Source organism: Balaenoptera physalus (genome assembly GCF_965194825.1).
Source record: "Balaenoptera physalus genome assembly, chromosome: 20".
Lineage (NCBI taxonomy): Eukaryota > Metazoa > Chordata > Mammalia > Artiodactyla > Balaenopteridae > Balaenoptera > Balaenoptera physalus.
Genome location: NC_138901.1, coordinates 3,863,895 through 3,935,983, shown reverse-complemented (window position 1 = coordinate 3,935,983; position 72,089 = coordinate 3,863,895).

Here is a 72,089-nt window from a genome sequence, read left to right as displayed (position 1 = left end):
ATCACTTTATAGAGCAGTGGGTGCCATTTTAAAAGAGAAAAATTAATGAAGGCTTGGCGCCAGGGCAGAGCCGTGGCGATTTTAGCATATCCTTCTCCAGGTATGATAAAGAAACCCGGGCACCTTCTGTTTCTTTTTCTGCATTTCCTTTCCAAACTGGCCTTTTCAGTATATAGGAAAGACCTCGGGACTGGGTTTGTTATTTTTTTCTCTGGAGCTAATTCCTTTTCCAAAACCAGCATGAACTGCCTCATTTGGTGCTGAGGTGAGGGTTGCTTTTTTTCTTTCAAATTGGAAAAAAAAAAAAAAAGGTCTGATTTAGCATCATGTCGTTTGGAGGCTGCTACTGGTCCAGAGGGAGCGAAAAAACAACAGACAAACAAGAAAAAAAAAAAACAACTGACCCTCTTATTTAGATGCCATTAAAGTTTAGCAACAATAAATGAGCTCATCACCTTCTTAATGTTTAAAAAAACAATAAATGTCATCATTTGCTTCAGTGAGAAGGCCAAATTTGTTGGAATAAGCTCTCAGAATCTTTATGAAAAGGATACGCTCACTTTGGAAAGAAGAAATGTGTAGAAATTAGAAAAGTTTTTTCAGAGTTTAATTAGTTTTCACTTTGATTTATAGAGAGAAAATGTATGAATATATATCATTGGCAGTTTTGGTCTCTTCTTAGAGGAGACACACCCAAACAATGATTAAGTGAGCCCCGTTTTCTTCACAAAGTAGATGTTAAAAGTTCAATGTTGGGAGAATTTAATCTTCAGTAGTTCTGTATCTTGGCCTTCGTCTTCTTTTCCTGTTAGCATCTTTGAACTTTTTTGCTCTTTCCATTTCCTGTTGTGCCCCGTGCGCTCACATCCTCCTCTGAGGCTGATTCTATAGGTGGAACCTCTCCGTTACCTGAAATTCTTCCAAACATTTTCCTCGTTCAGACTTATTTGCCTACTGTCCCATTGCCTCAGGGAATTTATTCTTCCTGCCAGAGCAAATATGAAAAACGAATTCTTACTTTATTAGTGTTTGGCTTTGAATCTTATGACTTAGACTTGAGCTCAAACCTTTTTAGAAAAGACCTTTATGGCCAATTTTTCTAAAGAGCCACACCTTCAATCCACCCCTCAAACCCCGTCTATTCTTATAATCTCTTTCATTATGTTTAAATCATTTTAGGTGTTTATTTATGTACTTATGTAATGATTGTTTTTTAGTTGGGTAGCTGATTTACTCTTTATTACTTCTATAAAACAGAGAGTAATTCATTGATTAAATTATTTAGGAAATGTTCAGAGTCCCAACTGTATGTCAGGCAACGCAAAATGTCCCTGGCAATGTGATAACGAATAAAGTGGCCATAGTCTCTTGCCATCAACTTGTCTATTTTGCAAGATAGAAAACTGTGGAAGGCTAAAGGTGAGTCAGAACATTATCAAGGCAATGATAATATGGTTTAGTAAGTGCTATGGCATAATGTCTGCAAAGTGTTATGGGATGCTGGAGTCTTTGAGGGTCAGGAAAAGCTTAAAGGAGAATATGATCCCTAAGCAGAAACAGGAAATGCAAATAATAGTTACTCAGATAGGATTTGGGGAAGGACTTTCAGATAGAGGGAAAAGCATTTCTAAAGCCTCAAACCTAGACAAGATATTCTGGGACCACTTCAGTTAGTTCTGAATGGCCATCACAGAGTGTGGGAAAGGATGGTAATAAATGTGGCAATGAGTTATATAGTGAAGGTCCTTTGATGCCATGCTAAGGGGACTGGACCCATTGAATCTGTTAAGCATGGGAAAGACATGATCAGATTTTTATTTTGTAGATTAATCAACAAAGGCTGACTTGAAGGAAGAAAATTCTAGCATCATGAAAAACAGTGAGGGATATAGGAAAATCATCCAGGAGAGCCAAGATGATGGTAAGAACTAACAAAGTGGATGTGGAGAAGGAAAGAAGTGTATACATGTAGGAATGATTTAGGAGGCCCTCATTAGATATGATTTAATGGTCCTGGTTAGATATGAGACAACAGGGAATCTTATGGCGTAGAGGCCTGGTTAGATGGTGTCTACTTTGTTTCCAGTAAGAGATTCTTTCAAGAATCATATTAGATAATATATACTAAAACTGTTTCTTTTAAATCAAACACAATATTAAAACATAAGGAAAAAAGTTATAGGACTTTTTATACAGTGAGACTGCCACCTTGTTAATGAGAGAAAATATCCTGATGATTAAGAGCTGGGAAGCAAGTGTGACATTTGAAAAGGCCATTTTGTTATGAAGACATGTATACATGACCTTTCTCAGTCAAATATAGATACTTGATTCCTAAGTAATGTGCAAAACAGTTGCTTAATTGCATTTTAATCTTCAGCCTTGTTCCATCACTTAGCAGAGGAGGATCAGGGTAGTGTAAAGTTTTAGTATCAGATCGTTCCATAGTGGATAACGAGCTTATAGGGAAAAAGACATGGCTTTGAATTCAGGTGACTAAGTAATTTACTATTCAAACTGAACGGTTTGAAAGTGAGAAGGTCCACTAGTAATCGTATCACCAGAAGACACATTGTGATACATAATCCTCCTAAGTGTGAGTTCTTCCTAGCGTATACAGTGAGATATCATTAAGTTGCTTAATACGTGTGATGGTTAATTTTACATGCCCAGATATTTGGTGAAACATCATTTCTGGGTGTGTGTTTGTAACGGTGTTTCTAGATGAAACTAACATTTGAATTGTTAGACTGAAAGGAGCAGATTGCTCTTGCCCCTGTGGGTGGACCTCATCCAACGCATTAAGATCTAAACAGAATAAAAGGCGGCGTAAGAAAGAATTATCTCTCTCTGCCTGACTGACTTTAAACTGGGGTACTGATCTTCATCTGCCTTTGGACTTGACTTGGACTTGGAGTGGAACTTATTCCATCAGCTCACCTGTTTCTCAGGCCTTGAGACTCAAGTAGGAACCATGCCCTGGGCTCTCCTGGGTCTAGAGTTCTCAGCCTTCATAATCACAAGAACTAATTCCTCATAATAAATCTCTTTCTCTACGTCTTATTGTTTGTTTCTCTGAAGAACCCTAACTAATACAACATCCTACCTGGTACCTAGTAAGTACTCAATAAGTGTTACATGAATCAAAATAGCTGCCACAAATATCTGCATCTCTGTTGGATAAAATCCTAAAAGTGGAATTACTGTGCCACAGTAGGTGTATATTTGAATTTTTAGAAACTGATAAGAGAGTTTCTAAAATAATTACACCATTTTAAATTCCAGCAGCACCCCATGAAATTTTCAGGTTCTGCATATTCTTGCCACACTTGATTTTGTCAGTCTTTTAAATTTAGCAGTTCTGATGGGTGTATAGCAGTACCTTAATGCTGTTTTAATTTGCATTTCCCTGATGTTGATCACTTTTATATGTTTATTTGTTATTCCTATAACTTCTGAGTAAAAGCCATTGGCTTTGGAATGAAATAGATTAGGATAAACACTCTGCCTTTAAGTTTCTCAATAAAGCAGAAATAGTACTTGTATCTATCTCATAGATTTTGTGTCAGAATTAAATTCATCTAGTAAGTGTAAAATATCTAGTAGAGTGCCTGACACATGGGAATGATCCAGTAAATACTAGCTCTTATGATTATTAAACCAGGAACCAAGGATGAAACATATTTAAGCAGTGGGAATACCACTAAACAGGGACCCCATGTGGATAATTTCTGGGGAAGGTGCTAGTGACTTGCATTTACTCTTTATTTCCAGAAATAGCAAATAAGAGCATGAGCTTTGAAAGTCAGACAAACTACCCTTGCTTTACAAGCATCACTACTTCCTGGTTATCCTTGAGCAAAGTACTTAACCAAACTACTTAACTTTAGTTTTTCTACTATATAAAATGCGGAAAATGATAGAATCTAGCCCATGAGGAAGTGAGAATCAAATGAAGTAATCCATATAAAGCACTTAGAAAAGAGCTTATCTTTTGGTAATTGTAGTAAACATTTATTGCATGCTTACTGCTGTGAGCCAGTGCTATGCCAAGCGCTGTCAGGGACACACTCATGAACAGGATGGCATGAACTTCATACACTGAGTAATTCTTTTTTATTCACTTTTATTGGAGTATAGCTGCTTTACAATGTTGTGTTAGTTTCTGCTGTGCAGGAAAGTGAATCAGTTATACGTATACACATATGCCCTCTATTTTGGAGTTCTTTCCCATTTAGGTCACCACAGAGCACTGAGTAGAGTTCCCTGTGCTATACAGTAGGTTCTCATTAGTTATCTGCTTTATACATAGTAGTGTATATATGTCAATCCCAATCTCCCAATTCATCCCACCCCCTTCTTCCCCACTTGGTATCCATACGTTTGTTCTCTACGTCTGTGACTCTATTTCTGCTTTGCCAATAAGTTCACCAGTACCATTTTTCTAGATTCCACACAGAAGCAGTATTATAAGATATTTGTTTTTCTCTTTCTGACTTACTTCACTCTGTATGACAGTCTCTAGGTCCATCCACATCTCTGCAAATGGCACTATTTCGTTCCTTTTTATGGCTGAGTACTATTCCACTGTATACACGTACCCCATCTTCTTTATCCATCTTCTCTGCCTCTTGCTCCCTATGTCCAAATCCAGGAACCCACCTCCATCTCCATTGCTTCCTCCTTGACCCCAACCTCCATTTTATCTCACTGGACCGCTCTAACAGCCTGAAAATGTACCTGGCTTCTTCTACTCTTGGACCCCAACATTTCATGCCCCTACTTAGTTCTCTCCAGTGGCTTTCTGTAGCGCTTGGCCTAAAACCCAAATCCCTTACCTTGGTTCAAAAGGACTTCCAGGATCTGGACCTTGACCCCCTTTTCAATTCCATCTTATTCTGTTATCCCTTTTAATTATCTCTTATTCTATTATCTATGTTCTACCCACACTGGCCTTCTTTTTGTTTCTTAAACACCCTAAACTCATTTCAGACTTGGGACCTGCATTCTTTCTTCAGACTGGAACTCCCTTTTCTCAAATTCTCACTTGGCTGATGCTTCTGCCTTAACCACACCTCCTCAGAAAGACCATCCCCAAATTACTGATGTGAAGTATTAATTCTTCGCAATCCCTTGCCTCTCCCTCACCCATCACCTCAGTCACTCTAAATCCCAGTACCCTATTTTATTTTTCTCAACACTCGTCATTATCTGGAATGATCATGTTTATTTATTTGCTTATTAGTTTGCTGCCTCTCTCCCTTCATGAGAAATATAAGCCCCTTAGGAAATGACCTTTTCTCATATATTCAGTGCTGTAACTTCAGCAAGTAACATACAGTAGTGTCTAACCCTGAGAGACACAAAATTTATTTGTTTATCTATTATTTATTTATTTGTTTATGTATTTATGTTACATTTATATATGAATTATATATAATTATATATTATATAATATATAAATACATGTATATTATATGTAAATTATTATATATTATCAATATAAATCATAAATTATATATATATATAGTTATATATATATATAAAATTAAAGCTGTAAATATATATGGCACAGAACTGTCTAAAAGACTTATCTACTTAACAGTACAAAATAAATAATTTTAACTTCTAATGGAAATCAACAACTTGAGAACTATGGTCCCTATTTGGAAGTATTTAGTATGTAGATGCCCTAATACTTATAACAGTGGGTTGATCTTGTACTTATAAGTAACATCAATGCAGCACATCTCTATCTTATATAATAGGTATCCTTGTTAAGTGGGTCTCAAATTTAAATTATGTTTTGTTTGTTCATCCTAAACTTGAGAAGAAAGAGTAAAAAGAATATACGGTTCAATCATTGGCACATTTCTTACTTAGGAGCCTAGTCTGTGGTTTCGTTACATACTGGCTCTTGGTAGAAAGACAAGATTTAGAACATGGATGTGGATGCAGAACCATGGCTAGCTTCTGTGTGTTAGAATTCTGCGTGTGTTTATTCTGCTCAAAGGCAGCTAATGTATATTGAGAGAGGAAAACAAAAATCCTGCACTACTTTTCAAGCATGTGATATGTACCTAAGATGATGCTAGATTTTTCATATCCATTTTTCTTATCCTTCCAACAACCTCAGAGTTAGATTGTATTATCTTCTTTACATTGATGCTCAGAGACATTAAACTACTTACCCAGGTGGACAACACTGAAAGGCAGAAGAGCTAATAGTAAAACTAATATCTATATGGTGTTAAATTTTCTGCTCTTGCCACTACACTGAGTGCTTTTTTCATCTGAGGCCTGTATGACACAGAAACAAGGGAACAGATCATGCCCCAGGACAGCTTAGTGATGCTTCTTTCCATAACTTTGGCAAAAGCCATCCATATCAAGCGCTAAGTACATGTGAATTACTTGCCTCTACCAGATGCATCAGGGTGGTGTGTGTTTGTGGACACACATACTTGTACATTTATGAACTTTCCAACCACTAAGTAAGATCAGTAGTACAAGAAGTATCAATGGAATTCGGTTTTATTAACCATGGCATATGGATGTTTAGCACGTGGCCATATGTTTCTCACAAAGTATAAGTTATAATCTGAGCATTATAACTAAACAACACACATCACTGCAATCATTTCTTCCCAGCAGCAGTTCATATCCCATTTCTTTCTCAGAGGGTCTGCTTTTATTTCCATTTCTACCCAAGGATCACTTGTCTCTAGCAACACCTCTTTTTTTTTCAAACAAAACCTGGAAATATGGGGTGTTGTCCTGAGGCTGAAATATTCCGTATTTTTCTTCCATGAAACCCTGATTGGCAGCAGTCAGTGATTGTCTCTCTTTTCCAACTCTAGCCTTGAGCCAGGATCAAAGTATTCATGAATAGTTCACAAATAATTAAATTCCTTAGGTTTTGTTCTTATTCACAGGAACAAAGTAATTTCGGTCTGCTTATGGATCAGATTATCCGTAAAGGTTATGATTTAAGCAGCCTCTTTTTCAGATGTGATCCCTTTGAAAGTGTGGGCTGATAGGACTCGGAGCAGCACGGGGTCTGTGTTTTCTCTGTAAATAAAAGCCTACAAAATTTCAACAAGTCAGCCCTTGTTTGCCACACGGAGAGATTGATGACAAACCACATTATTTTTCCCCTTAATGTAACAGTTCACAGTCACACATGCACTTTCTCAAAACATTGATTTACTTCTCATCCGAAGCTTATGACATGTTAGATGACTCAGTGATCTCTTTAAAGAGTGCAACTTCCACACAGGAAAACTATCAGTGGAAAAATATTCCTATTTTTCAAATTTTCCAACAAGGAGAAAGTTTTCAAAATAAAAATTCACTATTTTACTATTTTGCTTTAGTAAAAGCAAAGATAACATAGATGGTCAACTAACTACCTGAATATATGCCATTATACTCACAAATCTTTGTATTGTGCCTCTTCAAAGTCACACACAGAGAAAAACAAAAGCAAGGACAGAAAGTTTAAAAGATAAATGCAATTTTCTTTATCTTCTCAAAGAACCAGCTTATTGATCTTTGCTATCGTTTCCTTCATTTCTTTTTCATTTATTTCTGATCTGATCTTTATGATTTCTTTCCTTCTGCTAACTTTGGGGTTTTTTTGTTCTTCTTTCTCTAATTGCCTTAGGTGTAAGGTTAGGTTGTTTATTTGAGATGTTTCTTGTTTCTTAAGGTAGGCTTGTATAGCTATAAACTTCCCTCTTAGAACTGCTTTTGCTGCATCCCATAGGTTTTGGGTTGTTGTTTTTTCATTGTCATTTGTTTCTAGATACTTTTTTATTTCCTCTTTGATTTCTTCAGTGATCTCTTGATTATTAAGTAGTGTGTTGTTTAGCCTCCATGTGTTTGTATTTCTTACAGATTTTTTCCTGTAATTGATATCTAGTCTCATAGCATTGTGGTTGGAAAAGATACTGGATACGATTTCAATTTTCTTAAATTTACCAAGGCTTGATTTGTGACCCAAGATATGATCTATCCTGGAGAATGTTCCATGAGCACTTGAGAAGAATGTGTATTCTGTTGTTTTGGGATGGAATGTCCTCTAAATATCAATTAAGTCCATCTTGTTTAATGTGTCATTTAAAGCTTGTGTTTCCTTATTTATTTTCATTTTGGATGATCTGTCCATTGGTGAAAGTGGGGTGTTAAAGTCCCCTACTATGATTGTGTTACTGTCGATTTCCCCTTTTATGGCTGTTAGTATTTGCCTTTTGTATTGAGGTGCTCCTATGTTGGGTGCATAAATATTTACAATTGTTATATCTTCTTCTTGGATTGATCCCTTGATCATTATATAGTGTCCTTCTTTGTCTCTTGAAAAACCATTAGCCAGACTTATCAAGACAAAAAGGGAGAAGACTCAAATCAATAGAATTAGAAATGAAAAAGGAGAAGTAACAACTGACACTGCAGAAATACAAAGGATCATGAGAGATTACAATACAAACAACTATATGCCAATAAAATGGACAACCTGGAAGAAATGGACAAATTCTTAGAAATGCACCACCTTCCGAGACTGAACCAGGAAGAAATAGAAAATATGAACAGACCAGTTACAAGTACTGAAATTGAAACTGTGATTAAAAATCTTCCAACAAACAAAAGCCCAGGACCAGATGGCTTCACAGGCGAATTCTATCAAACATTTAGAGAAGAGCTAACACCTATCCTTCTCAAACACTTCCAAAATATGGCAGAGGGAGGAACACTCCCAAACTCATTCTAGGAGGCAAACATCACTCTGATACCAAAACCAGACAAAGATGTCACAAAGAAAGAAAACTACAGGCCAGTTTCACTGATGAACATAGATGCAAAAATCCTCAACAAAATACTAGCAAACAGAATCGAACAGCACATTAAAAGGATCATACATCATGATCAAGTGGGGTTTATCCCAGGAATGCAAGGATTCTTCAATATACGCAAATCAATCAACGTGATAAAACATATTAACAAATTGAAGGAGAAAAGCCATATGATCATCTCAATAGATGCAGAGAAAGCTTTTGACAAAACTCAACACCCATTTATGATAAAAACCCTCCAGAAAGTAGGCATAGAGGGAACTTACCTCAACATAATAAATGCCATATATGACAAACCCACAGCCAACATCGTCCTCAATGGTGAAAAACTGAAACAATTTCCTCTAAGATCAGGAACAAGACAAGGTTGCCCACTCTCACCACTATTATTCAACATAGTTTTGGAAGTTTTAGCCACAGCAATCAGAGAAGAAAAAGAAATAAAAGGAATCCAAATTGGAAAAGAAGAAGTAAAGCTGTCACTGTTTGCAGATGACATGATACTATACATAGAGAATCCTAAAGATGCTATCAGAAAACTACTAGAGCTAATCAATGAATTTGGTAAAGTAGCATGATACAAAATTAATGCACAGAAATCTCTTGCATTCCTATACACTAATGATGAAGAATCTGAAAGTGAAATTAAGAAAACACTCCCATTTACCATTGCAACAAAAAGAATAAAATATATAGGAATAAACCTACCTAAGGAGACAAAAGACCTGTATGCAGAAAATTATCAAACACTGATGAAAGAAATTAAAGATGATACAAAGAGATGGAGAGATATACCATGTTCTTGGATTGGAAGAATCAACATTGTGAAAATGACTCTACTACCCAAAGCAATCTACAGATTCAATGCAATCCCTATCAAACTACCACTGGCATTTTTCACAGAGCTAGAACAAAAAATTTCACAATTTGTATGGAAACACAAAAGACCCCAAATAGCCAAAGCAATCTTGAGAAAGAAAAACTGAGCTGGAGGAATCAGGCTCCCTGACTTCAGACTATACTACAAAGCTACAGTAATCAAGACAGTACGGTACTGGCACAAAAACAGAAATATAGATCAATGGAACAGTATAGAAAGCCCAGAGATAAACCCACACACATATGGTCACCTTGTCTTTGATAAAGGAGGCAAGAATATACAGTGGAGAAAAGACAGCCTCTTCAATAAGTGGTGCTGGGAAAACTGGACAGCTACATGTAAAAGAATGAGATTAGAACACTGCCTAACACCATATACAAAAATAAACTCAAAATGGATTAAAGACCTAAATGTAAGGCCGGACACCATCAAACTCTTAGAGGAAAACATAGGCAGACCACTCTATGACATAAATCACAACAAGATCCTTTTTGACCCACCTCCTAGAGAAATGGAAATAAAAACAAAATAAACAAATGGGACCTAATGAAACTTAAAAGCTTTTGCACAGCAAAGGAAACCATAAAGAAGACGAAAAGACAACCCTCAGAATGGGAGAAAATATATGCAAATGAAGCAACTGACAAAGGATTAATCTCCAAAACATACAAGCAATTCATGCAGCTCAATATCAAAAAAACAAACAACCCAATTCAAAAATGGGCAGAAGACCTAAATAGACATTTCTCCAAAGAAGATATACAGATTGCCAACAAACACATGAAAGAATGGTCAACATCATTAGTCATTAGAGAAATGCAAATCAAAACTACAATGAGATATCATCTCACACCAGTCAGAATGGCCATCATCAAAAAATCTACAAACAATAAATGCTGGAGAGGGTGTGGAGAAAAGGGAACCCTCTTGCACTGTTGGTGGGAATGTAAATTGACACAGCCACTATGGAGAACAGTATGGAGGTTCCTTAAAAAAGTAAAAATAGAACTACCTTATGACCCAGCAATCCCACTACTGGGCATATACCCTGAGAAAACCGTAATTCAAAAAGAGTCATGTCCTACTAGAGAATGGACTTGAGGATATGGGGAGGGGGTGGGGTGAGATGTGACAGGGTAAGAGAGTGTCATGGACATATATACACTACCAAATGTAAAATAGATAACTAGTGGGAAGCAGCCGCATAGCACAGGGAGATCAGCTCGGTGCTTTGTGACCATCTAGAGGGATGGGATGGGGAGGGTGGGAGGGAGGGAGATGCAAGAGGGAAGAGAAATGGGAACATATTGTATATGTATAACTGATTCACTTTGTTATAAAGCAGAAGCTAACACACCATTGTAAGGCAATTATACTTCAATAAAGATGTTAAAAAAAAAAAAAAAAAGAGTCATGTACCAAAATGTTCATTGCAGCTCTATTTACAATAGCCAGGACATGGAAGCAACCTAAGTGTCCATCGACAGATGACTGGATAAAGAAGATGTGGCACATGTATACAATGGAATATTACTCAGCCATAAAAAGGAACGAAACTGAGTTATTTGTAGTGAGGTGGATGGACCTAGAGACTGTCATACAGAGTGAAGTAAGTCAGAAAGAGAAAAACAAATACCATATGTTAACACATATATATGGAATCAAAAAAAAAAAAAAAAACAGAAGAACCTAGGGGCAAGGCGGGAATAAAGATGCAGAGCTACTAGAGAATGGACTTGAGGATACAGGGAGGGGGAAGGGTAAGCTGGGACAAAGTGAGAGAGTGGCACGAACATATATACACTACCAAACGTAAAATAGATAGCTAATGGGAAGCAGCCGCATAGCACAGGGAGATCAGCTTGGTGCTTTGTGACCACATAGAGGGGTGGGCTAGGGAGGGTGGGAGGGAGGGAGATGGAAGAGGGAAGAGATATGGGGACATATGTATATGTATAACTGATTCACTTTGTTATAAAGCAGAAACTGACACACCACTGTAAAGCAATTATACTCTAATAAAGATGTTAAAAGAAAAGATAAATGCAAATATGTAGATAGTTACATTCAAAAGAATGTATAATCAAAGAATTTAAAATATCAAGTTTGAAAGGGACCTATGTCTCCTCTCGTATAACAAGGTTTTAATTTGTGTTGTGAGACATAAACAGCTGCTAATAACGTGCTCTGCTTTGGCAACCACTCCTGTGTTTATGAAAATGACATGCATTTTTATCAGGTCGTTAAAACTTTACCCAACCTGCATATTCACAGACTCAACCACTACGTTTACTGATTGATAAACTATAAACAAAGTAAAATTTTAAAACTGCTGTCTAAGGTCCCTTTATCTTTTCTATGTTTCTGAAATTAAATTATTAGTCCTGGGAAGTTAGGGAATCAGGGTTCTGTTGATATATCTCTTGTAAGAGTTACCTTTGGAGCAAAATATAGACTTCAAAGTACTTCCTACCCCAAATATGTCCCCCACTGTCCTGCAAAGATTTCCCAAATTTCTGCTCTTTTGCACTGTCCTTTTGAGTTAAGGCATTGTCACCAAAAGCTGAGGAGGTAACAGAATAGTTCATAATATCCTAGCTTAGATTGCTTTTTTTAGATTAGTTAAATCTAAGGAAAGAAGAACACTTCTGTAATATAAAAACTTAATACAGGAGAAAGATACTCTGATTAGGGAGCAGATGATTCTGCAGCTGGAAAAATCCTCAAAGTCCAGTAGTTAATGGGGCCAGGATATGCATATACAGTCAGCCCTCCGTGTCCACAGATGCGAAACCCAAGCATGCAGAGGGCTGACTGTACTCCGCCATATTATTTAAGGGACTTGAGCATCCGCAGATCGGGAGTCCACGGGGGTCCTGGAACCAATCCGCTGCAGATACCAAGGGATGATTGTAGATGTAGATGATGCAGATGTAGGTGTAGACATAGACGTAGACACAGATATATAGATGAAGATGTGAGGAGGGGTGGTGGTGGATGAGTGGTGGATGATGGTGAGAAAACGGCAGAGATTGACAATTTTAGCAATTTCTTCCCAGCAAGGACTCTGAAAGGGATCTAGAAATTTTAAAACTGCGTTTATGTACTTTGTTCACCTGCCCAGTGTATTAGGTAGATAAAGGTTAGACCTTTATTATAAAAACAGATCACATTATTACGTTATACTGAACTGAAACCATTATGAGTGGGTTAGAAATATTTCCCTGTGGTCTTTTGCTTTTTTTTTTAATTCAAAATGAGTATTTCACAGAATGCCTTTTCCTGCAATATTAAAAAAAACGAACGCCAAGATTTACAGAACCTCTTGCTTCGGATTTTCTTAAAATGTACCAAGATTTTGAATTTGTTGAGAAAAATGCTAAATGTTCCACAGAAAACTAAAGATAAAGTCTGATGTACAAGAAAATGTATTATATTTTCCACAAAGCTGTGCTTTTGTTGAAATATACTCATGGGTTATTAGAAATAAGGTCATACATTTTTAGAGACTCGCTGCCTGGATCTGAATTCTGAATTCACCATTGGCCAGCAGTGTTATAGTGGGCAAGGGATGGTATCCCCATGTGCCTCAGTTTCCTTCTGTGTAAAGGGGGCTAATGATAATTCTTACTTCATAGGAACCACTATTATGATTAACTGAATTAATGTTTATAAACTGTTTGCCATAGTCTCTGCCACATAGTAAGGGCTACTTAAATGTTTGTTGAATAAATTGCATCATCTTCTAGGTCCCCAGGGATAGAAGCTAAAAACCTGATAATTTCTCTAGACTCTTCTTTCTAGATTATCCTCTATTTATAATCACCCTCATGGTTACCTTCTCTTCTCCATTTCACTTCTACTGCACTAGTTCAGACTCCCATCTTTTCTCACCTGTAGCATAAAATCATCTTCTAACAGATCTGTCTGTCTTCAGCCTGACCCATACCAATCTTTTTTTATTTTTTTAAAGCTCTTTTTTTTTTTAATAAATGTATTTATTTATTTATTTATTTATTTATTTATTTATTTATTTATGGCTGCGTTGGTTCTTCGTTGCTGCACGCGGGCTTTCTCTAGTTGCGGCGAGCGAGGGCTACTCTTTGTTACAGTGCGCGGGCTTCTCATTGCCGTGGCTTCTCTTGTTGAGGAGCATGGGCTCTAGGTGTGCCGGCTTCACTAGTTGTGGCACGTGGGCTCAGTAGTCGTGGCTTGTGGGCTCTAGAGCGCAGGCTCAGTAGTTGTGGTGCACGGGCTCAGTTGCTCTGTGGCACGTGGGATCTTCCCGGACCAGCGATCGAACCCATGTCCCCTGCATTGGCAGGCGGATTCTTAACCACTGTGCCACCAGGGAAGTCCACCCATACCAATCTTGAATAGTTCTGTCACTAGTGTCATCTTTCTACAAGGAATATCTAACTAAATCTCTTCCAATCATCAATACTTTTGCATTAGTTGACTTCTCCTTGCCTTCCCCATGTGACATAGTGACTTTGGGGCTGTTCCTTCAAATAAGACTTTTGGACTGAAGGAGACCCCCCCTCTCCCTATGCTCATGACCCATACAACAAAAACTGCCACCCTCTCAAATAACAGGACTTTTATACCCCTTTTCTCATTCTTGGGATGAGTGGGGACGGCATTGACTGGTGAGCTGATGACAATAATCAATGCCTGTACAGTCACTTCCTCTCAGCCTGCAGACCAAATTCATTCTCTTTTACCCCATGATTAAACATCCGAGGGTCCTATATTACTCAGGGTTCTCCAGAGAAACAGAACCAACAGATATAAAAAGAAATTTATTATGAGTATTTGGCTCACATGATTATGGAGGTTGAGAAACCCTCTGATCCGTTGTCTACAAACTGGAAACTGAGGAAAACCAAGGATGTAAGTCCCAGTCCAAGGAAAGCCAATGTCCCACCCAAGAGGACAAGCAGGTAGGGCATGAATACCCCTGTGCTCTGCTTTTTGTTCTACTCAGGCCCTCAATGGATTGAGTGATGCTCACTGACACTGGGGAGGGCCGCCCGCTTTACCACGTCCACCAGCAAATGCTGGTCTCCTCCGGAAACACCCTCACAGACATGCCGGAAATAACGTTTCATCTGGGCACCCCATGGTGCAGTCAAATTGACGCATAAAATTAACCACCCCAGGTCCCTCTGGGGAGAATTTCACTCTCCTCTAATTGCTCCACTGGTGCACAGGCGCATTTAATTCACGGGGAAAGATGCAGTCAACTTATGTTGGCTTCCAGTTTAGGCTGACTTCTGCAGTCCAACCTTAATGGTGATAGAACTGATATTTAGAGTTCTGTCTGATCTCTAAATCTATTTTTCAATCTGTTTATAATCCAAAAGGAGTGGTATGTGGGATGATTAATTGGCCATCCCCAGAAAGTCAATATTAATGATATATCCCAACTAATTTATAAGAACTTTTGTTTCCCGAAGAAGTTACAGCAGGGACTTCTGTTTGCTCTTTCAAGCTGATTGCATTTAGTCCAAGATTTCTCACTCAACCTTAGCACTATTGACATTTTGTGCTGCATAACTGTTTGCTGTGTGAGGCTGTCCTGTGTATTGTGAGATGTTCAGTAGCACCCTTAGCCTCTGCCCAGTAGATGCCAGTAGCATTCCTCTAGGTGTGCCTACCAAAAATGTCTCCAGACATTGCCAAATGTCCCTTTTCGGGTAAAATTGCACTGGTAAAGTACCCTTGCTTTAGTCTAAGTACCTAGAAAATGAAAAGGAGCAGGGAAGATGTGGCAGTGGCAGAAATATGGAGACATGCAGGATCTCTTAGGTAATAGAGTCATTTTGATGTCTGTAGACTTAGACTGCACAGGAGAGTAACTTGAATTTCCCTGGAAGTCACTGAGAGCCTATTTCATCTCCAGGTTAGGAAAGGAGCAACAGGTGGCCCATCATTCCTGGAGATCACCTTATAACTTAAACCATGGAATCGTGTTCATTCATGGACCCTTAACCTCAAGCTTCTTAATAAATGCTTTCTTTAAACTGGGTAATCCCAGAATCATCCATTACTGAATAACCTTGGTAAGTTTATTTAAGGTTTATCCATAAAATAGGTATGGTCATAGTTACCAACATCAAATGACTTTTTTGGGATTAAAAACCATGATACAGGTAGAGCCCTCAGCTAAGTACTTGGCACATGTGAATCATTCAGTATCTGTAATTGCTCTTACTAGTGTGTGGACAACCGCCCACACGTGTGGGTGCAGAAGAGCTGACCGTGATGAGTGGATGTCAGGCCCTTTAAGAATAATTGTAGCACCCAGCACCCAGTAGCCCCATGAATTTTGGCCAAAAGAAATATTTAGGCTTCACTTCTAAACCAAGGGTTTCCACAGAAAGGCATCTTACATGCTGCCAGTATCTTTATCTTGCCTTTACCGGGGAGGCTGACACACCCAAAAGCAGTGTCAGAACTGAAGTGTATAACCATTCTGTCTAAACCGTGGTTCTCAGTCAGACCTGACTTTGCTCCCCGCCCCCAGCGCCTCTGGGTATGTGACATTGTCTGAGAATGTTTTTGGTTGACAGCTGTTTGGGGGATGGAGGTGGGGCGGGGATGCTGCTAGCATCTAGTAGAGAGAAACCAAGGATTCCACTAAACGTTTTTAAGTGCACAGGACATCCCCGCAGCAGAGAGCGGTCAGACCCAACGTGTGAGCAGCTCTTAGGCCGAGAAACCTTGGTCTATTGATGTGAATTTCCCAGCACCAATGAATAGTCTTCAGGAAGTCATATCATGAATACTCATCACTTGCCGTTACACGTTTGTCATCCTCACTTAGGTTTCATTCACGATACACTGTGAATAGCAAGTTACCAGCTAGATGGTCAGTCATGGGTGGCTACTTATGACCTTCAGAAACAGCTTTTCTTTTGAATAATTTCTTAAAGTTATTTTGTCCAGTTTATTGAGAATTTAAGGAATGGATTAATAGTGTGTAGGCCCAGAGTGTATTTCAGTCCAAAAACTCATGCTTGGTTTTTTTTCCTGAAATGGTTTTTTGACCAGTGTTCTCAGATGTTTGAGGCCAGTGTTGTAAGCTGAGCCTGCAGACTTTTAAAAGTAGTGCGTGCATGTAATTGAACATTTTTCAAAAACTGAAACCCTCTGTTGCCCACCGAGGTTTAATCTGGGATCCCACCTGCAAACCGTCTTGTTTTTGTGGGAGAGTCTTACAGGAATGGTGATGGGACAGAGTTCCTACTAAAACTTCCTGGGGAACCAAAGGAAGGGAAGGTCTGTGTTGTGTTTTTTTTTTTTTTCATTGTTTCCCTGAAATGAAGGGAGACTAAAAAGCAATAAAGCAAAAGGCATTTCCTACAGGTAGCCTTAAATCATTCAACACAGAGGTCTTTGGGGAGCTACCCGGTTCCTCTTTCCTTTCCAAAATGAGCTTTCTGGCTAAATGCGCCTCATCCAGCCCTGAGTGTCTTCACCTGGCTCTCCAAGCGCTTTTATCCAGCCCTGTCCCAGCACTGCAGTATCCTCACTTCTTCAGAAATGGGTCTTGACCCATGCATCACATTCAAAGACTTTTTCAATTGCTCCCTGGTGGCAGAGGCTGAGGGCTCGGTTTTGCTTGTGATAATGTGCTAATCTCCAAGACCCAACATAAATTCTCTTCTTGCATTGTCATTTGTCAAAGTCGCAATATGGGGCTGGAAAAAAAGGAAGAGGGAGGGGGTGGGGAGAGTAGAGTAATGACAGAAGGAAAACTTGGCCTTCGGTTTGTTTTCCCTCGTGCAGAACTTTCCCCTCCCTTCTTAATCTGTAAAACATCTGACAGAGAGGGCACTGCAAACACAAATAAATAAATACTTCTCCATGACTCTCCCCTTATGGTTTTTTGTTGGGTCAACATTTTAGACAGATAGTTAAATCTAAGAAGTAATAAAGATAATTTACACGCAAGTCCCAACATTGATGCTTGAAGCTTTGTGAACCTGTCTTCTACACATTTTCACCACGTGTTCCAGAAATAGCAAGCTGAGAGTTACGTGGTGATGCGTGGAGACTCCATCAGCAGCCATTCAACAAGTGGCATGTCACAAACAAGGCTCTAGCCGCTGGTGCTTTCCTTATGATGCCCTTTTAAAGTTTCCCTGGGTGTGCTACAGCAAAAATGTTGAGGACAATAGTACTAGACAAGGTGCTGTTTTCTCCCATCAGTGTTAACTCAGAGGAAAAGTACAAGTGTGAAACGTGTGTTGTTGTTTTAAGAGCTTTATTAAGGCATAACTTACATACCATAAAATTCACTCATTGTCAGTGTGCAATTCGATGATTTTTAGTTAATTTACCAAGTGGTGGAAGCATCACTACAATCCAATTTTCGAACATTTGTGTCATTTGCATAAGATCCCTGGTGCCCTTTTGCAGTCACTCCCCCTTCCCAAGACGGGTTCCTGGCAACCACTAATCTACTCTCTGTTTCTATAGAGTTGCATTTTCTGGATATTTCATAGCAATGGAATCATACACTATATAGTCTTTTGTGTCTGGCTTCTTTCACTTAGCATAATGATTTTGAGGCTGGCCTGTGCTGTGTGTCTCAGTACTCCATTCCTTTTTTATTAACAGAGAGTATTGCATTGTAATACCACATTTGGCTTATCTACTCATCAATGGATGGGCATTTGGGATAAAATTGTTTTGGAAAATTAGCAATGGCAGCATGTCAACATGATATTAAATTAGAGACCTTGTTTAAAGAAGAACATGTTAAGCTGCCGAAGCAAAAATTGTTCACCACAGCGGCCAGCAAACTCTTACCCCAGTTTTTTGTCTATGGGTGGAGGCTTCTCAGAATATTCACTTACAAGAAACTGAAAATACTTTTTATAGTCCAGTGTGCAATGAAAACTAAGGAAGTTGCCAGTCTTAGCTCATGGCAAAATATCACTGATACGACCAATGCCTGTTTGGCAAATTTCAAGTGACACATTTTCTCTTACTACCCGGTCAACACCCTTCTGGGAGTTCTAGGGGTACTCAATAGATAGAAGAACAGGGTTTGAAACTCCTAATCCAGTTTGCAACCAACCTAATGGAATTCAGGAAGAAGCTCTATACTTAAGACATCAGTTTTAGCAAACTTAACGAGTTAGTTCAGTATGTGAGTAATAAAACCAGACAGAAAGTTTGTGATTTATTCTGACAACAAACATTACAGTGATCAAAAACAGTTTACCTAGATTCCCAAGACAGAACCTCCAATAGGCTAAAAGTGACTCTTGTAGATATTGACATTTTTGTTATTAATATTACTTCTGTTATTGTGACCAGTACATGCCAAGGGCTCTGCTTGGCGATTTACATGCATTTTTATACTTCTCATCAAATTATCTGGATTTATGGATGAGAAAACTAAACAAGGTTCAGACGGGAGGTATTAAGTCAATTCCCCAATGTGATATGATTAGTAAGGGAAGGAACTGGAGTTTAAATATGTATCTGTTGGGCTCCAAAGATATGTTTCTTTCCTTATGCTCCCAGAAAGACTGAAAGACTAAAGGAAGACATTTCTAACATTGAGAAGCATGCAACACTGAAAGACAGTATGCCTTCTAAATTTTGCAAACCAAATAATTAACTTAATGGGCTGTATTGGCATAAGAAACATCTTTTAGTTGGGATGACGATGAGTCTAACTACAGGAAGTTGCTTCTGGAAAGATGATTGTATGTTTCCCTTAAATTTATAGAACCAGTGGGCTATCAACCGCATCCTTTTCCATTCTTACTCAATGGAAAGTCCTTTAATGTCAAAGTGACTTCAGGTGTTTGAGTCCAAAGAAAAAGAATCAAACCCAGTTGGACTGTATGCCGAAAAGACAAGAATATAAATTACCCTGATGCCATGACCCTTGGAATAAGTCCTGATTCAAATCCCCGATGTTCCTGCTAGCACATATGTTAATTACTGTTTGAAGAAATATTGAGAATGTGAGCCTAGATACCTAGATGTTGCCACTGCAAAGAGAGATTTGCCAGGATTACCTCTGTTACCATTTGATATGGAGTTTTGCTAAGGGTAGAAAAGTAGAAAGAAATATCTTCTATCTAATTTGGTCTCTATAAGCTCTTTTCATCCTCACCAGGGTTGAATAAAGTTTGTTTTTTTAATTAAGAAATCGTTTTTTTGCAGTACAGAAATTTACTCTAGTCTGATTAAAAACAATTTTTTTTTTCCACTGGTCAGATTCAGTAATAATATACCACTGATTGTAAAGTGTCGTTTTGTTTTGCTAAAGAAATACGTGAAGCTGCTCTTTAAATCTTTTCCTATGTCTTCTCCTTAAGTACTGCTGAATGCATCATATTACCACATTGAAAACCCAGTTTGTAAAACATAATTTCATTTAAACCATTAAATGGACGGTTTTGTAACTCATGTTGGCAATACCGGAGCTTCCAATAATGAATAAAAGGCGGCACAAAACTTCGACCTCAGCTAAACTAGGCATTAAACATCTCTCTAGCAGGATCCTTTGTTACATTTTGTTATTCGATATATGGCTGTTACGCACATAAATGTGATATTTAATGTTGGTTAGTTCCTCTCTGTTGAGGAAACACAGTTCTATTTTCAAATGCTTAACAACCGCAGATGCTTTATCACCAGAGCCGAGCACGTGGTATCTTAAATCATGGCGTGAAATCAAGCCCCTTCTATGGTGGCTTGCCATGTATCAGCCCGGCTGGTACCACTCCTGCCTTTGGCATCATTTTTCGGTGGCCAATGTACCAATTAGATTTTACCTCAGGTAACTCTTCAAAAGAAAAAGCCTAATCATTTTAATGAGATGGGCGACATCTTGGGGGGAGAAATAACAAAATTAAAGTTGATTTTAACCTGCAATGAAAAATAAGCCATGGGGTGTTTCCATGTGAAATTTTGGACGTCGTACAATGGATGGAGGGAAAGCAACCAAAACCAGGGGAGGGAAAGGGGAGGAGGGAGCAGGAAAGTTTGCTTGAGTCATTTTCGGCCAAAGTCTGCTTCTAAGTAAAGGTTCATGGAATGAGTTTAGAATTTCATAATGCTGCTGACAATTAGCTACACTTGGTGTCAGGCATTTGAGAAGGAAAACCTTAGAAAGAATTCTTGCTTTTTATTCCTTCGGCCTATCTCAAAGGTCAAGTCATCATGTTGACAATGTTTGAAAAAAAAATGTCACTTCCCATTTCTTTTTTTTTTTTTTTTTCTGTCCTAATAAATAAATAAATCATCTTCTCTGTGGCGAGGAGCCTAAAGAGAGAGGCAGGGCTCCCGTGCTCAGGTCTGAGATTTTATTTCAGTGGTGATTTTAAAAAATAACTTTTCTTTCAAAAAAAGGAAATAGAAACAAAGAGTGTTGGGGGGAGGAAGAGGAAAAGGAAAAAAGTAAGAAAAAAGAGGGAAAGAGAGAGAGGGAAAAGAAGAAATAAAAGGGAGGAAGGAAGAAAGCCAGGAGAGAACCAAATGAACAAAATGTGGAAAATAAAACAACACCAATACTGTTTCTAAACTGATAGGTTTTGCTTGTGTTTGTTTTTTCTCTTTCACTTTGATTGCTATGTGAGTTAGGAGGAAAAGTCTAAGAAATCATTCTTCTTTCCTTCATGTAGAATACAGAATAAGATGTCTTCTGTCAAATGACTCATTTGTAAAATGCAGAAGAAGAGAATGCAGTCGAAAGAGAGCACTTGCTGAACTAGTTTTGCAATCAGTAAGGGAAGATTTTAGGTCCTCTGGCGTCCAAGCCATTCAACTTTGGAAGATGAAAGACTAGGTTTTAACTCACTTATACTACAAGGGGAATTACTCTTTTCTAATTTCTTTTATTACATTTTATTTGTACTTTTATGATAGAACTTTCTATTGATGAATTAGCATATCTTACAATGCTTGTTATAAAAAATACTTGGTGGAAATGAAAAGAGATTTGTCTGTTCTCATGCTTCCCATAAACTACTCATGGAGGGAAGCTTCTTTGGCCTTTGCTTCACGACTCATAAACTTGGGAGTCTATGCTTGCACACAAGTTTGAACATTTTCTGTCCCACAACCTTACAGGTGGTGTTTTTGGGTATCTTTCCTCTGGTTCTCATTTTGGTTCTTCTCCGAAGTGAGTCTGAACTTTAATTTCCTTACCTTCTGGCCCCATGGTATAAAAATTACATTCATAATAAGGATTTTCCAAACTGACCCTTGGCTCGTATCACTGAAGGGCATGCTTTGCACTTCACCTGGGAACTGTATTTTCTTCGTGTGCAGAAGTATGGAATAATTCTGACTACATCTTTAAAATTCAGCTGGCATCTGCAATAACCCATAGAGAAGCCTTCTAATTTGGAGGGCTGATACGATCATGAATCTACCAGATATCCTGTCCTTGGTTTTGGCCTTTCTTGAATGATTAGCATGGAGACCTTTTGCCTTAGCATCCCATCTGTTCTTACTGCTGATTCCCCACTGAAGTCAAGCCTAATGAAGAATGGCTCTCCGAAGGTTCATAAGTTTGATTTGCATAGCCATTCAAAGTTTGAATATCCATCAGAATTTCTCTGGCCTAGAAATCAGGTTAGAAATGCCATGAGACCATGTCCTCATGGGAGATTTCTTTGAATCTGTCTCTCTCTCTTTTTATTTCCCTCTTTCTTCAGACCAGCTGGAAACAAATTACAAGAATGCGCTCTTATTTCTCCTTTTTTTTGTTTGATTGTAGTTATCATGCTGTAATGACCACTGTTTAAAACTGTAACTTGATTATACATGTGTTAGAGTTCTCTAAATGCTGTCAAATATTGACCTTGCGAATCATTTCAGGTCAGTTTTATTTTACTCATTTGTGTATTACATAAGTCATGGAAAAAGTGACGCTAGAAACGGGCAAATCATCTCTAAGCGGAGCATGCATGGGCTCTGACTTATGTATATCATAAACTCAAGACAACCAGCCAACATTTTACATATACAAGAAAGGACAAATTATCTTATTTCCAAAATAATGTCCCTAAGCTTCACCAATTCGCCAGTGCTCGAGTTGGACTTACTGGCATGTTTATACGGGCTGTGGGCTAAGGTGGCTCTTGCTCTGTCAAATGGCCAAGTATAAATAATCTGCAAAATTTCTTTACCAAAATTTACAAGTCTCCTTTGGGCCTTCCATTTATTATTGTAGTTCCAAGAAATATATTGTAATATTTATACATATACAAATTAACATATACCACATGATAATGCCCTCAGTATGCCTTTTATGCTGCTCTATGAGATGTAAAAGTTGACACTATAAATAAAAACTAAAATGAATCATTTTTAACAGATATGCTTCTATTATAAAGTATGACTAATAAGAAGGTAGATTTGGAATCAAATATTTTATCACACTGCTTTACTTAGTTATTTATTTTAATTTTACTTAGATCTAGGAGATGTAGAAATCTACACTTCTCTACTATTTACTATAGTAGCAAAATGATCTAATGTTGGGGAAAATTATTTTGAAATTATATATGCTATTAAATTATATTGATATAAATAAAATTAAAATTAGTTAAAATGTGATAGAAAAGTATTGGCTTTACCTTTTTCTTGGAGATATAAATACGTAAATTTAGGTTATCAACAAAGACCCTTATACCTAAATAACCAATTAGCTTAGGAAATACAATCAGAAGAGCAAGTCATGATTTTGCTAGGTTTTCAAGACCTTGATTAGGTGTATATTCTGAACTAGGGTTCATCCTGAGAAGTCAAACCAAAATTATTGCAAGTACTTTGATGACTGACTCATTAGTTTATAAACTTAGGGGCTCTGATTTCCCATGAGAGCTCCAGCCACCTATTATTTGGAACTGAGATAGGTCATTTCACTTATTTTTTGCTTTTGCTTTCTTATGTCTCAACTGAAAACAAGAGTCCGGCTGATGGTTTTTCAGGAAAACTCTCCATATTTAGTGTTTTAAATTGGTGAGTGATTTTCTCCCACATGGTATTATTTTAAGGCTTAAGGAGCAAATCGGAAGTTCGTTGTGGTTCAACAGAAGTGAAATTTGAGCATTATCGTGTTAAACATTAACTACAATTTCCAAAAGCAATCTTTACTCTAATATATACTTTTTGATTAAAAATAGTGCTAAAATGTCAGTTCTGATATTCTGATTATAGTTAAAATTAAAATAGTTCTAGAAGATGAAAAAAAATTCATCAGAAAAACACTCTTTCAAATACATAGAAAGACTTCCATTTCCCTAAATGGATAAACAAACCAAAAAAAGGTCTTGCATTCAAAACTCCGTTCTTGTCTTGACTTTTGTTTCGCTACTCTCTCCAAGCATCACCACTGCAGAATGATTTTCAAATCAGCTTGTCTTCACATATCAAAATAGGGACCTGTCCTTTTGCCCTTGATTGATACTTAGTTTTGAAGGATGAGTGCTCCAAGTCTTAGGATAGCCTCCTTCTTAGGGACCGAGATGAAAGAAAGGAAGTACATGGGAAATTGCCTTGAGCATGTCCTTGTCTGGTTCCAGACAAAAGCACGTATTCTATTTATTTTCTTAAGAGTAATTTGCTTAAACAAATTATATAAATGTACTGAATTACATGTTTACATAGTAAATTAAATAATAATACTACTCAAATTCCAAGTTAAGATGCTAATTGCAGCTTCCAAAATATACTTTAAAATAATTATTTTCTCTATCTAATAATTATTATCAAATTACCTGGTGCATACTCTACCTCATATAACAGGAAGAGTAAAACTTAGGTATGACTAAGCAAAGAAAAAATAAGGATCATATCCAAATAACCCTTTTAAGTTTATAACACAAGAACATTTTCATTCTGATGGTAGTACCTTAAACTGATGCAAGTTCAAATGTTGTTTTTATGAGCTATGGTTTTATTTTTGAATCATCTCCATGAAAATTATTAACTCTCTTTAAAGTCCTTTATGTAATAGTTTGCATTTATAGTCATTGCAATTTGATAAACACTAACAGTACAAAATAAATAAACCATAGGGACTCGTATTTCAGAGAAAAACACTGAATTGAAGTAAGAAGATATTTGTATAAAAGCTAGATACAGGGACCTAATGTTTGTATGTGGGTTCTGAAATAATGTTATATCTTAAACAGCCTATTGGTTAAAGACTGCCAGTATTCCTTTGAATACTATGGTATTCCTTCCCCTTGCCCTAAAAGACACAGCTCAGAGTTCCCATTTGGTAATATCTTCTCAAATAAATGGCTTAATTTAATGAAAAGTTTCTTTAGAAATAAATTTGTAAGATGTATTTGTCTGTGTGCTATTTACTTATAATCATTTAAAGTTACAGCTCAAATCTAAAAGAGCAATTATTTTTTTAATTCACTATTTTATCAACATATTTCATTCTGCGTGATAAATAAAAGATAGACTTTGTTGACTATGAAAAAATTCTCCTCTTATGTCCATGCTGCATATTATTTTTTCAGCTTTATAGACACGTGTTTTATTTTAAATACTCCCAGCATTTGAGTGGCCAGCACTCCACAAACAAAATGACTAAATATCAAATTGCCTTTTGTCATTCATGAAACCTATGAGCTCATTTTGGTGCGAGAGATACCTGAGCAACTATACCACATATGGGAAGGAAGAAGCCTAGACACACTTTCAACATCCTGACAGGATCCTGATGAACTGGGAACGGGCCCTAGGAAAAGAGTGAAGACAGAAAAATAGTTCCCCATGGAAGAAGTTAAGAATTTCTCTAATAACAGAATGAGTGAGCAAATCAAGAGAACCACAGCTCTGCTACTGTTTAAAAGACTCTAGTTAACAATGTAAACATTTCAGGGAAAGAACCATTTATTTCCTCTATTATCCTAGTCGGTGAAAGTTGTAGTTTGGTGCAGTGAACAAGAGTCCTTTCACACATCTCAATTCTTCCTTGTATGTAATGTCTCTCAATCTATTCAAGGCATTTACTATATTTTTTTTCTGGGAATAAAGTGAATGAAGAAATATATTGTTAAATACTTTCTGTAATGATTCTTAGAAAGTTCCGACTCAAAAAAAAAATGGAATATCTTCTTTCTTGGGAGTAATTTTTTGAAATGTCACTGACAAGAGGATGAAAGAAGGGGATGTCCGTGTTACATGTTTGAAAGAAGAAGGAAGAGGTCTTTTATCTTTGAGTTCTGGATACCAGATTCAGCTTATAATTTTATTAAAACCAAGAAGTCATGGAATACCTAAAGCAATGATGTCGTGTTGGTTAATGGGTGGTCCCTAAATCTGGTAATTAGCAGACATTAATTAAGAGTCCATTTCAGATACTAACAAGCTAAAAGACTTAAAGTTGTTTAATCTATTTAAGCATCATTGTTAACAAAATAAAAATGATCTCTTTCAGAGATGGAGAGAAAATAATATAAAATAACAAACAGAAATATATTTTGAAAAGTTAAAACTTTAATTGAACTCTCCAGTTAGTAACCTGTTCTTTACATGAGTTTATATAGTTTTCAAATAAAGAATGTTTGCAAACTTGGGGGAAAAAATCCATAAATTTTTTTACTTCTCTCATTTTTATAAAGTAGAGACAGAGTTTTTCCCAAATTGGGTTAATTTCACTACCATTTGCTGCAAGACACCTAAATTCATACTCTGAACACATGGTATATTGCACAATAAATTTTTAAACTGCAGAATATTAAAATAAAATCCATACATTTATTCAACCATATTTATAAACCAAAGGATTGCAAGGTATAATAATAAAAATAAGAAAAAAAAACAAAGAAAAATATAAAAATAAGAAAAAAAAGTTGTAATCCATTTATCCCACTGGCCCCATCTAGTCCAGCCAATGATTATAGCAGATGTGAATTAAATATAGATATATTTGCAATTAGACTGAAAGACAACATTCACCATATCTGAACATGGACCTGCCAGCTTCGTAAATGTTAATGCCATAATAGTCTGGATTATGCAGTCACCGTTGCTGTAATAACATTCGTTTGCTGTCAGCGCTCCTGTGTTAAAACAAATTAGCTAGATGATTAATGAATATCAAAAACAGCATGTGGATTCTCTGTGCTAAAGTCTTACCCAGTGTGAAATCCACTGGCCTCCAAGTTAGTGAGATAATTTCTGGATCAAATAATGCTCCTATGGACTTCAGAAGCATGTGGAAAAATGTTTCCAACCACCGAATTGCATTTGATTGCAGGATAGAATGTGCTCCTCACTTCATAACAGATGGAAGCCAGAGTTGAGGGTATTTGTTTTCGTTCCTGTTATTTGTTTTAGGACAAAATAGAAGGAGGTTATTTCATTTTAAAAAATGAACCAATTGGACCCAGAGTAAAAAGTTTGAAGAGCAAAGAACTGTAATCTTATAGACTGATTTTCAAACAAATTATATTCTGGGCTTTGGTAAGAGCTAGAGATCACAGATGTCTTACCCCACTTCCACTTGCTAAAAAGCAAAACTGCTCTAATTTTCTTCTTTGTAACCAATAAATATCCAGAGGTATAACATAAAAATGCAAATAAAATTAACCTTCGTAAGACTGTAAGGTCACATTTATTAAGATGCAAAACAAAATCCAAGCACACATATATAATATATACTGTTTTATATTTATAAAACTTTGTATAGATACATATATAGATGTATACTTATATTTACATAAGTTTGTTACAATTGTGTGTATGCATACACACACAGTTTGAAAGGCATTATCTGTTATCACAGGAAATAGCAAAAACTTATAAATATATTCACACTCAGTAATTCTGCTATTTTAAACTGATTCTCAAGAAAGTATTTAACAGAGGTAATAAAATGCCACATTAAGATGTTCCTACCAAAACTAATTATAAGAGCAAAGATGGGAAACAAGCCAGCGTTCAAACTTAAAGGGAATGTTTACTAAATTATATTGAATCAATGTGATTAAATGTACCACTTTTATGGTGAAATCTTACAATGATGAATTATGAAAATTATAAAGACATTATAAAATGATTGCAATATAATATATATGAAAAAAAGGAATGCAGAGAAAATTACTTGAATATCAACCATGTAAAACATACACATATGTTTTAAATTAATTTAAATTAAATTGTATGTAAATTTAAATTAATTAAATTTAAATTAATTTAAATTAATTTAAATTAATCGTAAAAATAAAAGTAGTTGAATACTTTTATCTCCTTTTATGATTTATTTTAAGTAAATTATTTATTATAATAGTAATTTATTCTTTGGTATAATGTGAGTGTCTAATTTTCCTAACAAAGAGTTTATTACCAACTGACCAAGTATTGTTTATTGAATAATTGTGAACTTCCATTGAATATGAATATTTAGTTAGAGAGGTTAGATTCTTTTGAAATTATTGTAGTTTTTGGACAGTTTCCACATTATTATGTTTCTCTCCCAAATGGTCTAAACGTTCAGATAATTTTATATTAACTTTGGCAACTTAAAAATATCATTATCATTTGAATAGGAATTTTACTTAATTTACAAATTAATTTGAAAAGATTTCATCTTTTGTATTTTGAGTTTTTCCATCCAAGAAAATAGTACTGTCTCCTAATTCAGTATCTTTTTTCTGGTCTTTCAATGATGCTGTATTTATTTATTTTTTTACATAGTTTTAATAATTTTCTTAAGCTTACTCTTAAGATAGTATGAATTTTGCTCATGCAAATATATATTTTTATGTTTTCTGACTATTGCTAATATATTAGAAACCTATTGAGTTTTGAATTATTAAATTATACCATATCTATTTTGAGCTCTATTACTAACTCAATTCTATTTTCCCCCAGTAGATAGTCACAAAAAAGTCAGATGATTAGAATATCACCATATTTTTGTTTTAGAGGTCATTGTATTGATTAACATTTCCACATTTAAAATATGTCAATTATCCTATGTGTTTTCTATTTTTCTATTTTAACGTTTTAAAATTTTTGAAATAATTAAATTTACAAAAAGTTGTAAAAATAATTCCCCCCAATATCCCATATGTCCTTCACTTAGCTTCCCCAAATATTATCTTAAATAACCACAGTACAATGATCAAAACCAGGAAATTAAGTACAGTTCTACCAAGTGGTCTACAAGCCTTACTCACATGTGTCACCTTCCCACCATTGTCCTTTTTTAGGGTCACGATGCAATTTGAGATCGCACATTGCCTTTAATTGTTTTGTTTCCTTAGTCTTTTCCATTGGGGACAGTTTCTCAGTCTTCGCTTTTCATGACCTTGACACTTTTGAAGTGTAGTTGCTAGATCTATTGTAGAATGTTCCTCTTTAGGCTTGTGTGATATTTTCTCATGATTAGAACGAAGTTATCCATATTGGGGCCAGTATATCGCAGAGAGTGATGTTGTGTCCTCCTTACTGTAGCAGATGAGGCCATACATGAGGTCTATATGTCTTATTACTGGTGATGTTCACTTTGATCATGTGGTGAAGATTGCCCATCATCTTTCTCCACTGTAACTACTGTATTTCCTTTTATAACTAGTAAGTATACTGTGGATAAATAATTTGAGACGATGCAAATATCCTACTTCTCACGATACTTTTTGCCTGCTAATTTTAGCATCCATTGGTGACTTTTGCTTGCAACAATTGTTAATGCGTGTTCTTGCCAACTGCTGATTTTATGTCCACCACTCCTTCTATGCTTATTCATTGAAATTCTATGTGATTCAAGAGCTTTTCCTTTTTCCTCATTTGTTTATGCATTCAATTACTTACATTAACCGGGACTCATTTATTTCATGGGTTATAATCTATCACTATTACTCTTTATTTTTGGTGTTCAAATTGTCCCAGATTTGATCACTAGGGGCTTCTTCCTTTGACATGCTTCCAACAATTTTTTAACACTCCTTTTCTTTCTGTCACAACAATCTTGTTATCCCAGACTCATCTTGTATTTTCCCTGCCCCAGCACCTTCTCCAAGGAATCTTGGTTCATTTTATTTGAAAATGATATTTAAAACCCAAGATCTGGGACCTTGATATGATCATTGCTAGAGATACAGTTGTTGCAAGGCCCTCTCAATGGATGGAGCTAGGAAATATGTGTATGTGCATGCACATTTGTCCATCTATCTGTATTTATTAAACAATGAGCTTATACGCCTCTGATTGCAATCTCACCCACAAGGCTCATTCTAGCCTTCCCACTTCCCTTATTTATAACTCCTTTCTCCAGCAATATGAAACCTGACTCTCATTTTGCACAGTGTATTTACTTATTCTCTCAATCCCAGGATACACATAAGACAGCTTTAGTATTGCTAATTTATTTTCTAGCTAGAGTACAATATTTGTGTAGACATATTTTGGCTTTAGCCTTATCATACAAGTATTTAGCCTCACAGTACAGTAAAATGCTTTTGACCAATTTACTTAAGTTAAATTTTTCTCCCCCAACCCATTCAATTTGGTTATGTTATTCATTAGTAATGCAGTTAGGTTCATTTATCACTATTTGTATTCCATTTGGGGTTTTTCATTAAAAATATGTGTGAGTTTGTTGGTTTGTTGTATACGTACACACAAAACAAGCAAACTCAGGGGCATCATTTTTTCATTAGCTCTAATGCTGTCTTCCCAGTCCCCAGAAGTTCCACCCTGTTTGCACCCATCCTCGTTAGATGATCAATACCAGTAGTTTCTGGCTTATTCTTCCTGGATTTCTTTTTCTCAAATGAGAAGATGCATAAGTATTTTTTATATCCCCTTCTTTCTTTTATGAGCATACGTAGAAAAATTTATTCATGTTTTTCAGGTAACAGTATATCCCAGAAATCACTCCATCTTAGTACATAATAGCGATCTTCCTTATCATTTTTTACAGTTGCATAGTATTCCATTGTGTGAATGTGCCATCATTCATTTAACTGCTTTCTTAAATAGAGTCATTTCCTTTGTTTCCAGTATTTTGCAATTACAAATAATGATGCGTAAATAATTTATTTTTGTGTATTTTCATACTGTCGAAGATGTATCTTCAAGACAAATTTCTGTAAGTGAGATTCCTGGGTTAAAAAGGAAGTGTATGGGTAGTTTTGACAGGTATTGCTGAATTTCCCTCTGGAAAGTTTGGGGGAGGTTACATAGCTACAATCAGTGTAGGAGAGGGCCTATTTTCCCTCATCCTCACTAAACAGAATTTTTTCACTTTTCATAAATCTAAGGGAAAAATGATGTCAGTGTTTTTTCAAGTATGTGTTTCACAAATTATGAAAGAGATTAAACATCTTTTCATATGTTATAGGCCATTTTAAAATCTGTGTGTGTATGTGTATACACCATAAATTTTAATAATAGTGGTGATATTTGTCTCCAAATTTACTCTGCTGATTTTACTGTAAGTGCCTCTATTGCTTTTGATCTCTTAGTTTTGAGGAAAATGTTCTTTATCATGGTAAGGAAATATCATATATTTCTATAATTTTTTAAATAAGGAATGAATTTAGATTTCATCAAATGAGACCTTTTATCATCTTATAAATATACTTATGGACATAATAAAATGTAGTATATTCATAATTTCCTTTTAAGTAACTATTTCATCTTAACTGTATTACATTATTTATCAATTAAAATTGCCAATTTAGTTAGATTTACTTTGTTTTGTTCCGTTTTGATTAGACTTTTCTTGGGAGAACTTGGCCGTAAGTTTACTACGAGCAAAATGGCTGTAGCAAAGCACAGAATGAACATTCAATTCTGTTTTTTTTTTTTTTTAATTCCTTTTTCCAAGTTATAGGAAACAAAAATGACTAGAGTAAGTCCCCTACATACAAACCTTCGGGTTGCGAACTTTCAAAGATGCAAACGTGCGTTCGCATGTCCAGTCACATAAGTTAGTTCACGTGTCTGGCGTACATTGTCACGTGCGTGCAGCCTCTACAAGTGGTTGTGCCTTTGTGTACTTTCCTGTGCAGTACTGTATAGAGTACACAGTAGTACAGTGTCTTTATTTCAAGCCCAGGATGTCTGGAAGCAGGTGTAAAAGCAGCAATGATGTAGCTGGTACTGCTAAGAAGTGCCAGGAATTGGAGCCCCACAGAAAGGATGAAGAGAGACAAGAGGAAGAAGAAGTAACGGAAGAAGCGAAGAGATTCACAACGCAGGAAATGACAAGGAGATTTTCTTTATTTGAGGAGGCACTGTTAGTTTTTGAGGCACAGGACCCAAACGTAGAACGGTACACGAAGGTTGCAGCAGCCATTCAAAATGCAATCCAGTGCTACCGGGTCATCTACGACGAGAAAAAAAAGAGCTACTACACAGACATCACTGGATCATTTTTTCAAGAGGGTAGACAGAATCGAATCCAGCAAGGAACCAGAACCTGTGCCATCAATGTCAGGCATGAGTGAAATTGCAGCTTGCCCTCCGTCTCCTATTGCCGACGATCCTTCAGCTCTACCATCTCCCACCTCCTCTCCCTCCTCCAGTCAGTAACTCTTCTTGCCTGTTCACTCGATGCCAGCCCCTGTGTGCCAGCTCTTGTACTGTACTGCTGTACTTTTCAAGGTACTGTAAGATGAAAACTGTTTATTTTTTGTGTTTGGTTTTTATGTATTATTTGTGTCAAAAGTATTATAGACCTATTACAGTACAGGACTAGATAGCTGACTGTGTTAGTTGGGAACCCAGGGTAACTTTGTTGGACTTGTGAACAAATTGTACTTACACACGCACTCTCAGAACGGAACTCGTTAGTATGTAGGGAACTTACTGTATATGAATACATTTGTGTTTGCACATATGTGTATGCACATATGCACATACATATGTATTCATGCTCACTCCCTAACGATATGTGCCATATTGAACCCATACTTTAGCTATGTCAGCATTATCTAGCATTATTATTAAACATATCATATAGCTTGTTCCAACAAATTATTTTATACCCAGTTTTCCAGTCAAATTAACCAAATAAGAGGAGGCAATGAATAGTTTTACTTTGTACTTAGGTTTTTTGATCTATTATAGAATCCTGGGAACTTAATAGATCAGAGAAAGACATAGCTATACACATTTTCCATTCCTGGGTTGACTTTCTTTTCAATTTTTATTTGTTCTTGTAAAGTCAATGCCTGTTCATTGTAGGAAATGAGACCCTCCCAATGCCATTGTAACATCACCTTCCTAGCTATTGCCCTGGTAACAACACTTTAGTGCCCATTACATGGCAATGACATCTGAGCTAAAATCTCAGTGGTGTCACAAATGAAAGCAAATAAAAGGACATGTGTATTTTCTCTGCTAATGAAACAACCTAAATACTTAGACCCTTTCATCACAATATGTCACCACTAATAGACCGAAAATATGCATATGTCTGGCTGTTCTTTTACATTTTCTCCTTTATTGTATTTTACTTTTTAAACATCTACCTTTTACTACTTCCTAGATCACATACCTGAACGGAATCAGAGCAAAATCCAACCACAAGTAACTGGCATCTGTAATCAAAATATACCTCTAGAGTTTTCATGTTTGTTTTTCTATCTGTACACATGTGGTCTATAGACTTGTGGTATTTAAAAATGTATATGGGTGAAATACCTACCTCGATATCTTTTACAAAAATTTCCCTTTATTATACAGAATGTGTTGAGTTGTATACATGGGTCAATCTGTTAGCATAAATCACTTCGCCTTGTCCATATGCATGTATTGCAAAATAAAGTGAAGCATATTTAAACCATAAAAAAGTCATCAACAATAGGCAACATCGTAGATAGGAATCAGGTCTCATTATTAACTGAATCATGGGAAGTGAGTAAACTCCTCACTCCTAGTTCTCTCACTGTCAGATCCTTACAGAGTGTTTGGGAACAAGAAATACGCATTTTAATGAAGACAACCAATATTTCCGCAGTCATAGCATACTATGATGGTTTGAATAATGCCAACATATCCATATCTTAGGGAGAAAGTAAGATGTAGGCCACTTGTTTAAATAGTTAATACAATACAATCAATATCAATGTATCTCTTTGGCTTAGGGAAAAAAGTTCCTGTAGGTCTTCTTTCAAAGTGTGAAGAATGAAGAGAAAAACAGTCTCCCTAAGATGATAAAATAAAAATTATATTTAGTAGGTTGTACTGTGTTTGAAATGCCCTGTTCTCCCCTCTCCCATTTCACTTGAAGCTAGGAAATAGATACATAATTTTCTGTTTTTATTAATCTAATACTGGTTAATACACCCTTTGTGAAATACAAGCCTCTGGTTCCTTCTAAGTGATTATGGAAGGTAAAGAAATCTTTGACCAAATGTTAGTTTCCGTTATAGGAAAGCTTTAAATCTCAAGTCCATTAAATTTTCCACTGACATGTTTGGCAGATCTTAAACCAGATTGTTTCTCCTACTTTATCTTAAAGAGTACCCATCCAGAATTCTGTATAGGAGCATCCCTCACGCGCGCGCGCACACACACACACACACACACACACACACACACACACACACACACACACACACACACACTACCCTACATCTCGGAGAAGCTCCACCATTTCATGTCCTTTCTCCCGGAAGGCATTTGGTATTCACCTGGCCCCTTAGACTTTCTCTATTCTCGTTTCCCACCCCTCTCACCAGCTTACTCATGAGTTGAAGACACCACACAAATCTTGGGAGAATCGTATGCGTGTGTTCAAGATTTGATATGATTTTGCTGGCATTCTTATTCCATCAACCAGGAGACATTTATTCTGACAAATATTTACTACTACTCTCCAATTTTAAGTGTGCACAATTTTCTTACCATTCAAATTTGTATCTTTGAAAATATTATTTGCCTTTATTTTAATTTAGGTAAGCAAAAAGTATGCATCCTACCAAGAGTAACATACCAAGGATATATAAAGAAAAAGCTAATGATATTTTCCTCTTACTTCCCTCTTTTTGCATGCCATCTCTTTTAGTAGCCTATGCTACCCATAATTTTGTCTACATATATTTCCTTAAGAATGGGTGATTTAGAGTGACTTTTGAACTTATTCAAAAATTAATTACTTTTTTAACCCAGAAAACCGAAAGTTGCCAAAGAAAAGGAGGATTTGAGAGGTTTTTATTCTAACTAAACTTAAAGATCAAAATAAAGCTTTAAGAAAGATTCAAAATATTGCTGGATTTCTATAGAGTAAATATCTTATTGAAACATTTGATAATATAAATAGGAATTTGAAGGAATTTGGGATTTAGCCATGAGCTAAATGAGTGAGTAGACAAAAGTCTGTGAATAGGGTTTATCCCTGTTACTTGAGTTTGTTACTTTGCACAACACTTTATCTCCATGTTTACAATTTCTTTGTTGCCAAAATAGAGAGCCAAGACAAATCCATGGACTTTTCCAACACGAAAACTCTATGATACTGTAATTCACTTTCAGTCCATATAGAATACTATAAATACTGCTTATCCAAGTGACGTAGTAAACACTGATATAAATTGGTTTAACCCCGGCTTTAGGAATACAATTAGTCCATCACAACATACAAACAACTAGATTTTTATAATTTATGTGAATGTACCAATGTAACCTGGTACATTTTATTTTAAAGTGAATGTTAGTCAAATCTCTATGCCATCAGGTAAGGAAAGTTCCTATCCTAAGAGAAAAGCTGAATTAAAAGGCAAAGCAGCTTTTTATTTGTACTATTTATTATTTTTATTTGTACTTTTCCCACATGACACCCAAGAAACTCACTTTTCCTCTTCCATTCTGTTTCCTTGCCCCTGACTAGCCTCTACTAAATTCAGAAACATCTATAGCTGTGTGCTTGCTCTGGAGGGGTCATTTCTTTTTGAGTAGAAACTATTTCCCATTTATTATTCCCCCCTCAGTGACTTGCATATAGATGATACTCATTGAATGTATTTTGAATGGAAAATTTTCTTATATTATCTACTATGTTTTAAAATCTCATTAGATTAGTATCATTACCTTAATGTTGAGATGGAGAACCTGTGTCTTGGAAAGATTAGGACCTTTGATCAAGGTCATGCAGCCATAAAGTGGTAGAGCCTTGAACTTGGGCCCTCGACACCTCACTACATAACCTTTAGAGGTGCAGGGTCTGACAGTCCTCTCTTCTCATTGTGCACAGACTAAACTTTACATTCTTCTGCTGAAAACACCAGAAGTTCAGTGCAGGACTCACTCAACACACATATGGAACAGAAGCAGATTTGTTTGAATATTAGTCTTTCAATCTATCCAGAAGCACCATGTTGTAGCTAAAAGAGAGTTATCAAAAGTTGCTTATGATATTTCTAGTAATAGGTGCCTTTTTAATCAAATGTGTTTTTCTTGAATTCTCTTTTGTGTGCATCGAATAGCCTTAGGGCAGCTTTTCAATATAGTTAGCTTTTTGGTGTTAGAGCAGTATGTTTTAACGGAGGACAATTTGGAAACTTTTATTAAAACAAAGTGGTACAAGACTGGAGATTGAGGAGAAGCAGGTTGCCAGGTGGTGGGAGGAAGGGATCCCCGTGCTCCATCATTTATTTTCATTTGTTTTAATCTTTGTTTCTCATCACAAAGCCTAGAATTATAGTGCTCTGTGGGCCAATGCTAAGGAAATAGAAGGAAATTGAAGTTCATTGTGTCAGTGGCACACATTGCCCCCCTCACCAGGAAAGGAAGGGGAATCTGAGAAACCTCAGGACAATTAAAATTTGATTTCCATATCCTTACTGACAACGTGCTATTTACCTGCTGCGGGATTTGAGCCTCTTGCCATATCCCAGTTCCTCCAGGAAGGGACTGGGTCAGATGTACACAGTTTAGTCATAAGTTTACATGGGTAGCTACTTGGCTATTCATGGTTGGTGCTGTGTCATTTTGAATAATGGAAAAGCTTGCATTATATAATAAGGTGAATAGAAGAACTTGGATGATCAAGGTAGTAAAAAGAGGCTGGATTTTTTTTTTTTTTGGCATTTATTGGGTTAACTGATTTTTTTCCCTTAACATACACTGAGTAGTTATAGAATATAAAAAGCTCTTTTTCATATCCCTCAAGCGTGTGCTGGGACTCCACATATAGAATACCCCCTCCCCTGCAAAAAAATTCAGACGGTGCCAAAATCTACATTTTCATTTGGCGAACTAGTTAAATCTATTCATAATCTGGTGCCTGAATCAAATTTCAGAGCCGACTAGACTGCTTTGGCTCCTGGTTTTTGTTGCTCGACCTGTCTCCGACTGAATTTAGCTATGATGTTACATCTCTAGCTGTAGAAAATTTCTAATAAGGGTGGCCTGCTTTTCCTTGCCACTGAAGGGCTCACACACAAGATGCAGCATTTCCGAGCAGGGGCCCTTTTGGAGCCACCATGGAGCATTTTTGGGAAAGAAACTCCTTGTTTCTTTAACTTTTTTCCCCTCCTCTTTCTCAAAATGTTCATTTTAATAGCTCTAACACCACATAAAACTCATGTACTCTCTAGTGAATGAACTGTGCAGAGAACATTGTCAAGAATCAAGAGAGAAGGCATGAAGATCTTAGGGATTAGTTGTAAAAACACATGGGATTTCTCTATTTGCAACACAGGGGGAGCATCTGAAGGAAGGGCAGGGGCAGGATGGGTGCCCAGTTACCTGGGATGAAGGTTACTTTCTTCTAGAGGAATATTCAGAGAAAGAAAGAAGGAGAAGCTAGTGGTCAGAAAAGAGAAGATTGGAAGGCAACTGCCAGAAAACAGTGTAGTTGGACACTTAGTTGACATGAGAAAATGATGATCGGATTGTTAAACGTTAGGAGGTGACTGCAGAACTCAGTTTGCTATGGACAGTCCAGGTATAACTATTGTTATCCTGTCTGGCTTATAAATGAGATGATAGATCATATTCTCACCCTATACATTGTTTTTTTTAGGAAACCCATGATAAGTGTTTTAATGCATTTTTATTAAGTTATAAGAGATATTGGCCCAATTTTTTTTCTTCTCCCAAACAGCAGGAAGTTTTGTTATTCCATGAAAACATTAAAAGTATGCCACACCCCTATTTACTTAAATACTACTGTGGAATTTTGTTATAACCATATTAGAATAGTTACTGGAAATCAAGAAGTAGATGAGGAGTTGGCAAGATAGTAAATATTTTGGTGTCTGTGGGTCACAGAGTCTCTGTTACAATTATGAACTCTGCCAACGTAGTAGTTCGTGAAAGCAGCCATAGACAACATGTCAACAGAGAGGCATGGCTGCGTTGCAGTAAAACCGTATTTACAGAAAAGATGACAGGCCACGTTTGGCCTGTGGACAAGAGATTGCCTATCTCTGATTTAGAACAACATTTATAGTCATAAGACTGTGTTGCGAATATGTTGATAAATAAAAAGGAAGGCTACAATAAAATGATAATATCGTTAATACATTTATATATTAAAAAAACTAAATGACACCCAGCATTCTAACATGTTAAGCGGTTGTGCAATCACTAGTCATTTAGGTAGTGCCGATGTGTACGCCTATGATTTTCTTAAGTTTTCTGAGGTTTTGCGCTGAGTGTTATTTTACTCTTATACTTAGGAAAAAGGAAAAGAAGAAAAAAGCACAGTACCCCAGGTCATGATGTCACTGTTAAGTGTGTGTTGACCTATTTCTACAGCATGTTGTTATGCTTCAATGCACAAGAATTAAACTGCCTGGGCTGGGATTTGGGCTCCAGTACTAACCAGCTGGGCACTTGGACCGCATTATTTAACTGCTTCTTATCTTAGCTTCTGCTTCTGTCTATAGAGATAATCAGGCACAATTACCCTGTGTGGTGTTCCTGAAGCCTGGGCTGCTGTAAAGGTCTTAGAACCACATCTTGCACATATTCAGCAAATACAATTCTTTTTATGACCCGTAGAAGATAAGAATACCCGATATTCCTCTCACTGAAGGTTTTGAAGTTTCTCTGAGAAGATTTGGTAAAGATTTTGTTTTTCTCAATGGATAATTAGTAAAGAAACACAAAATAAGTATTGTTATTTGTTGATATTATTATTATCTCTAATGCCATAAAGTTTGCCTGGCAGTAACACAAAAGGAAAAACAACCAACCAAAAAAACGACAACTCCGTTTCCTATTTGCCACATAATGACATAAATCTTAAGTGGGTAAACCTTGAAGGAAGACCTCTATGGAGTCTAAATATTACACCTTTCGCATGATTTTAACATTATTACACTTTTTAAGAATGCTTCCTAAATTCTACTTTGCAGCAAACCTCTGACCTTTGTAGGAATCAGAGCCTATGCGAGACTTCTCAAATCTACTCCCATGTATGCAGGGCCTGGTATCTCACACTGTGAATACAGAAGCTGGAAAAGGGCACAGTTTTTCCCCTTAAATAGCCACAGGTTACAACTAGAAAGGCTACTAAGAATTAACTCCAGAAATAGCTTTCGTATTTTGATTAACAAATTTTTCTCCTTGAGTTTTCTCTATAAATATCATCCAAGAAAATGCATTAACACCTCCAAAAGTGGAAGTAGTCAACATTTTCTGCTGTATCCAAAGAATGAGAGTCCAGTGCAGAACTCAGGAGGCAGAAGATGTTGGGGGGAGGCGTGAACGGAGTCGGGGGAAAGTAGGCTCCCATTATCTGAGGCTGAAATTTCTATGGTAGGGAAACCTTTATAGAAAGGATTTTTTAACTTTTTAAAACAATCATCCTATTTCTTTTCCCGTTTTTTATGATTAAGGGTTGGTTTTTATTTTTAGCCTTCTCTCACCATATTCATATTTAATATTAATAACAGTTAATATTTCCCATATTAACTCATTTTGTTATATATTTTTTCCTCTTAAAATGCAAGTACTTTGATGTGAATCCTTTAGTTAAGCCAAAGCCCGAAGGTTATAGTAAAAGCATGAAAATTGCTCCCTGCCAATAAAATTTAAGGCAATTCTCTATTAATTAGATATCCTTTCTGCTCTTGCCATTCTCAGCCACATTCCCACTTTCCATTCAATTGTAATTTTCTTCCTCTTTCACATCCTAGTTGAAAATCTTTTTGGCTTTTACTTTTTTAAAAATCGTCACTCTGACCATGAAATGTCTGTTTCTTGCATCAGATGAAGAAGGTAATAGTTTGTGTCTGTTGTGATCATAATGGTTTCTCTTGTATCCATTGCCTGATACATTACACATTACAGGTGCTCAATAAATGTTTATTAGATTACCTAAAATATAACCTTTCACAACTCATTTATTCTGACTTAATAATGGTTAGGAAATATTATTCAGGCCAGCTGTGTTGTGAAAGACAAAATGACCATCAGTTGCTATAGATACCTCAATTAATTTGACCATGAAGATTTTACGACAAAAAATAAGCAAACAATAAAACATACGTTGAATAAATGAATCCCAATTATGCCTTTTTTTTCTAACTAATTGTGGTCAGTGGTCACTTCCCAATCCCTTTTTCTTGTAATCAAAGGGCTGCCAGGTCCTCTAACACCCCAGTGGAACTGTAAAGATGGTTGGTATCAGAGGATCTACATCATGTTTCCTCTTGTCATTTATGCCTGACAGACAGAAATTTCAAAGAAATAATTTACACGTCGTGAAAACATAGGTACGCCATTTTCCTGAAAAGTTCTTTTCCAAAAGTCCACTTGTTTCATCTGGATTTTAAGGAAATCCAACAGGGCTAAGAAAAGGAGAGAAGAATATGTATCTGTAGCTGTTATTATTTCTTAGTAACTCTTCAGTTCTCTTCTTGTAAAATATAAAGGAGGACAGAGGACCAGGGAGTAATACGACATTTCACCATTGCTATACCTTTCATGGTCCGGATCCAACATCACTATTTGGTGAAGCATTACTTAATTGCTTTAACTCCTTTCTCTGCTTACCTAGTACCCAGCCTTTATCCTGCAGTTACCATTATTTGAACGATATTATAACTCTTTGTATTGAAGCCTGTCTCTTGTACCTGAACCTAAGTTCTATGAGGGCAGAACTCATAGAACTCATCTTCTACCCAGGGCACTTAGAAAAGCTCGCAGTGAATCTCTGGTGAATGCATTCATCTGTGTACATCATGTGCAGAATAGGCTTCAGACATATTGAATGATTTAAGAAAGTACCAGTTGAACCAGATGCAGCTTCCCTTGCTATTAATAGGGACATCTCTGCCCCTCATAGAAAGTAGCAAATACATTGTGGGGTTTTTAAAATAAATTTTTATTTATTTTTGGCTGCATTGGGTCTTTGTTGCCGCGCGTGGGCTCTCTCTAGCTGCAGTGAGCGGGGGCTACTCTTAGTTGTGGTGCACGGGCTTCTCATTGCGATGGCTTCTCTTGTTGTGGAGCACGGGCTCTAGGTGTGCAGGCTTCAGTAGTTGTGGCACGTGGGCTCAGTAGTTGTGGCTGGCGGGCTCTAGAGCACAGGCTGAGTAGTTGTGGTGCACAGGCTTAGTTGCTCCGAGGCGTGTGGGATCTTCCTGGACCAGGGCTCGAACCCATGTCCCCTGCATTGGCAGGCGGATTCTCAACCACTGCGCCACCAGGGAAGTCCTACATTGTGTTTTGATACATTGCCACATGCCCACGAGAGCCTCACTTCACTTTTAAGGTCTATGTGTCTGAGGGTGGGCCATTGTCACATTCTGCCCACTCCCCACTGACTCTGTGCCACGACCAATGTGGTCCCAAAGACCCTGCAACTCTGGTGGCAACTCTTCTCACCTGAAGAGGTCAAGCACACCACCCCACGAGCAGAGTCTTCTCGGCTCTTTGTCCTTATGGTGTTGATACAACACAGCTCCAATCTAGAAGACAAGAAAGGCCCACCATCCAAACGCGATTTTTACTAATTTAAGCGCATTTAACCCAAGGGGAAAGCCAAGTGGCTGGGTTGGTTGGGGTCATTTATTCTGCCAAGTTTGGGTGGGTTTGCACTAGTTGAGCATTTAGTGCCAGCCCTGATCATTATGGGCTGGCACAGAAAATTAAGCTACCATACCTTTAATGAACTTAATTCCCTTATTTTGACAGAGTTCCCATTTCCAGTGATTCACAGTTTACATTTAGACATTTCTCCTATAGACGTTTGCCAAAGGCCTTAACTGGCAGCTAAGTGCTGGATTCGTTAGACACTAGAATGAGAAACATCCAAATCATCTTCACAGGTTCTGTAAGCAAGATGTAGATCTGAGATAGCCAGTGTCAGAAGTACTCAGGGTCACCTCCAAACACATGCCCCGCATCCTATCAACTTTTCATTACTGTTGCGTGTTGAAGATTCAGGCCCCAGGCCTTTAAACAGAGAGGGGTTACTTGGAGAAAACATCCTCGTGAGAATGAAAGAGAGGTGGTTTGTTTCATGGCTCTATAAATGACAAAGGATTTTGGTTTTGGTGTTTAAAGGCTGGTGGGGTTGAGGAAATTATCTCAGCTTCTCATTTAGTTTATGAGGGAAAGACAGTGATGGGTAACATGATTTCTATGTACAAGCGGCGTGCAAAGTGTTTTCAGAACTTGCTTTAATCCTTAAAATTTGTTCAGGGTCAAGCAGCTATTAAGGATTAAAACTGGGACTGAGATTTGTCTGGTTCCAAAACTCATGCTTTCAAACACTACTCCAGGGATCGGCAGACTTCACTGTACAGGGCCAAAGAGTATGTTAGGGTTCGCCGGTTAGATGGTCTCTGTTGCAAGTACGTGCTTCTGCTGTTATAAGGCATAGAAGCTGCCAGCGACAGTATGCAAAGGAGTAAGAGCGGCTGGTCCAACAAACTTTATTTGCGACAGTGAGTAGGAGGCCAGACTTGGGCCGCGGACCGTAGTTTGCTGCCCCTTGCCCTGCTCTATACTCTAAACTTGATCTTTAAGTAACGTTTCCTTTCATGCTTTCAGCAACTGCTGGAGGACTGGACACTAACAGCATTGTATGTGGGTCTCTTTTCTCTCTGCTTTCATCCGTTTATTAAACATATATTGATTACTAATATAGAAATATTTATGAATCCCTTGAATCTTTCCCTTCCTCCCTCGTTTTGTGTTCTTTCTTAATTATTTCAGCCATCCTTTCTTTCTCAAGACTATCTCAGAAATGCTCTTATTTTGCCCAATGCTCTCCGAATTCCAGATTATGAAAAGTTTTTTTCCTTCTTTCTAGATGAACTCACTGTTAGCTCAAGACATTAGGTGACCTTCTTTTGACATAAAGCACTCTGTCACCCTCCCTTTCTCCTCAGGTTGTATATAATCAGCAGTTTGGGAATCTGTAATGGATTTTCCAGGAGGCAGCTCTGATGAAAATGTCACCTTTCTAAACAAAGGCAGTTGTCAGAATGTCCTTTCAGAAATCCAGATTATTCACTGTTCTCATCATGCTGTTTTCAGTTCTTCAATAGTAAGGGGGCATTGCCACCTGGTGGAAAAAATATTGAGGGGGTTAGATGGCCACCTGGGGAAAACACAGATAAGCACATTTACATAGACTGGAAGATTTTACCTTGGTAATGTCATTGCAATGCCTAGTGGTCTGAAAGCTGACCTCCTTCCCTGTTCAGAAGCTAAAACAAGTAAATGCAAGTAAAACTGTTAACAATTGTGTTTGAATAGATCTAGGTGATCTATTTTTAGAATAAAATGACTTGAAATGCCATGATATTCCTAATTGTTAAAGCTCCACTGGACCCATTTCTTCCCCATTTATAGAATTGCCCACTCTTTTTCTATAATTTTCTATTACTTCCTCTAAATGGACTTTTTTTGTTTCTATTTTCAATAATGCTCAGGTCTTCTATGGCCTCTTAACTTTAACCTAATAGGTCTTTGAGCAACTTTTAATTTTTATTCTTCATTGGCCAGCCTGTATCTGCTGCCCCTAAATTTTATCTGCCTATTCACCATCACGCACTCTGAAATCTCCCTTCCATCTCCCATCACATTCCTAGATCTGCAATCAAACATGTAAAGTTTGACTTACTCAAATGACCCTCCCCAGTCCTTATGCTTGTAGCCTCTCTGTGACCTCAACTCCATCCTTGAAATTCTTCCTTCATGGTTTCCAGCCATGCAGTTTCCTAATTCTGCCCTTTCTGCTCTCATTCTGCTATCATCCTTGTTTCTGTCTTTGCATAATATTACCGCTTTTCCTTTCTTCCTTCCTTCCTTCCTTCCTTCCTTCCTTCCTTCCTTCCTTCCTTCCTTCCTTTCTTTCTTTCTTTCTTTCTTTCTTCCTTTCATTCTTTCTTCCTTTATTTCTTTCTCTCTTTCTTTCTTTCTCTCTCTTTCCTTTCTTCCTCCCTTCCTTCCTCCCTTCCTTCCTCCCTTCCTCCCTCCCTCCCTCCCTTCCTCCCTTTCTTTCTTTCTTCCTTTTCCCTTGCTTCTTACCTGTGAGTATGAAAGCCAACAGTTTTATCATCAGTCTTCATCCCTTTACAGCATCACCTTCTAGATCCGTTCATTCACTCGCGTGGCTTCAACTGTTGTTCTTCAGAGCATCTGCCTTCCCAGGCCTGTACCCAACCCATGCCCTTGTCTTACTTTCTTATTTTTTCAGAGATTATCCTAAATCTAACATCTCCTTATATCAGCTGAAACCCACTCTGGACAAAATTGAAAGGAACATATTTCTTAACATCATAATTACATTTCTTGATTCCTGCTTTTAAAGGAAAGCACACTTTCCCTAATATTCAGTATTAGACATTTTAGAGCAATTCAGAAACAATTCCGCTGTTTTATTGTTCTGGCCCAGTCTGTCATCATGGCTCTCTTTGCTTCTTTCGACATGTTTATCTTGAGTGTAAACTTCAGGAGTAGAAAAGCTTCAATTCTTTTGTTCCCCATTGTCTCCCAGCACCTAGCACAGGGCCTGGCATATCATGCACATTTAATAAATATTTGTTCATAAATAAATGAAATAATGTTCACAGACCTTTCTCTTTTCCATTCCAAGTGCCAGGATCCGTGTCATACCCTTTTTACTTTATCCCAGGACTCCAGAAGCCTCTTAGATTATAGCCCTGCAATTTGACTATTGATCAAAATCACCTTGGTGGTTCATTAAATGGCCAGTTTCTTGGGTCCCGTTTCCAGATGATATGATTCACTGGACATCCAGAAGTTAAATGAGCACAACGCTTCATTCAGAGTCCTGGCTTTCCTCATTCTCTTCTGTTCTATTTTATTATATATTATAGACTTCTTTCTTTTTTATAAATTTATTTATTTATTTATTTTTGGCTGTGTTGGGTCTTCGTTGCAGTGCACGGGCTTCTCATTGTAGTGGCTTCTCTTGTTGTGGAGCACGGGCTCTAGGCACATGGGCTTCAGTAGTTGCAGCATGAGGGCTCAGTAGTTGTGGCGCGCAGGCTCTAGAGCGCAGGCTCAGTAGTTGTGGTGCGCGGGCTTAGTTGCTCCGAGGCATGTGGGATCTTCCCGGACCAGGGCTGGAACCCGTGTCCCCTGCATTGGCAGGCGGATTCTTAACCACTGCGCCACCAGGGAAGTCCTATATTGTAGACTTCTATCCAAATTGTAACAAATTCTATTGTAGCCAGATCCAAATTTATACACAATTCCCTTCTTAGGCTTTCATCCTTGTTAGTTTTAATTTTTCAAACAAATTAGATGCATGTCAGGGGCAGAATTAAGAGAGCAGATTTCAGATTTCCATCTTCATTTCCTATCTCCTTAATCTATTAAATCATATCTATATCATGTGGTTCCTGTGAGGATCAAATCAGATACTTTTTATAAAATTGACTTGTAAATGAAAACGCTTGGTTCATGTCAGTTGTTTTGGTACTCTGTTTCTACTGTAATTATAACAATGTTAGCCACAAACTAGTCAGTCAATGGCCAAATCCTTACAAAATTATAAATTCAGTGGACTGCTTCTCTGAAACAGTATATAAGATATACTGTTTCCAAAATATTAATTAGTTTATAAGTTCTTTATGGGAAATCACATGTAGACCATTATCTGTGTTTGGAATTTTATTTCTTGCCTTTGAAAGAATAAATTTGCAGTTCAGACTTAAGAGAAAAGAAGCTGATGTAGCAAATGTTAGTTTGTCTATATATAAAATCAACTTCTTACTCAGGAGGAAACTTATTGCTCAGTTGGGAAAGGAACAGTAAGTGCCCTTCCCTGTATGAAGTAAGGGTCTTAGAAAAAACACAGGCATCACACTATCTTCTCAGATATTAACTAGGTTGCTATATTTCAAAATCCATAGAGGCCACATGGCTTTTTCACCACTATATTCCCAAAGCTGGGAATATAGCAGGAGCTTGATAAACACTTATTACTTCGGAAGCCAAGTCTTCTATTATGGAAACTTGATCACATGAAAATGTTCTTTTCGATGTCTTGCTTTCCATCCTAGTTCTTCTCCAGGGCTAGCTAGTCCCTATTGTTTTCCTTAATCACATGATCTCATTGCCAGGTAACACTTTGTAGTTGCAAAGTGGACAGTTAATAATAATGCACTTAAGGGACTTCCCTGACGGTCCAGTGGTTAAGACACCGCTCTTCCACTGTAGGGGACACGCGTTCCATCCCTGGTTGGGGAACTAAGATCCCACGTGCCGCGCACTGTGGCCAAAACATAGAAAAAATAATAATAATGAACTTAAGCTGGCCGCATAGCCTCACCTGGAGTCAATGTTTTTTTTTTTCCTGAACCTTCTAGTGGTTGGAGGTTGCCATGTGACCTAATTTTCTCCAATGAGATTTTCAAGGAACTGAAGTTGCGGCTGGCACAAATTGGTGTTCCAATATTTGTTGAATGAATAAAAAAACCCAAATGAAATAGGGAAAAATAAGTTACGTGTTCAACTTCTGCCTCTGCTAAAAAGACTGCTTCCTTGTGCCCTCCCTGGCACACGGGCGAGTCTGTGCTCCAGCTTTGGGCACGCCGATGACCACAGCACTCTAGGGCAAGGGCTTGCCAACTCTTTCTCTAAGGGGTCAGATAATAAATATTTCAGACTTGGTAGTCATGAGGTCGCTGAAATACTCAGCTCTGCCCTTGCAGCCTCAAAACAGCCATAGATAACACAGACACAAATGGATGTGTTTGTGTTCCAGTGAAACTTTATATACAGAAACAGGCAGTAGGCTGTGTTTGAGCTTTGAGTTGCAGTTTGCCTGCTCTAGGGGATCATGGGGAACAAATCAGGAAGAAAATGGAGAACTTGAAGGGTGTCATGCAGCTGAGCTACGCCCACAACCTGAATTGCTCAACTCAGGGCAGGAATATGGGAAAGAAATAAATTTCTTCTTTAAACTATTATATTTTGAGGTTTTTGTTACAGCAGAGCTAGTTAGCTGGTGCAAACAAGATATAATAGAATGAATTGCTGACTGAATTTACTGTCATTGCTGTTGTAGTTATCGTAATTATCATTGTTGTTATTATATTAAGTCTCTAATGACCCTGGGATAAATTGTCTATGGTTAAACACCAGAAGTAGCCAAAAGGGGAAAAATAACTATTATAATGTTCGGTAAACTCACTTAATTTAATCATCATAACACTCAAAGGAATAGGGGCATATTAATTCCGTCTTGGCAAATGAAGGAAGAAAGGATGATATAGATTCAGTGTCTTGCCCAAGGCCACAGAACAAAAAGTGGTGAGATTAGGATGGAAGGTCAGTTACGTCTGATTCCATACCCTTTGCTCACCATGCCTTCTGCTGGGATAGTTCTGATACCATTTTGTTTGCATACCTACATTTATTAATATATCCAGGCCTGCTATAGACTAGAAGGGAAACCCATCTCACAAATGCTCTTTATATTAGCCAGGTGCTTACAAAGACTCCATAATAATATATAAAACAGTCCTTTATTTGGGATTCATGTCTTGGTATTAACTTGCTAGAAGGTTCACAAGAAGAGATGGGGCCCTTGAGTGATTGTTCTGCCCTTGCGCTGCCCAGTATGGTGGTCACCGGCCACATATGGCTACTCAAGTTACATGAAGTTAATTAAATAAAAAACTCGGTTTCACCCAAAAAATTGCTCAGCCACATTGAACGTGCTTGCCAGCCGCTGGTGGCTGATGGCCGCTGCTTGGGGCAGTGTGGATTCTAGGACGTTGCCCGTTGTAGAAAGTTCTACTGGACGGTACTGTCTCTCCTTTTCCGCTGGATTTGACTTTTTTAGTTTCTTTGCAGATTCAAGCTCTCAGTACTTGACCTTTGGTGTCCCCAGAGGGCTATCCCATTAGCGTCATCCAGAGGAAGCTGCCCCTACTTCCAGGTTCCGTTATTTAGTTCCCCATGGCCCCCTCCTTCTTTTTTCTTTTCCTTTTTGCTCCCCACCCTCATGGCCCTTGCCACTTCTGTGGTGGTTGTCATGCCTTCAGCACTAATTGCTTCCCAGCAGGATGGAGCCAGAGTCGCCAATGGCGTTAAAGTCGAAAGAAGGAAAAAAGAAAAGAGACAGTGTGTGGAATCTGCCCTCAAAGTGTGGAATCTGCAAACCAACTGAATTTTCACACTGGCTGTATGAACAATCCCCTAAGTTATTATGCTAAAAGAATGTTTGCGTCTCTTTACACTCCCTGCTAGAACCCAGAAGGAAGGGAGAGTGTGAAAAACCTCCTGGCACCTCCATTTTTAATAGTATATGTTTGTGTACATGTTTGTCTGTGTGTGTGTGTGTGTGTGTGTGTGTGTGTGTGTGTATTTTTCTGCCCTATAGAGAGTGTGAAAGCCCCACTTAACAGCAGACACCTACCTGCCACACCTGGTCACTCGCCTGTTGTTTGAAAAGCTACAGTAGGTGAACCAAAAGTGTGTCTTAATCCAACGCTTTGGTTGAGGTTGAGTTCACTTTTATTACGAGAACACAGTCTTCAGAGTTTATGAAAGTAGAAGCTTATGGGGAGAAAAAGTAGCTGTTCAAACAGGCTGAACAACAGTGACGGCTCTGGTGGAATTCATAATCGTGGACTAAACGTGAGTCTGTATTTCTGTCTGCATCGCGGTGCGAAGGACCAAAGGGCGATGCAAATTGCTTGGCTTCTGTGAAAGATGCGAATTTATGAGCTGCTCTTTCCAGGGGTGTTTTATTAGGGAAGCCCAGAGGGCCAACCTGGGCTCAATACCTGCGTCCCTACTACCCATCTCTCATCATCAGGAATAGACATTCCAAAGAGAGAGACACACACAGAGATCTTACAGTTATTTGTCACTGAATTTGTTAGTAGAACAATACATTTTCAGAAAATTAGCCCCCTGTTAGAAAACTTGTGACTTTTTAAATGTTCATCAAAAAAGGAGGGATTTGGGGGAAACTGCACCCTCTTGTTTATATCAAAATGTGGTCCAAGGGGTGCTTTGTGATTTGGATGTTTAATGAAATAATTGTTATTTGCCTTCCGGAGTGAGAATTTACTTTCTTTGACCCTCCTTTGGAGCTCTTCGTTTTAAGATAAGCTCAAATATTGACAGAACTGGAACTGAGATTAAAGGACATATAAAGTGCATTAGTGTTACACCAAAGGAAGAAGAAAGAAAGACCAAGGGGCCTCTCCCACAGTAAATAAAAGCGACAGAGATTCTTAAGAAAACACTGCTGAATTTCACTCCTGTGTATGATGAAACGGATTCAGTTTACAGTGGTCTGAAGAACAGGATGGATTCTTCACCTTGACACCCCCAGGAACAAACCACAGTATTACCAGAACTCCTTTTTTTATTCATTTTGGCCATTTTCGTTCTGGTGTGTATCATAATCTGACGCATAATGAAAACCAGCTGTTGCCCCTCAGAGGAAAAGAGGAAAGGCTCCACCAAGTACTCTAAAAGCTGGGTAGCAGGGAATCCACAGCCCAGCCTAGGGTCTCACTTGTTCCGTCACTTAAAGAAAGATGGAGTCTGATGGGAAGGAGAAGAGGAAAAAAGAATACTCTGTCAATGCCCTTGTTATCAGAGAACGAATTATCCATGTGCACCATGTATTACCGAAGGCTTCCAATTGTTCTCAGTTGAGGGCTGAATGCTCCATTAGCCAATTTGTAAATTTATCCCTATCTGGCCAAAAAGAAAAAAAGAGAGAAAGAAAGAAAAGTGTGTCCTATTTGTGATATAAGCAGGATTTAGGATTCAAAATGATGACTAATTATTGACGGGGTAAATAGAGAATTACCTGGTTCCCAGTTAATATAAATTACTATGTTTAATGTAAGGCAAGGACAGAGCAAAGAGGAGTTCCCATTTCCCCTTGTAAAATATTTACTATTCAGGCCCTCACCAGTTCCACCAGTCAAATATTTACTGACAGAGTTCAGGAGCAAGATGAGACACGTGGCCATTCATGATGGTATGGTCCAAGCTGGCCAGACTGAAGTCAGAGCCCCTAAATTTTACTCTTCATTTAACACCCTGGCTCTCTGTGTTCGTGGAAAAAAAAAAATCACTGAAGAATTTTCTGCCAACCAATGAGTTATTAAACAGAAATTATATGTTTTATAAAGGCTCTTGACAAACCTATGCATGTATTTTCGAGGCCCTTGAGATTCTATGATATTGTTCATTTGGAAAGCTACTTTTGTTACTCACTTGAATCTCACTGACTTTCCAAAACACATCCGTTATCTTTAACAGCAGCTTGAAATTCAGCAAAGATAGGTGATATCTCTTTAAACATTGCTCATTTTTAGACCATTTTAACCATTCTCAGTACAAAGGTAATGCTTGTTTTAGAGTTTAGGGTACACCTTTCTCCAAAGAGTGTACATCATATAATTTACCCTTTGAGTTCGGATGTTGTCCTGACGTTTCCTGTTGATTCCTTCTGATGGATGAGAGTGAGGCTGGTGGGGTGTGGGGAGGGGAAGAATAGGTAATCTCTCAGGTAGAGTGGGACCCCAAAAGGGCAGAAAGGGAGATTTTCCATGTCCCACACCATGCTTTTCATTCATTTCATTCAGCCTCTGTTTTGATATTCAGTTTACATCTAAATTTTTCTTTCTGTATCTGTCCAAAAGAAGCAAAACGCGTGCTGTTTGTTGCAACAGGATTTACACCTCTGACATGACTCAGCTTTCAACACTTCCTAAAGATTTGTGAGTAGGACTCCTGCCCTCTGTCTGGCTTCTACAAGCAGTGCAGACCTGAGTCAACTTCCTAATGAAACTCACCAAAACACCTAACTAGAATTCATCTGTTCCTCTGAGGAGTATCAGCAAAGGCTGTTGGAAAGAATATATCAGTTCTGCTACTTCTGCTATGGTCCGTGAGAGCTTTCCTCCTGGACATTTCTCTTCTGCTTTAATGTTTTCAACTGCAGCCATGTGCTAAACAGAGAAAATCCATTCTCAGGACTTTCTGGGATCTGGGTCAAATGTCCCTTGGTTGTCATTCTAATCTTAAGGTCCTTTAAACAAAAGAGCTTTGTCTCAAAACATGGATCAGTTATTTCCTAAATTAGGTGAAGAGCTTACCTAGGCTAAGACAGGAAGCCACTTTATTAATGGATTCAGAACAAATCCACAACATTAAAACATTTGATATTGCTCATAAATACGAAAGGGAAATAAATCTGGCTGAGAACAAGAAAAATGCCTAGGTCCAATCTCTCTTAAATTCCTTAAAGTTAGAAAAAAAGGAATCTTTCCTGATGCCTCAGATTTTCACAGTGTTCTACAACTTTTCTTTATCCCTTACCTTATTTTCATTAAAAACCTATATCTTAAACACTCCATGCTCTACTTACTTTCATTTCACAGTAGTTGTTTGGAGGAATCGTTTTAAAACAATCACCAGAAGTCAGGAATAAAATAAGGGAAATATACCTTAGCAGGAATTTTTTTCACGGTCTACACTTCCTGTTTCAACGTGGATTGTACTTCCACCGAGGGTGTTAGCCTGGCTATTCCAGGAACATTGGGAAGGACTGAAAAAAGACAGTGTTCCTGTACCACTAGCAGAGTGACTCTGTACATGCATCTCTGTGCGTGTCCCCAGATTCACAGCTGCTTCAGACAAGAATTTCCGAAAGAAGAAAAAAAGGAAAATGATTCCGTGGAGGGCAGTCTTCTGGTTTTCTGACCAAGGATAATTCCTATATGGGGCACTGGAGTATCTCCCAAAGTGTATTTGTCAATCACCTTGCATGAGAATCTTTTGTTTACTTACTTTGCTCATGTCCTACCTTAGAACCCCTGAATCTTTAAGAGAGGCCTGGAAATCTGTACTTTTAAGTAACTCCCTAAATGATTATTACGCATGCTAAATTTTGAGAGCCACTGGAATTGCATAAACTATACCAAACACAATTTCAATCAAAGGCTTAAAGCATTAAAAAAAAGCTTAATAAATGTGGTTATTACAAAACAAACAAGAGATGGTATAACCACATTAAACCATAATCTAAAACCTATAAGAGATTAGTACTCAGTATAAAGACCGATAAGTCAGTTTAAAAAGGGCACTACTACTGATATCCACTATTTTCAAATGTTTTATTTCTGGTATTGATGCGCGCACGTGCGCACACACATATATTTTAAATCTAAAGCCAATTTAGAAAAGAAAAAAAAAAACTTTCTAAATCTGAGTAGTGAGATTTAGGTGTAAGCTGGTGTGTCATAATATTTCTGTACATTTCTCTATTTTTTGTTTTTGTTTTTAGTTTTTCTTTAAAATATATATATAAGATCACATTAGAATGCTTAGGCACTTCTTCTATTAAAAAATAACCTTGCGGGGCTTCCCTGGTGGCGCAGTGGTTGAGAATCTGCCTGCCAATGCAGGGGAACACGGGTTCGAGCCCTGGTCCGGGAGGATCCCACATGCCACGGAGCGACTAGGCCCGTGCGCCACAACTACTGAGCCTGCGCGTCTGGAGCCTGTGCTCCGCAACGGGAGAGGCCGCGACGGTGAGAGGCCCGCGCACCGCGATGAAGAGTGGCCCCCGCTCTCCGCAACTGGAGAAAGCCCTCGCGCAGAAACGAAGACCCAACATAGCCAAAATAAATAAATTAATTAAAAAAAAAACAACTTGCTTTTCTTTTCTACTTCACCTCATCTGCACTATTTCTTACCTACCTACCCCACTCTCACAAACACACACACACACACACACACACACACACTATGCTACACACACATTTGTGTGTATATGTATGTGTGACTATGTATGTATGTATGAATATGTGTATATGTTATATTATTGTAATCCTCCCAAGTTATGTCCACACAAAAACCTGCACAAGGATGTTTATAGCGGCTTTATTCATATTTGCCAAAACTTGGAAGGAACCAAGAAGTCCTTCAATAGATGAATGGATGAATAAAGTACAGTATACACAGACAATGGAATATCATTCAGCACTAAAAAGAAATGAGGTATCCAGCCATTCAAAGACATGGAGGAACCTTAAATGCATATTATACTTAGTGAAAGAAGCCAATCTGAAAAGGCTACATACTGTATGTTTCCAACTTGTATGACATTCTGGGGAAGTCAAAATTGTGGTGACAAAAAGATTGGTGGTTACCAGGAGCTAGGGAAGGGGAGATGAATATATAGAGCACAGGGGAATTTTAGGGCAGTGAAACTATTCGCTATGATTATAATGATGTATGTAGGTCATTCTACTTTTGTCCATACCCACAGAATGTACAACACCAAGCGTGAACTGTAATGTAAACTATGGGCTTTGAGTGATTATGATGTGTCAATGCAGGTTCATCCTTGGTAAAAAAATGTACCCTATCCTGATGAGTGATATTGATAATGGGGATGTTAAGCATGTATGGGGCAGTGTATATGGAAAATCTCTGTGCCTCCTTCTTAATTTTGTTGTAAACCTAAAAGTGCTCTTAAAAAATTGTCTTAAAAGAAAAAGAACCCAGGCTCAAAAGTTTAAATGACTTAACAGAGATCAACAGATGGAGAATTGAAACTTGGTTGGTTTGACGCCCTAGCCTGTTTTTAACCTCCACACTGGAATCATTAGTGTTATTACATCACTACCTAAAACGTAAAAATACATACAGAAATATGGTTAAGAGGACGTGCAGTGAGTCTGAAATGGATTAAGATATATATTAGGAAGGAAGAGAGACAGACAGACAGACAGAGACAGAGATTGATTTGCAACCCAAACTCCTTATTTAGTATTTCTTCCATGAAAGAAGTAAGCTAATACCTTTTTCAGAAAAAATTGTAAACATGACCCTACACAACACTGATTCCTTTAAAGTCAAGCTCAGCAACGAATCTGGCCTCAGGTTCTTCCTGCCTGTTCTCAGGGCTCCATTTGCTCTTGCGAAAATTTCTTCCAACAGCTGAACGCTGAATTTTTATCCCACTTCCATTTTTCTCACTTTTGAAATGTCTTTTTGTTCTTTAATCTTGTAGCCCATCATGGTTTAGAAATTATTCCCTGAGGACATTAACCCATGGAGACTTCCTCACTCTTAAATAATATCTAGTATTTGTGTACATCTTAAGGGCTCACAGAATGCTCTCTTCAGAATACTACTTCCCAGCTCACAGGGCCCACTCTGTCACAACCATCCATCCTTCTTATCCTTTCCTATTAGTTGTTCTTTGCTTTTGAATCTGATCACTGAATCCTATTATGGAAATTACTGGCCACTTTGAATGTCTTAATCCCTGGGGGCTGGTCGACCCCTCCCAACATCCAACAGGAAGGAGAAAGGAACAAAGAAGAAAGAAATCTGAGAGCCTCTACGTTTCTTCACCTCTCTTTGGGATACTACGGATGTATCACTTTGCAGGCAAAAACCCAAAGGCTCCAGGTCCCTGTTAGCCTTGCCAGGGCTGTCAATTCAGTGGGTTGTGTACACCCACATCAGAGTTTAGCTAACAGCAACCCAAATCTGTGTCATACTGAAGGAAGGAGGGGCTTTTCTGTGGTGCTATTTTCCAAATACTTTTTGTATCTAATGTGAAAGACAACGATTGAGATAAGCACTCAGCAGCTTCGATACTTTTCAAAGATTGGAAACAATTATCTTAAGGAGACACTGCCTCACTGTTGCTGTGTATTCAAAACTCAGGTCAGGTGTGTTAGGTTTGCATATGGCCTAGAAGTTGCAGCAGATTGCCACCAAGGTGATGAAAGATGGTCCAAGTTCCCACAGGAGGTGAACTCACATGGAGAATTAGGTTCACAACGCAGCCCTTCGCAGAACTCATCAGACTTGTGTGGTCCCTGCTCTTTGCGGCTTTATTTTTAACCCTGTTATGCAAGGTTGGTTTCTTAATTAGGCTCCCTAAGAGATAGGATTTATTTAAGGATACACATGAACCAGAACTACAGAGGCAACTGGCCATCTCCTCTCACGGCTGGATGATGATCGCTCTTTCTCATATCTCAGTCCCTGTTGGTGGGCCTATTCCATCTTTCTCTTAATAACAACGGGCTGATCATTTCCATCTCTTCTAACCAAATCACAGAAAAGGCTAACCTTCCTGTTTTCCCTACTTACCATTACCCATTTGGTCAGTGCTCCTTTACAGTGGGGCTGTCTCCTGGACTCTCCTGAGGCCAGATGACTATTTTCTTGGTATGGCCAGTAGCCAGTCCTGTGCAATTGAAAAAGGCAAATTTAAAAATAAAAGGCCTGATATCTTTTCTATAAAACATAAAAATTAAATAAAAAAAAAAATCAGATGCTGCTGATCTAAACATTTTATGTGCCTGATTGGATTTTTCTCTCCGTTCACCTTTCCCACTTTTCCACTCCAACTGAACCTATTCAAAATCACGGTGGAAACGTCTAGTTATTTAACTTTATCCTCCTTCCCCGAGTCCTTCTGAACCCCCCTCCCCCCGAGCTTAGTTAGTTTGGCTATGCTCCCAGCTGTGGACCAGTGACAGGCATTTCAAACACGCTATCCCCAGAAGCCTCCATTTATTTCATCCCTCACTTCCTCAAGTCTCCTATTTCAATTTGCTGACAAAACAGAATCCCTCCATTATAAAATCTTTCTGTATTTCACCTCTCCATCTCAGAATTTCTTTCTTAAACCAACCAGCCTTTACTAGTTCTTTTTCTTGTTTGTTTTTCTTGTTGTTATTTAAAAAAAAAAAAAATATATATATATATATACACACACACACACACACACACACACACACACACACACGTAAACCCTTACTGTTTTTCAAAACCAGCTTTTAACCTGGGCTTATTTCTTCTTGTCCTATTAATTCCACATCACACTTCATTCTATTACCTAGTATTAGAATTTCCACATACTTGTCTCTTTTGTTTTATAATTAGTCTCCAGACTTCTGCTCAGTATACACATATGTTCTCATGTAACCAAATCCTGAAGAGAAAAAACAAAATAAACTTCCTCCAAGCTTGCTTCCTTCTCAAACTACCATCTCATGCTCTTCCCTCCCTCCATTGCTAAAAATCTAAGAAGTGTAGCTTACACTCACTGTTTCTGCTCTTTCACATGTTACCTTTGTCCATAACCTGCTCCAACCTGTTTTGACCACTTTGGAGAAAGCATTCTCTAAGCAGACACAAGGATGTCCAATGTGCCACAATCTCAATGCTCTCTAATCAGTTCTCAAGCAGCCCAAGCGTTCTATAATAGTAATATTTAATGCATTTCATGATGTTCTACATTCATATCCACTACTGCATTTAATTCTCACATTGGTATTGCTCCCATTTTATAAACGAAGAAACTGTGGCTCCAAGATGTAAAATGATTTGCACAAGTACCAAATGATAATAAGCCTGACAAAGCTTGTCTCAAGCCCAGTTCTTCTGATCCCATTGGCATATGAAGCAACTGGAAATCCTCCTGCATTTCCTAGGACACAATATTTTTGGTTCATCCTCCATAGGTCATCGTCTCTATTACATTAATTGGCTCCTCCTTCAATTTACATTTTTATGTAGGTTTCTACTGAAGTTTCAATACCTGGTTCTCTCTCCTCCTTTCTTCACACCTGCTACCTGAGAAACATATCTATGCATATTGCTAACACTTTCCTGTGGCCCTCTACCAAATTACATTTTGAGCCCTGGCATTTCTAAGAAGGTCCAGATTTTATATCAATATTTCAGCTTCCACCTAAACATCTCTCTATGGATGGCTTACTGGCACCATAACTTCAATATATCTACAATCAAATGCATGATCTCGCCTACAAACAAACAACAGAAATGAACAAAAGTGTACTTTTCCCTTAGGTTCCTTTTTCTTGGTTAACTATATTATTATTTATTTTATCATTCAATCTATCCCACTGGAAGTCCAAGTAATCTGAAACTTTCCTTTCTCTCAATGCCTTATTCTCAAAACCTATGATTTCCGGATTTCCAATTCTGAAGTTTTTCTAGACTGTCTTATTTCTACTCATAATACCACCATCCTAGTGCAGGTACACATTACTTCTTATACGGGTTATTCAGATCCTTACTGAAAAATGCCTTTGCATTCATTCCTTTTCCCCCCCAGAAGAATCTGTCACATGACCTGGTCTTGCCACCTCTCTGTTTAAATATCTTGGATACTATCTATGATTTATATACATGAGATCACATTCCTTTCCTAACCTGTCATTCTATCTGACCACAACATAACTTTTTAGAATCATGGCCCATTAGATCTTGCTATGTGAGTGCACTTTTGCCAAACTGGACAATTTGAAATGCTGAACAAAAACATTCACTTGCTCACTTCTGGAATTCTGCCGATACTTCAGCTCGGGAGCTCTTCATCTCCACTTATAAAATCCTCCCCACCCACTCAATACTCGTTTTTATACTAGTTCTAACTTCAATGCTACTAAAAATAACCAGGAAACTGAGGACTGCTTGACCCTTCTCTCACAGATACAAAAAATATTCTAGGACTATCAGTGTGCCTCAGAACCATTGCAGTTTGGGAATCGGTACATATAACCTGTTTGAAGACAGAAAGGATAAGAATTTCCATTTAGAAGACTAGGGCAGCTACCTACCTGAAAGCAATCTTTCCCCTTTGCCAGGTCTTGTGAAACATACATTTCTCCATCTTCCCGTAGTGGGCTTATTATTGCCAAAAGACTTCCTGATTCCCCACCCCCTGACAAGAGCTTTCATCTCTTGGATTACAAAGAGCTTTCAGTTCTAAGATTTTGACCTCATCTTTGTTCCCCTCCACTGAGGTTTTACGGAATTCTGGAAATTATCCAAAACAGTTAGTAATGTTTTGGTCCTTAAACAGCATTCTCAAAAACTTGACCCAGTGGACTGGGGCGAACAGCGTTGTCTCCGAAAATTCATGTCCACCTGGAACTCTAGAATGTGACCTGACTTGAAAATAAGGTCTTTGCAGGTGTGATTTGTTGAGATGAGGTCATCCTGGATTACAGTGGGCCCTAATTCCAATGGCTGGTGTCCTTAGAAGAAGGCCACATGAGACACAGACACACACAGAAGCATGCCATGTGAAGACAGAGGCAGAGATCTGAGTGGGAAGTCTAAACGCCAGGGAACACTAAGAGTTGATACCAGAAGCTAGGAGAGAGGCATGGAGGAGATTCTTCCTGCTGACAACTCGATTTCAGACTTCTAGCCTCCAGAACTGAGGGAGTAAATTTTTGTTGTCTTTGAACCACCCAGTTTGCAGGATTCTGTTACAGCAGCCCTAGGAAACTAGTCCGTTCAGTCAACCCTTGGGATCAGAAAACTGCCATCTAGCTTAGATCAGAATACGTCTTCGGCACCTTTGTTTGGGTTCTTCTCTTAAATAGTTCCTGCCACATCCCAGAAAGTCACAGCCATATCTCCTTTGTGACAGACGTTTGAAAGTTTCCCTGAGAGTCTGCTTTCCTACCCTCCTCCACCCTGCCCCCCACCATCTCCCCACAGGACTCTTCTCTCCTCTGTCAGCATGACCCCCAAACTCTTCCAGGGGAATGTGTATCTGAAGCTTTTGTGAGAGTCAGTTGGGACATCAAAAGCCAACTCCTTTATCATCTAATCCCTCTGGTCAGAACACAGTTTTCTGCCCGTTGTATCAATAACTTTACAGCGCCCTCTGCCTCTGTTATACCCGCCTCTGTTAATACTCCGTTGAAGCAAGTTTCACAAAATTTTTACCTCCCTCCCACAATTGATTAAAACTCTTAAAGGCGGGCACCAGCTTTCATCCCCATTTGTACACAGTACAGAGCCTTTGGTGTTAAGTCCGTTCAATACCTGTCTATTTCCAGCCCACGCTATATAGCAAGTACGTTTCAAAGTACCTCGTACGTGTTTGGTCAGCAAGCCTTGGATCAAAATGAGTGATACTTGAAGCTTTCCTTTTCTTCATTTTAGCCTGTTGAAAAATAAGCCTAGACCTTCCTTTGCTTTAGCTTACCTCCCGTTCTGGTTAAATTATTTGATATCAGACACCACTGACATCCCTTCTTTTTCTTTGAAACAGGAAATAACCCCAAGAATACATTAATCTAAACCCACTACACTTCTACATCTCAAAAACCAGAGGGCAGAGGAAGCTGGAGAGAGGCCAGAAGGGACCAACTTTATTCCCTCATCCTGTATTGTAACCCCCATGTCTAATCTTCCCCACCCTACCAGGTGGTTTAAGAATTTTATCCTTTCTTCAGAATGGAAAAGGAAGTGGGGGGCTGGAATTAGGTGTATACAAACTGTTGAAAAGGCTTTCTGTGGACTTTGAGGGCTGAGCTAGAGTATCATTTGTATAGAGCAGCCCAAACCTCTAATTTGAGAATGAAGGTCTACACTCATTCTCTGGCATGATTCCTATCAGCAGAATCACTGAAGCCAAGGCTAAGAAATAAATAACTAATCTCTCCACACAGGGAGGCTGGTAAACAATGCAAATACTGACTTCTGCCAAGAGGAAGAAGCATATAAACCAGGCAACTGCTGAATACCTTGCCAAAAGGGGGAGGCTTCCACATTAATCACTAAAGCTTTCAAAAAGCTAAATCAGATCCAAGAGCAGTCACAGATGCAGAGTCACAAATGACAGTGGCAGAGAAATTGGCCTCTAAGCACTATGGTATTGGATCAGTGGTTCTGATGTTTTCATTTACATCAGATTCCCTCAAGGACCTTCTAAATTTATCAGATCACCAGACCCTATCCCAGACACTGTATCAGAGCCTCCAATGCTGGACGGAAGATTTGTGGCTTCCTAAGCTGCCCCAGTGAACAGATGCATGCCCAAGGTGGAAAAAACACTGAATACTTCTTTCTGGCCCATACACCTTCTCCAGTTACTAAGTGTTGACCTTAGGCTAATTTCTTACTGAATCCAATTCTCTCAGCTCTAAAAAGGAGATAATAATAGCACCTTATCATAGATCTATTAGGAGGATAGTGCATGTAAAGGGCCACTCAGCATGCCTGTCACACAGTAAGTGCTTAATAAATGCGTGTGCTAATTATTACTCCTGCAAGAGACGCTACTTGCCCAAAAGAGAGTTGCAGATACCAAATGCCTCTCCACACTTCAGTCAGAAATTCTACATTATTAATTCTCATTGTAAAACTCGATTGCTGTATCAGCCATTTCCTGAAAGAGATTAAAAAATGACTCTATTATCAATATTACTTTTATTTGTTAAAATACTCTGCGAGTGTTTGATCCCCAGGAAGTTATCATCATCAATGATTTTATGAGTATACTGAGAGTCATTTTCAGGTGCGGAGCAAGAGAAAAGTAAATAGGAATGCTTCTCCGCTGTTCAAAGATGAAGGTTCTGAGATCAAAGAGCCTGAGTGATGTGACCACATCCCTAGAGATAGTGCCAAACGCCACCTTGCTGATAAGGCTGCTGCAGGTGCCTTACACCTGAGTTCCCCTCTGAATGCCTGCTCCAGCGCTCTGCTGGCAAGAAACATTTTGAGGTGTCCAAGAATTATTTGATGACCCTGATAGTCATTGTTTCTTTAGTGACTGAAGTCTACACCTGTCACACTCAGGTTTTTGCCTCTTTTCTTTTTTTTTTAAATCAGGAAACCTTGCTTTTCTCAGAGGCTCCTAAATAAGAACTTAGAATAATAAAAATGGAGAGACTTCTAAAAAAGGCTGCTACCTGCACTGTTGAACTCCAGAACGCCTCAGCTACTAAAACAGAGAGCCTGCTGGGTTCCCTGGAGTGGGAAATCCCAGACTATCTCGGGGAACTTGTTCAGTGCCCAAAGGGGATTCTATAACTTTAGTACACACACACACACACACACACACACACACACACACACACACACAGAGTGAACCCATCCCCACCCCCTTCCTCTCCTATGGTTTTTTAATCAACCTATTGGCTAGGATTTGGCAATGGAACTGTAGAAAGCTATATCATTTAGAAATAACTAATACATTTGCTTGTAATGTCTAAGTTTTCACACCAGCTAAAAGTCAGTGGAGCACTTTGCCTCCTGTTAGAGCTTTAACAAAGCAACTTACTGCCATCCTTTGATAAGAGTATGTTTTACAGACTGTACAACTTTGTCAGGTCTGAATATCACAGATTCCAGATCTAAGAAGGTTTTTAAAAATAGTTGAACTGTGCAATATTCTCCCTGCCCCCCGAAATGTTTTATGTTTTCCTAGTAACTACTGTGTTGTGCTTTATTTTTATTTACTGTCAATTTGATTGAAGTTAAGTTCCATGGTAAACATATAGCAATCCAAAATAAGAAGAGGCGTATTAAATGTATTTCTTTGAATATCATACCTCATGCCTCAAAAACAATACTGGAATTTCGCTGTCACGCTTATGTTCATGTGACCTATATAACTTTCCTTTTACCATGAGTTACTTTATCAAGAAAAAAAAAAATCATTGTCTGACCATGAGTAGGGACATATGTTGATATTTTATTAATTTAAATACCTAACATATAATATTGAAATATATCATTTTATTGGGGAAAATTCTGTTAAGACTATATTAAAATATGGGATTATCCCAAAGGAAAATGAATAGAAAGTATTGATCACCTGATGTCTCTAGAAATTATCCAAAGCAGTGCTAGTCAATAGATATACAGTGCAAGCCACATATGTAATTTTTAAGTGTTCTGGTAGCCACATTTTTTAAAAAGTAAAAAGAAACAGGCAAAATTAAGTTGAATAATGTTTTGTTTAACCCAGTATATTCAAAAGGTTATCACTTAAACATTTAATCAATATAAAAAGTCACTAATGAATGATATTACATTCTTATTCTTTTAGTATGTCTTCAAAATCTGGAGTGTATTTTACAGAATGGCTCACTTTGGACTCGCCAAGTTTCAGGTGCTTAATGGCCACACTTGGCTAGTGGCTCCTGTATTGGGTAGTAGAGATCTAAAGAATTTTTTAAAAAGGAAAAATAAGAAAGCCAGGGGAAAAGTCAAATGATGACAAGACTTAAAGATAGAGAGATGATAGATAGATAGATAGATAGATAGATAGATAGATAGATAGATAGATAGATAGATTATGGATATAGGACACATTTATGACCTTATTTTTAAGTCTAAAAGAACAAGACACAGAGCGAATACATTTATGATATTAGAACACTAATCTATGAAATACAACTTTGCTTAAATTGGATAAAAGACACATTTTTCTATGATTTACTATTCTTTAAAAGAATTATCTTCCCTACCGTCATTAACATGGGTTTGTAGATCTAAACGGAAGAGCAGTATAGACACAATGACAGGTATCACTTGAGAATGTACTTTAACCTCCACACTTTGTCCAGAGCTGTGAAAAATTCAAAAACATCAGACATGTTTGCTGTGCACTAAGTATGGTGTATCAGAAGGAGCCGCTAGGTCTGGATTTCAGTTTGCATGGTGAGTGACTACCCTGTCTGAACTTCACTGATTTCGGTAAAATAGATGTAATGATCCCAACCTCATAGGGTATGGTGCTGTGAATGAGACCAGGTACCTAGTGCAATGCCTGATTCACAGCAGTGATTCAGAGACAAGCTCCCTTTTACCTCCTTGACTCTATTCCATAGTAAGTTAGAGTCTACTTGGTGAAAGATAGAGAATGTGTCCAAAATAATTCTCAAGCAAGGCAAGACAGCCTTTAATGAAAAGCTTAATTGTGTGAAGCACAATTTAAGAACCACAGAAAGTTAGGGAATGAGCATTGAAGACTACTTGCAGGAAACGGGATTTGACCTTGCTTTCATCATCAGGAAGATCTAGATGAGGAGGAAGAAAATAGCAGACAGGAAGACGTAAGGCAATGGTACGCACGTAGTGTATACAGTGGAGTGACCAACTAAGCATGGTTGTTTGGAACTGAGGAGGTCCCCAGGATGCACGACTTTCAGTGCTAAAACCAGGACAAACTGGGATGGTTGGTCACTCTAGCACAAGATAAAGAAAAGTAAGAAATTCTGAAGGCACACTTTTACGAGTTATGACCTCACTAAATGAGACTTCGAGCTAGAATTCTTGATGCTTCTTTCAAAAAACTAGTTTTCACACCAAAACCTGGAAAGAGGAAAAGAACAGCCAATAGAGGGAAAAATGAGGGCGAAAGCTACAGACACACTCTCTAGAGCCAAATAACTCAGCCTTTATCTTGTCTGAATTCATTTCCTTTCTATTTATGGATTAACTATGAGACCTCTAGCCAATATCTCCTAAGTAAGAAGCTTATCTATTAGCTCCCTAGATCCCATTGGCAGACACACTATGCTAAATTTATAACCAATAAACTTTTAATGTTAGACTTGACAGAATAAAAGTATCATTATAAGTCTTCACGGGAGGAAGAAGGAAAACAGTGCTTTGGAAACTCAGTCAATGAGAGTCTCCATGAAAAAGGATATGGGTCGTATTCTGCCTGTTTAAGGGAGAAGGAAGAAACACCTTAATTACACGAATGGCTTACGTTTTCTTCATATAATGACAAGTCTAAAGTTTTTCTTTGCTGCTAATTTTGTATGAAACATATTCGTGCTAAATATTCCCTTACCATACACCTAGAGATGTTTATTTACACAGATGCAGGGTATTTGAATTTAGGGGGAGGGGGTCATTGAAGCCAGAACCCAAGGCCAGCCCCTCTCCAACAGTAATTTGTGGTTTTTCCTACATTTAGTGGTCACAAAGGAGCCTTAGACTCTGTTGGTCAAGACCAATACTGCACCGTTATTTTATATGAAATTTTAGAAAAAAGAAACCTCACTCTCATAACCCAATAAATATTTTAGCTCACTTTAGGTGAGTCTAGTGGTGGTAAGGAAGGGGTGGAGGGAATCTGGTGTCACATAAATGAGACCAAATTCCCACAGAAGGGAACCGCTTGTCCAGTTTCTTTATCTTAGCCATGAAAACAAACTTGTGTCTGGGTGTAAAATAAGGTAGTAATAAAATAAATTAGGCAACGAGCCAAGTTTAGAATCGATTTCCTTTCTGTTTTATTCCATGAAAATCTCTACATGAAAACACTTAAACAAAAACAAAATACCCACTCATCTACACAATATATAATTTATATAATGAAATATATGGGAGTATCTACAAACAGAAATGTTCATGCAAGTGCTGTTCATATTGAGAATCATAAAAAAGAGGGAAATATTCGTCAAGAATAAGGGAATGAGCTGGGAAATGTAGAATTTCAGGATGTTTGAAGGTATCATTTAAAAGATAGCCTTGTGATTAGACCTTTCATACATTTTTTTCGCTCTCCTCCACCACTAGCTGAACATCGTAAGAAAATAAAGAAAGAAGAAAAAAGTCTTAAAACAATGTTAGTTTGCATTCTGACTGAAAAGGAACACGGGAAAAATGACAAAGAAAATAAATCCAGATAGGCAAAAAACCTCTTGCACATGATGTGGGGAAAGAAAAATGCCATTTCATTGAGATGGTAGCTTGATCAAGGACTTGAATTGATCATCAAGTTTGGTATTTTCCTCCTAAAATTTTAGCTCTAGAGCACAGTTTTCAATGAATGTTTGGGTAGAAAAGCAATAGTGAGTTTAATTTCATATACAACCTAAAATATCTATGATTTTTAAGTGTTTTCTATGGAATCTCAGTAGAGAAAACAGCAGCTTTGGGAGTTAACAGTATGACTATGACAATGATTTATCAAAACTTTGTTTTGAGGTTGATATAATCAGTACGATGTTTTAGCCTCCTTTAGCCTCCTTTCAAGAAATTGTGTGTTTTGTCCCGTGGCCCAAGCATTCAGGAGCTGCATGGCTCATTTTATGGCTGGAATAATCATATTCCATTTCACTCATATGCTTTCAATGTACAGAAAAAAAAATATTTCCAAGGTTCTGTCACTAACTCTTTCCCGTCAGCTAAGAAGTGAAAATAGTATATTGTTATAATTGGCCCTCTGTGGTAGCTTATTTAGAGCTCATAATATTAATTTGACTTGATTAAAATACAAGACTTCCTGAACTGGAGATTCTGTTGGAGTTGGGGTTACAGAAAGATTAAAGAGTTATACAAATTCAGATCTGTGATATACCAGGATGAAATTTTCTAAAGAGTTTTAAAATATTTAAAACTAGAGATATTGAAAACCTATACTCTTTACCCTCAACTACATCTCATATACATATATGAGATGAAAACCTCTACATGAAAATATTTAAACAAAAACCCACTTATCTACACAATGAATAATTTATATTATGAAATATATGTGAGTATCTACAAACAGAAACGTATTATATATATGACAAATGTATCATATATATGATACATACAATTGCTTGGTGGAAAAGAGGGTATACTTTTTGATAGCTCAAAATGACATAGATAAAATATTTCAGTGTTGATAGTATAAAAGTCTTTATAAAATAGAAAAGGTATATCCTGACTGTACATTGATAATATTTAGCTACATGCAAATGAGCCTCTAATTTTATATATGTTTCTATATCATCTTCCTGCTTCATACCAATATTACTGTTTTAAAGACTTTTGGAATCCTAGATTGATCTGGGAGCTTGTATTTTACTTTATGCCTGGGAAGGCTTTGGGAGTTGACTTCTGACCCAATTAATACCCTTCCCTGCCCCCTTGTGGCTGCCAAAGTTAGAGACCAGGTTTGCCAGTACAGGTAAATGCCATCAACACTGTAATCATGGTGCTTTGTTTACAGGTAACTTGGTTGCAGCTTTCCCATAAATTTTCACTCCTTAATATACACTGACATATGTTTCAGCAGTGGAGCAAGTAGAGTATAGAAACATGCCCACTCGTATATGGAATCTTGAAATATGACAAGATGAGCTGACCAATTACTGGGAAAAGGAGGAATTAGCAATAAATAGCACTAAGCAATTGGTTTGCCATTGGAAAATAATGAAACTGTATCCCTATTTTACACCATATATAAAAAGTAGTTGCAGAAGGATTAAAGATCTAAATGTAGACTTCCATTCCTAGTAACAATAGACTACGTTGTTGAGACCAAAGCTCTTGCTAAAAGCAGATGTAGAATAAATAGATTTTATACTAATAATACTTTTTGTGTTAAAGAGAATCACGTTATAGTGATAAAAGTTTCAAGTCACCAGAACAAAGTAACAGTTCTAAATGTATATGGACTAAATGACATGGCTTTGAGATACATTAAGCCAAAATAAAACTAGCTAAAGAGAAAGGACAAATTCATGACTATAATGGGAGGTGACTGCATATCTCTCCTGGTAGCAGCTAGCTCATGAAGACAATAATATCAGAAAGAACAGGGTAAGATATGAACAATATGATATACAAATCTGACTTGATAAACACATGTAGACTACTGCAGTAAATAACTGGAGAATTATTTTTGATCACCCAAGAATCAATCGTAAATATTGACTAAAAGATATTACCTTGGAGTTGGTAGGACTGTATTAAAATAGTTTCTATTCATCAGATAACCCCATTAAAATAGGGAACAGGAAATCCACAGAGTGAGAGAAGATATTTGTAATACATAGAGTTGACAAAGGATTTATATACAGAATATGTAAAAATTCATATAAATCAATAAGAAAAAGAGATAGACAGACAGCTCCATTTAAAAAATGGGCCAGAAGAATTGAATAGACAGCTCACTAAAGAAATCATTCACATGACCAATAAACATATGGAAAGGTGCTCACTAGTCCTCAGGGTACCGTAAAACTCAACCACAAGGAGATGAAACTATCCACCTGAAGGAATGGCTAAAATGAAAAAGAGAGAAAATACCAAGTATATTGCAAGGATGTGGAGGGAACTATAGTCTCACAGGCACTGGTGGAGGTGTAAATCAGTACAACTGTTTTGGAAAATGATTTGGTGTAGCTAGTAAAGCTGAATGTATGCATGTTCTATATGCCCCCAAATTGCACTCCTGGATGTACACTCCACAGAACTGTGCACATGTATTAAAAAAACAAACAAACATATATTAGCATGCCCTTAGTGTCATTATTGATAACGACCAAAAACCGGGAACTATTAAAATGCAGTTGAATGAATAAATAGATTTGTGTAAATTCATTAAATGGAAGCAATTTACAACTACGCATAACAATATGATGAATTTCACAAACATAATGAAAGAAGTGAAAAAAGACTCAGAAGAGTCTATTCTGTATGATTTATTTATAGAAAGCTCAAAAATAGGCAAAACAAAAATATTCTGTTAGAACAGTGATTCTTTTTGTGGAGTGGTAACTGGCAGAAAGAGGGGTGATTCTAGGAAACTGATAATGTTCTCGTTTTTCATTTGAGTCTCGGTCTCATGGGTGTATTGAGTTTGTGCAAATGCATCATGATAAACATTTATTTTTCTGAATGTATATTATAATATATACATTAATGTATACATTATTAAAATATTGCTTACAATTACATAAACAATTGGAATACTAAGGAATAAATCTAAAAAAAGGGAACAATATCTCTGAGAAAAGAATATAAAATGTTATGGAGAAATTTTAAGAAAACCTAAATAAGCAAACATGGTGATAAATAACGTTCATGGATTGAAATCTTAATACTGTAAAGACTTCAACTCCTCAAACTGATCTCTACATTTAGTGCAATCCTGATAAAAATACCAATTTTTTTCCTCTTGATAGACCTTGACAAGTAGATTTTAGAATTTACATGAAAGTGCACAAATCATAAATAGACAAGAATTCTAATAAAGGACAATGTGGGAGAACTTTCTCTTCCTGATATCAGACCTTACTACAAAGCTATAGTAATTAATCAATGTGGAATTTTCACAGAGATAAATATATAGATAAATGCAGAAGTATTTGATAGCTCAACAATAGACCATATATGTGTGTGTGTGTATATATATATATACACACACACACTTAATATATGACAGAGGTAACACTGCACAATTAGGATAGAAAGTGCACATTTAAAATACTTTATAGTTTATTAATTATATTCTTTTTTTATTTTCAATTTCAGAAATATTGCAATATTAAGTATTTTCCCAAATAGCCTTCACCCAGATTCTGTAAATGTTAACATTTTCACACACACACACACACACACACACACACACACACACACAGTAAAATACACACAAAGGGATGACAGTATGACTGTATTCATATAAAGTTCAAAGACAGATGAAACTAAATTCTGTTGCTTACAGAAACATACATAGGTGATAAAACAATGAAGAAAAAAGGGAAATAATTATTACACAAGTCAGGATGAGTTGAAGATGACATTCTTTTTCTTTATTATATTTATTTAATTAGATGTGATTTACGTTATTGCACATTTTATTCATTTTTCTGTGGATAACACATTTCACAATAAAATGAAAAAAAAAAAAACACATTTAAACCAGGAAGAGTAGAACTTTTAAAAAAAAAGTAACTGTTTTGGGAATTCCCTGGCAGTCCAGTGGTTAGGATTCCGTGCTTGTGAGTCTGTTTCTGTTTTGTAAATAAATTCGTTTGTATCATTTTTTTAGGTTCCACATATAAGTGAGATCATATGATATTTGTCTTTTTCTGACTTATTTTACTTAATATGATAATCTCTAGATCCATCCATCTTGCTGCAAATGGCATTATTTCATTATTTTTTTATGGCTGAGTAATACTCCATTGTATATATGTACCACATCTTCTTTATCCATTCGTCTGTCCATGCACATTTGTGATTTTAAATACCACGCATATGCTATGAATGCCCACATTTACATTTCTAGCCCAGGATGTTCCACTGAACCTTAGACAGCTACTCAACATCTGCATTTGGATGTCGAATAGACTGAACTAGTGAGATTTCTCCAATAGCTACGCATTTTCCATCTCAGGCAAATAACAGATACCGTCTCCAAACATCTTCCTGTCATTCCTGAGTCCCCCCTTTGTTTCACACTCCATGTCCAATCTGTCACTCTATCCTGTTTGCATTGTTTACTCTCTCTCTCTAATATTTTCTTAGATTATTGAAGTAGATTCCTAATTGCTCTCCTTGCTTCTTCTTAGACTCCTTGAAAGTCTAGTCTCAATACTGCAACCTGTAGGATGTTTCTAAAACTCAAAACAGATGGTGCCCCTCCTCTGCCTGAAACCTTCCCATGGCTTCACATTTCACTCAGAGTAAAAGAGAAAATCTTAAGCAGCCTACTAAGCACTCCGTGGTCTAGTCTCTGACCTCACTTCCCACTTGCTCACTCAAGTAGAGCCATACAGATATAGACCTCACTGCTGCTCGTGGGATGGGCACGTTCCCACCTCAGGACCTTTGAACTTCTTCCTCCCTGGCCTGAAAATACTCTTCTCACACATATCTGAGTGGCCGATTTCCTTGCCTCCTTTGTTTAAATATCAACTTCTCAATGAGGCACCTTATTTTAAAATTGCAAGTCCCCACTTCCAGCACTCCCAATCTCCCATTCCTTATTCTATTTGGTCCCCTAACACTTAGTATAACACACTATCATTTACTAATTCAATTTGAATATTTTTATACTTGAAGAAATGTGTCTGTTTTGTTGACTAACGTTTCACCAGCTCCCAGAAGAGTGTTCTGCATATAGCAGATGTTCATAATGTATTTGTTCAATGAATTAATTGTATTGCTTCATGTAAACTACAAGCGTTTTAAGAGTCTGGAGAAGAGAGAGACAAGTATAAGCCAGGGGAGTTAGAAGTCTGAACATACACAACTCCTGCTTGTATTTCATGTGCCATATGTGGTTGAGATCAAGCAGAAAGAAAAACACCCACATTGGATGGAGGTATGGAAAATAGAGTTTAGAAGAGACACTTTCTCCCTTCAGAATAAAAGTCATGGTTTCTAGATGGTCCCTCATCATCAGCTTGGGGTATAAAATAAGGACCTTTCCTTCCCTTTTTTGCAGGGGATGGTCTATGATTCCAATCTCCCATCAAACTTTTCTTGAAGAATTATTTTCCTTCCTAAGGTCCTTTTCCCATGGTAAGTCAAAGACTATGAAGTGATTAGCTGTGGTTGAGACTTCTGTTTATCTATTCATACCTGGGATTTTTTCCCTTCTACAATAATAGCATCTTACTCTTTGGCTAGGTGTATGGTTCTCTGAAATAATTACTACAATTACATTCTCCCTTGGAACTAGATGCAGTGATTAAGTCCTAACCAATGGATATAAGGGAAATAGTATGTGTGACTTCTAGGAGACATAATGGTGTCCAGGAGTCATCACTAAGGGGTAGAAGGGGGTGCCCTTCTGCTTCCTTTTTTATCTTCATGCAAAATGATGTCTGGGCCTTGCGAAGTATCTTGGATCACAAGCTGATAGTTATGAAGAATGGCAGAACCATACAATAGAAAAAGCTCAAGTCTTCAATAGTTCAGACACTGGCACGCCAGCCCCAGGCTGTTCATCTGTGCTTTTACGTGAACAAGAAAGAAGCCTCTATGTTGTTTAACCCACTGAGAGTTGGGTTTTCTGCCATCTGCTATCAAATTTAATCCTAAAACGCTCTCACTAAAAGTTCCAGTTTTCCTAAAGATGAAACCTCTTCTCTCAAATGTCATATAAAAATAAAATAGAACCAGTAAGTCACAGTTACCAACCAAGCTGAATGAACACTGACCTTGCAGTTGGAGCAAAGTCCTAGAAACCCTCTGCAGTGCTATTCATTAACCCTTTGATTGATAGATCTTGGAGAGGCCAAGGTGATCTAAGAGAGTGGCTAGGTTTCCAGGAACTTGGAGAAGGGGCTCTTTATCAACGAGTATGGGGAGTGTTTCAGTATGGTAGCAACCCACGTGGTTATGAAACTGAAGATCATCTCAATGTCAACTGCCTCTTCTCGTGATAAAAGTACTGTAAGAGTGAGGTGGGGATCCAACTCCTTTGACTTTGATCTACATGGTTCAGGTAGGAAGAAAAACACCCACATTGGATGGAGGTGTGAAAAATAGAATACTCCAGTATTCAGGATGGAGGACATGACCATAGGCAAAATCAATTATAAAACCCCATGCTAATCAATTTCAGGGTCAGTAAATATTATAAAACCTAGGCATTTATTGTCACTATTAAAGAAGCAGGGTCTGTGGCTCTCAGGATCTGCTTTTGTAGTGACATGAGCTTAGGGCTGCTGGGGTCACAAAGTAGCTTGAAAATGAACCAGCACAGAAGAGGTGCTATTAAGTGCTGGGATTATGGGTGCCAGTAACCTTCTGTGTCCTGAATTCAGCCATACTTGAAACAAGGAGCTATATAGACTTTTCATTATTACAGAACAGTAATTTCCTCCTTTCCTCTTCAGCAAGATTGGGTTGATTTTTTTTTTTTTTCATCTATAACTAAAAGACTCCCATTTGATACAATGAACAAGAATTGCAATCTGCGGATGCATCAGAAAAGAGCATTCTAGACAAAGAATAGAATGGGCACAGACACAGAAACGTGGGCATTTATTCTGGAAAAGGGAATTAATCTTGTATAATAATTTGAAAATTATTTGACCTTCTGAAAGGTTGGATAACTGATTGCCTACACATTCACGTATTCATTCTGAGGGATTACAAAGGAAGGGCCTGGAAAACCAGAACATCTAGGTTCAGATCAATAGCTGTCACTTAATTCCACTTAACCTCAATTTTCCTGCCTTTTGAAAGAGAAATAACAATAGGGGCAAACTCATTAGGGTTTTGTGATGGTTATATGAGTGAAAACATGTAGGGAAGTTAAAACAGTCCATGGAACATTGTAAGCACTGAGTATATGAACAATTCTAGTCGCTTTATCCGTTCTACGACGTACAGAGCCCCGTGCTTAGAAGGGTCCCGTGTTTGGTTTA